The sequence below is a fragment of the Vigna angularis genome, chromosome 1 (genome assembly GCF_016808095.1).
Source record: "Vigna angularis cultivar LongXiaoDou No.4 chromosome 1, ASM1680809v1, whole genome shotgun sequence".
NCBI classification, from domain to species: Eukaryota; Viridiplantae; Streptophyta; class Magnoliopsida; order Fabales; family Fabaceae; genus Vigna; species Vigna angularis.
In genome coordinates this window covers 22,348,311-22,411,613 of record NC_068970.1, presented here as the reverse complement: position 1 = coordinate 22,411,613, position 63,303 = coordinate 22,348,311, and the positions used below count along the sequence as shown (strand labels likewise).

Here is a 63,303-nt window from a genome sequence, read left to right as displayed (position 1 = left end):
TTATAACTAAAAATTGACAACGAAAAAACACTCACGTTTTCAAGGACTGAATTAATAATAGTTTTCTTTGGTTAGTTAGTTCAGGATGCTTTCTATGATTGTTCATATATATGCAAACTTGTTCTTAATCAATGTGCACAAACAAAGGTGGCCGGTTTCATTATTTTGGTAGTGTATGACATCACCTGCTATACCCAATGGGGTTAAAAATATAAATCAAAATCAATTTTTTGTCTGCAACTTGCATTGCAATGGAGTGCTGTGAATTGTGATAAGGATGTTGTTTTACAGAAGGCATGGCCTTGCTGAATTTACAAAGGAAACACCATTGTCATTTTCCATGTGCTCCAAATTAAACATCAGATGCTGCCTGCTCATAACCAACTGAGACAAGTCTGGCTATGCAATCCATAGAGCCTTGCAAGCAAGCATTCTTCCATTTATTGCACTGCCACTACATGTGCTTTTTGGATCTTTTGTATCCCAGGCCCATAATTACTAACCACTATGCTAGTAATAATTGATCAAAGTTTTCATAAATGTGACAGTTTGTAAAAATTTGTATTGATCTTTATCCGCTAAATGACATCATTAAAATCAATTACTATATATACGAGATAGTTTTAAACTGTCTGTCACAGTTTTATTCTTAAAAGATGTTTTGGAAAATAAAACAATTGAATGTGATAGGAGCAATTTTAGAGAGGTTGAATAAAGTTAGTGGGTGCTGATTAAGCATGGTTTAGTTATGAGCTATAGTTGCAAAAGGGTATGTAGAGAAAAATATTGAAAGGATTGAGCCTTGGGAATGATGCCATGTGATTTTAGTTTAAGGCATGTGGATGAACTCGAGAAGTTAAACAGAGAAAAATGAAAAATGATGTGTCTTAGTATTATATTAGTTTAGACAGTATTGATGAGTGTATATGAGAAAAAATATTAAGACATTATTCAAGGCTGCATCATTGTCATTGAACTGAAACTGAGAAAATATAGAGCTTTAGCTGATCAATCATTATCAGTTGCAAGTAAATAAGAACAAGAAGACACTGAGTTAACGCTCTAACAGAATTTATTCTGATTCCCATATGCCACTCAAGAGTCAATACTCACTTTTCAGCTGGCCATGCATTATTTAAATCAAATATATTCAGAAAGGGGCACCATGTTCATAAAAAATAAATATATATATATATACACTCCTTGTTTCTGGGGTCTTGACTTCTCTATAATATGCAATAAAGTCTAATAATACTTATTAATTAAAAAACAATAATTGAGATTAATATTAATATTTAGATTTCGTTGTTTGTATTTTATATAATTCAATTTTCAACTGTGACGTGACATGCAAAGAAATAGAAGTTGAGAAAGAGATAAAATGTATAGTTCTCTAATGAAACTGCATGGGTCAAAATGAAATTGGAACACTAAAACTAACTATTGTTTTTGAAAATTTCTCTTACGTTTCTACCAAAATTTTTAAGCTCTGATTTTGGGTTATTTCAGCAAACCCTGTCCTCTAGACAAGTATCTTTGTTTTGTATGCTAAAAAGGTTTTAAATATATTTTAAAATATTAAAAATCAATGTATTTTAAACGTATAATACAGTTGCAATACAAAAAGTTTAACATAGAATTTAAACTCAAAAAACTAATGCAATGACAACAAAATTAATATTCATTAACATTATTTTAAACGAATGGTAGTACATATCACCTCAGGTCCAATTAAAATAGAATTTGATATTATAATAGAAATAAGTTTAAATTTAACTTATTTATACAAAAACTAAAGTTTTACTTATATTTTGTAAATTGTAAATTGACCTTATGCATAATCTCTAAACTGAAATAAAAGAAATAAAAAGAAAGTTGATGATAAGGTTGAATGGTGCCTACTCTGAACTCTTGTAAAAGATGACGTCCATGTGGAAGTGTTGCCGTCCATTTCTCCAATCATGCTCTCCAAGTTCTGTTTTTCTTTATGAGTTTTGTTTTTTAACAGGAAAAAATATTTTATATGATTTATCTTTTGTACCTTTTATTTTATTTTTAAATATATTCCTTGTAGAACCATGTGAGATAGTATTTTAATTATTTCAGAAAACTCTTCTTAGTTCTTCTTGCATCCATCTGACCGCCCCGTGACTTGCATGTGATGTGAATTAATCAAAATTTAATACTCTTCAAACCTTAAGTATATATATTTTTTCTTTAGAGATTTTATATTCATTCTGCTATTACTTTAATCAGTTATGGAACCTTTTTAATGTTACTTTAGCATGGCCTTCTCTATTAACTGCTACTTTGGATGCTTAAACTTGATCCAAAGGTCTAAATCATCTGTTTTATACTTTTTATTTAAATATTACAGTACAATTTATATTTATGTTTGATATTAGTGAGAAACCAATGTATTTATAAATTAATGAGCAAGATATCTTAAAAAGGTAAGTTTTATTTTTGCTCTTAAGGTAATGAAACAACATTAGAATCTCAATGTGATAGCTAATTACAAAACAATATATCATATTTAAGTTCAAGTTAAAAGCATTATACAAAGTTAAGTAGTGTTTTGGTATGGATATGAGTAGGGCTAAGAGATATACTTTTCTGGCGTAACTTTCCTGCTTTCTAATGCTTGAGTTTCTTGACTGGATGAGGTACCTACAAAAGACACTCTGATGCTCAAGTTAAGTGTAGTTTAGTGAATTGTTTATTACAATTGAGTATTTGAGTTCTGATTGAACATGCCTGGCTTTTGGCCTTGACCTTATATTTATAAGTCATCTCATGGATTTTAAACAAGCACAAATCCAATAAAATAAAAACAAACTTATCTTTAGATTCGATTAGTTACCCATAAACGACTTATCAATATCTTTGATTGGATATCATCGCTAAATAATATCCTTTAATCATTCTGGTATTATCATTGGCGCTATCCTACTGGATTTGGCCAATAACTCAAACGCTGACCCAATTGTGGCCCAACATTATTGATGTAGCGGATGGACCGAACGATCATGGGTGTTAACCATTTGGTCTATACTATATACCATACAAGTAGCATGTTAAAAAAAATCTAATAAACACTTAATTTATAAATTTTTGTATTAAAGGTAGTGGTACAATCTCTATAGTATAATAATCATATAGATATTAAATCTTCTTAATGTATATCCTGAAAAAATCTCAACAACACTTTCAAAATCTATGATTTCTTCTATTAACTAGCTGAAATTATGAAAATATATTGAATATATGTAAAGTCTAATAATTCATCATATATTTTTTTACAAAAGAACTTAACAATAATATGATTATAATTAACTACATTATAGTGTCTTAGCTTAAAGTTATCAATTCATTAAGTTAATACAATCTTATACTAATCCAATGCAAAGACTTATTACAATGCACATGATAGTATCAACATGCTATTTTAGGTTGACTACAACAAAGTTAAAAAATAAGTTAAACTACAAATACAATTGTATCATCTCATTTCTCTATAGTGTCACTCACTCCTTAAAAAATTAAAATAATAATTCTATTAATATTTTATAATAAGTTTCATTTGTTGACATAATGTCACTTACCACTTAAACATAAAAAATAAAAATCATATTAAAATTTTATGATAAATGTCATTGTTTAAAATGACAAACCTCCTATCATCTTCAGAAGTTTTAAAATGATCTCAGCCAATATATAAAGGAAATGAAATACGTAAACAAATATTATTCTTAATAAACTAAGTCTAAACAATTGTAATCCATTGTAATTAAATAGTATTAAATCTTAATCACTTTTAAATTTTATAGAATTTGCTCTCACCTTTAATTTCTCTTAATTTGTTATTTTAAGGCGGTTAGGTTTATGTGTCTTATTAATAATTGGAAGGTTATCATGAATAGTGTTAGTAGATTAGTACTTTATGTACTTATTATTATTAGTATAGAATTTAAAAATTTAAATTATGTTTAAGGGTTTATTTATGTATTTCCCTCAATTTATACTCTCTTTTTTTTCTATTACTTTCAAATCAATATTAATAGTGAACTTTAGAGCCCGTTTCTTCAAATGGCTTTTGTAGTTTTTATAACCTCTCCTAAGCTGTTTCTTTTTGCAATTCTAACCTTCAAAAATTCCAAATTTACTTTTTAATTTAGGATTATCATTTTTAATTCCGAATTATTTGATTCGGAAACTCTTCGTGATGTAAAATCTAAAATATAAATTTGTATTATATTTTACATTTTAGATTAATTTAAAATATAAAATAAAAGACATATTTTAAATTACATATATTTTTCAATAAACACACAGTAAAAATAAAAAGATGTGAAAGAGAAGATAAAGACAAACATAAATTATTTCCGGTATATACTAAAACTAAAATATATAAAAGCACCTTTCCTAAGAGTGGTACTTTGATAAAAAAAACGCAAATTACATATGACACGGTTAAATAATAATATTTTAATTATAATTATATTATTTTTTAATTTAAAATCATAATAAAGTAGTATTAAATGAATGTTTTTTTTTTAATCCGTGTCAATCAAACTTTTTCCATTATTATTTACACTTCTTTGGAAGATAATTAAATCTGAGGGAGAAAATGGATGTGATGGTGGGAGAGGAGTGTGATTAGCACGTAGTTTGAAAACAAAAGGGGAGGGATGGTGTATTATTAGTATAAAGGAGGAGTGTAAATAGCATAATCTTAGCCTTATTAAAAATAACTCAAAATTTATCTTGTAATGGGCCACTTACATTTTTTATATCACTCACCTAACACTGAATCTGATCTAACTACCACAAGCAGAAATTAGTGTCTCGGTTTGGAGAAAAAAAGAAAACCAATGAGGAAATACAAACATAATTTAAACTAGTCCATGCCCTTAATTTATTTAATTTAATTTGTTATTTATTTTCAATTAACTATTAACTATCTTCATACTCTTACAATAATTCCTAAGATTTTATTTGACAACAGTTTAAACATTTAACCTTACTAGTTTTATGGTCATTCACAAACATTTCTTTTAGTCTATTCAAAGATATTATATTTTACCAAAATTAATGAATATAATTTCTTAATTATTTTAGAATAGTTAAAAGGTAATTGCAATATAATTATTAAAACTTATAATATCAAACAAATAAAATAAAATACTAATTCATTTACTTTTAAGAAAGATAGGAAAAACAGTATACTATATAATAAACTACCATTACTTAGAGAATGAGACAATGGGCATAGTCTAAATAGATTTGGTAAACGTAATCGGAAAGATAAATATATTTGATGGTTGAAATTGATAAGTGATGAATAGATTATGAAGAGTGAATTTGTTCAATTAAAATTCACAGTAAAAAATTAAGATTTTGATGTAATATTAGGTGTCACTTTAACAATGGTCATTAATTTTTCTCACTTTGAACGAAATTCCAACACCATTAAACATAACAAAGTAAGTGAGTTTATTGACTTGTGGGCGTTAGGCCTCACCAAGGGATTGTCACAACCACTCACATTTAAAATTTTTGGAGCTCTAGGAATGTTCTTATTGCTGTTGTCCTGGCTCATTGGGCGTCGATGGATAGCGCTGGGTGTCACACAACTTGTGTTAGGCATAACTTTTCTGTGTGAGTTGCATTTAGTATAGGTTTAGGATGTTGGTCAAAAATCGGTTGACTTTAATAGATTTCTTAACATTGAATGAGTTATTACTATACATATGAATGTTAAGGATGTTTAACTATTAAATGAAATGACATGTAATTAGAATGAAATGACATGTAATTAGAATATAATGAATGTGAAATGACTCTTAAGGAAAATAATATTCCATTTTTGTGTTATGTGTATTAAAAAAGACTAAGAAGATTCATACTCTCTACAAGGTATTTCAACCCACATAGGGTAAAATATCTAGTTAGTGAGAGTTGATGAAGGTTCCTATGATGGGAATTGATTTTAAACGAATCTTTTCTAATTGACATAGGTGAACTAAACTTGTCATGTAGGAAAGTTTGATAGTTTTATAAGTCAAAATATAATTGGAATCTTTTGATATATGCGTAATCTCTTATGTATGATTCAATATAAAAATCCTCCATAAATAGTTATTAGGATTTGCTCATATGATGTTTGTTTGAATGAATTAGTTGTACATGATTTGCTTGGTCTTAATCCTTGAATTTAATTATATGTTTTTTTTCTAAATATATTAACTTATCATTGTCTTGTGAATATTTTATTTTCTTTGTGCTATGATCGTGGATTACACAGGAACAAAAGAAACTCCAAGTGAAAAATCAAACCGTCACATAATTTAGAACAAGACCAAAAGATAATTCAAGTGAGAAACTTAACCGTCATATAATTTAGAAATATTGTATATTTGAACAACTATTTTTGGATAGCTTTTAATTGTTGAACTATGATTTGTTTTTGATACCACTTCAAAAGACATCTTAGCAATAGAGATATTTTATATGTATATAAATATCCATTTCTTGTTTTATCTTATATGAAACTTTGTTTGTATTCTAATGTAATGTATGGTGAAATGTAACATCCTAAAAATACAGTGTAAAACCATATAATTGAATGATCACATCTAATAATATTACAACGCAGTCCTTCAAAAGAGATTCAGTACAAATACAACCGAACGACCTTACAATATAACGAGGAATTAAAAACTGCACCAAAGCTGAAACTAGTACAAAGGACCTATATCGAACGACCTACAAAGGAAGTAGCCCAAAAGATAACCGAACGGTCAATACAAAGAAGCCAATATCTGATCGAACGGTTCTACTGTTCAGTCTTAACTTCCACCTCGACAAGATTTTCTTCTAGAGCTTCTTCCAACAATTCCTCTCCTTCTGCTCACATCCATACGGATGATCATTGCAACAGAAAGGCAACCAACGAACGTACGAAAGGACAAGACAAGAAATAGGGCAAGCTTATGTAATTTAATTCAAACATCAACATAGATTTCACACAATACAGATAAATATGATAATCCATTCACTTATACATACAAAGCCTAATACTATACTCTGACTGTCCGGACTGTATGAATTATGTGTAGCTACGACGTTCGTGCACCCGAGTGATGTAGTAACTAGGATACCCTCAACCTGTCACCCGAGGTTAGTCCTATCTGTCCAAATTAACCATAAGGACTAGGACCTCCTGTCATTCTCACTCATGACTTTCCTTTCTCTACGTGAGAAACGAGTAATCACGGAATATCAGGATGAACCGCCAGCTTAGGATGCCCACATTCATACTTTACCAAATCCTATATACATTCATGAGCTATTCCTCCCCGGAACACTCGTTCATAACTCAAGTTCTTTCATCCATATCATATTCTATCATCTTTCATTATTAAGACCTCAACGGAACCAATTTGATTAAAGGTCTATGAGGATACCAAATGCTGAACGTTAACTTCGACTCTGAAAAGGATCGAACGCTTGGAGCGAGACCAAAGGTCTCCAGTTCCAAACAGATCAAAACCGAGGGAGTGAATATCGGGCTTAAGAAAGAGACTGATTTCAATAATATTTCTCGAAGACTAAAAGAATCAAACTTGATTTACAAGGTGAGCCAATTTAATGAACTGACTCATGAGAGTTTAGACCGAACGCCAATAAGCCTAGACCGAGTGCTAAGACTCTAGGCCGAATACCATAGAATCTGATACTGTGGAACATTGAATACTAATAAGTGACGGAATTATGTGAAGAAACCGAACGCTATGAGTACTTGGTGTTAGTCGAAGACCGAGCACTGTAGAGAGCGAACTCCATTGAGTTTGGACGAACGCTCTTATAAAGGTCGGTTACGGAAACTACAACGAGTGTCTGGCGTAAGACCGAGCACTTGCTTAGTACGAGCACTTGGTGTAAGACCAAGCACTACTAACTTATAGAGAAAAGGCTTGATAAATATAATGGATACCATTTTTAGTAGTGTTTAGAACAAACGAAATATACAAATACATATAGATATAATTGAGTTTATAACCTGTCGCAACCGGAATTGCGACGGGACGACGATCCAAAAAAGAAACGGGTTTGAAAAAGAGATTTGGAGTCGCCACCATAGTTTATTATGGAAAACTACGGAAAAACCATAAAATGATGAGGCATGGTCTACGAAAATGAGATTCTTGGTTCGGGAGTCGATTACGCGTAGGGAAGGTATTAACACCCTACAACGCCTGCCCGAGGGCAATACCTTTAACTAAATACGCGAATGTGATGTGGTTTTCAAAATGTTTAACTATCCCCTAAAATAAAACTCTAAAGAAACAAAATATATTTTTTAATTTTTTGGGCCCGACAAGGATTGACCTTGCTCCTACATATTCTCATTCAAAATGAGAAATCAGGGTTACGTAGTTCTTTTAGAAACTGCTTGAAAATTTTGTTTGATGAATTGTTTGAGAAATTTGTTTGAGAAATTGATTATGGATAAATTTGGATTTTTGGGAAGTGAAAGAGAAGAGGTTTTTAGCACAAGGACGATGCGTGCGATCACACATGTGCCTAAACCTTTAAAATATTTTTTATCATTATTATTTTTTTAGAAAAGGAGAAGAAAAGGCTTTAGCACAAGGACGATGCGTGTGATCACACATGTGCCTAAACCCTAAAAAACATTTTATTATTATTTTTTTTAGAAGAGAAGGAGAAAAGGTTTTAGCACAAGGACGATGCGTGCGATCACACATGTGCTTAAACCTTAAAAACATTTTTACTATTTTTTAGAAGAAAAGAAGAAAAGGTTTCAGCACAAGGACGATGCGTGCGATCACACATGCGCCTAAACCTTTAAAATATATTTTATTATTATTATTTTTTTACAAAAGGAGAAGAAAATGTTTTAGCACAAGGACGATGCGTGCGATCACAATTGTGCCTAAACCTTAAAAACATTTTTACTATTTTTTAGAAGAGAAGAAGAAAAGGTTTCAGCACAAGGACGATGCGTGCGATCACACATGTGCGTAAACCTTCAAAATATATTTTTTTGTATTTTTTTAGAAAAGGAGAAGAAAAGATTTTAGCACAAGGATGATGCGTGCGATCACACATGTGCCTAAACCTTAAAAACATTTTTACTATTTTTTAGAAGAGAAGAAGAAAAGGTTTCAGCACAAGGACGATGCGTGCGATCACACATGCGCCTAAACCTTTAAAATATATTTTATTATTATTATTATTATTATTATTATTATTATATTTTTATTATTTTAGTTTTTTTTATATTTATATAATTAAAAAGTAGGTACAGAAAAGAGAAAAAGAAAAATAACTAAAACAAAATAAAATAAGAATAAAATAAAATAAAAATGAGATAAAAACAGAATAACATGAAAAATAATAAAAAAAAAATGAGAAAAAAAAATGACAAATGGAAAACATAAAAAGAAATTGAAAATTAAAAAGGAGAAAGGGCCAAACTGTTCATGGGGGAGGTAAAAACCTAAAAAGGGGTAGCTTGCAAAGAGGAAACATACTAGTTGCCTATGGGCTCGAGGCCCAACAAAGAAAATGAAAAAGAAAAGGGAAAGGGGGTGCCAGGATGAAAAGCGGAGGTGTTTTTGGTTTGTAGAAACGTGTAGGCTTCAAACCAAACAGAAGGGGGTGTGAATGGGAAATACATATTAACATAAAGAAGAAGCAGCCCAAGCTAGGCCCAAAGCCTCTTACTTCAGAAACTCATTAGGGGTCTGCCCAAATCTTCTTCATTCTTCCATCTCACTTAACAACCACGAGACCCTCCCTTCTCCCGGCCAGGAAACCCGATAAAGGGGGTCGTCTTCCCTGCTCGCATACGGCTGCCCCCGCCAAACCGGCCACCGCGAAGAGGCCCTCCGCCTGGTCCATGATGTCGTCGGCGACCCCAAGCGCCACCAGCCGCGGCGTCAGGTCTTCTCTCTTGCCCCCTTTTCCGTGCGCTAGAGGAGAAACTCCTTCGGTCCGACACCGGCCTCCGCTTGAGTACGTCCAACCACCGTGAACCACGAACCGAAGACACCACCGGAGGCAGCGTCAAGGCCCTCCTCACCCTCCGATTAAGCACGAGTTCTCTCCCTTCTCCGTCGAACACCACCAGCGCCACGAATCACGGCCAAGGTTGCCGCTAGTTGTCGAACCTCAAGCACCGCCTCTCAGGCCATGAGCGAAACCCTACCGTCGATGAAGCTAGCCACCATTGTTCTCGTCGGAATTCGCTTCGTCATCGACGCCACCGATGTCACGCTTCTCCCTCTCATTTCCATTCTTTTTTATTTACTGACTGGTTTGGGATTTGGTTTATTCATTCTCTGTTTTCCTACTTGGATGCTTCTGTTTACTTGGATGCCTCCGTTTACTTGGAGGCCTCTGTTTATGACTTTGATGCTTTCTGGTTGCAAGTAAATGGATACGGGAATCTTTGTGTGTTGATTAGATTATGAGAAAATGATGAGTAAAGTTGAGAAATGAATTCATGGGGGAGGCGAACAGGATGTGAGAATTGGGAGTGGAAAGAAAAGGTGATTTGAAGGGTATTGGTAGTAGCCGTGAGTGTCAAAACATGGCCATGGATGAATCTGGATGGTGAAAGGGGTATCCGACGAGTGAATGGGGGGGCATTGATACGACTATCGCGGTCATACAAATTTGATACAGATAAAGAATGCAGTATAAACTAGGAAGTGACTCCTAGGTCGTCTCTCAAGGACCAATTTTGGTGGTTCAGTCTCAGATTTATCACGAAGTGGGGGGGTTTTGTGAATATTTTTGTTTGATGCGGAAAAATAAATTAAAACTGGAATTTAAACACAACTGAATTTAAAAACACTGAAATAAATTTTAAAGTGTTTAAAAACTGAACGATAAAAGACGGTAAAAACGGAACAGTAAATATGCATAAACGGTAAAATTTAACGATGCTTAAAATAGTAAATGGGAAAATAAAAGAGACAGTAAAAATAAAAGTAATTAAAGATTTAACACTTGAAATAAAATGTGACAGTACAAATAAAAATTAAATGAGCACCGTGAAACAATTCTTCTAAACTATATGCTTCAGAAAATAAAACACTAGCACTATTTAAAATCGAAAACCGAGAGAGTGGAAGAGGAAGAGGCGAGAGCCTCCTCCCAGGCAGTGGGTGTCCTAAACTACTCCTAAAATCTAATACTCTAAAATCTCCCTCCTCTTCTCTGCATGCTGCCATCCTTTTATAACCAATTCTCTGACCAAGCATAGTCTCCTCCCCGTGAACTTCTGGATGTAGCTTCATTCTCCCTGCCAGCAGAATGTGTGCTTTGTCTTAACGTGACAGTGGCCCCTTCTCCCCTTTTTAGTCTTTAAGAATAATATTCCGGACACTGCTTTTCAATTTGGATTTTGGACACATTCAATCATATCTTTTGTTAAGGCAAATGCTCAAAAACCAAAACCAATATCGTTAGTGGTGGCCCCATGTTTGTCGTCCAAAATGCTGAATGTCCGTGTGGAGTGGAAGTCTGCACATTCTTTTCCTTTCCATTCAACCATGGCTTCCTCACGTTGCAGCTGCCAAGCAGTTACTGCATTTGCTCTCTGCTGTACCTCCGCTGAGACTCTTTTCTAACTTCATTGCTGGACCGAAAAGCTTCTTTCATCCCCTGCTGGTCGCTCCTGCTGCTGTTCCCACCGTGCACCTCTCAAGCTGCTGCTGGGATGGTGGACCTAGCCTTGAAGTGTTGGATGCTTGAACTGCTGGAGTTGGAGAACCGAGAGCTCTTCCTTCATGTGCGTGATGGTGCTGGAGCTGGACCAGTTGCTGGATGAAGGTCTGGATGCATGGAGGCTGGACGTGAGGACCGTGAGTGCTGCTGTCCACAAGCTGATGCTGTGTTGTAGAGACCCTGAGCTGCTTCTACTGGTTCATTCTCTGTATCAGCATGCTACCTATTCATCACCGTGACAGCACCTCTTCTTCAATGGTGGTTTCAAGCTGGACATGAGCTGCTGGAAAGGTCACCTCTGTTGTCTACGTGAAGGACGGATGGGCTGGACTGCTGCTGCTGCTTGGCCGTGAATGCCTCTCCATTCTCTGCTCTACTCATGAAACTTGTTACGACAAACACTTCACACGCTTGGCAACTGCACCAGCTCAATGTGGATCAATGGATACAGCATTTTTCTGGCCGTGAACCAAGCTTCTCTCAAGACTTGCTGGACCCGTGAGTATTGCTGCTGTGTGCGTGAAATGCTGCATGCTACTGCTGGTGGCTGGCCGTGGAGGTGTTGAAGCTGGACGGTGGTTGCTGGGTCACTCTCCCATTCTCATTTCAAGAATAAAAGCTTATGTGTGGAGTATGGAGAGTTAGAATGGAATGGACAGTGGAGTGCCGTGTGGTATTTTTCTTCAGCAGCCCATGCGCATCCTTTCTCAGATATTCCCTTTTCAAATTGGTGGTCCCTACTTTCTAATAATTGGCCGTGAAACCACTTACATTATCTCAATTAAAATAGCACCTCATCATTTTGCAATTCCATGTGAACGTGCTTGGTTGGTTGCCACATATTAGATGTGATGAACTCCCTTACTCCGTGCACACCAAATTAATTACCTTCCATCTTCAACTTCCAGCCGCGCATACCACAAGAGCCGTGCTATTATTCTTCCAAAGAACCGAGAAAACTATTAAATAACACAGTGTAAAAATGAATATTCTTCCAAATGTCCCAATAATATTTACAGAATTTTCCCTGCACTCAATAATGTAAATAATTAGTCTCAGATAATTCAAATTAAGTGAAATAAGAATTTCTGATCAAATTAAGCACAATCAATAAAAACGGGAAAATACTAGACAATTAAGCACAATTTCCTGATTAATTTTAGTACAATAAACTAAGTGAAGTGAAGAAAATAATGATTCATCATGCATCAATGGTGATTTTGAGCGATGATGGGTGTAGTGGATGATGGGTTATGTTTGTTGAAGCGGTTACGGGTGAGCGCAGTGTGGAGAATCCAAACGGTTGATGGTGGCTGGCGGGGGAAGGGGACAAAGGTTGGAGTCTCTATTGTTACCGTGGGTAGAGATTAGGAAAATGAGTAGAATGAGGATGTAAGTTGGGGAATGATAGGCTCCTGTGATGTGAGGAAATTCTAAGGAGGTGAATGCTTTGAGTGTATTGGCATGGGATCTGTTTTGCTTTATGAAAATGCGTCTGTTTGCTTTTATTTGCAGCTTTTCTGGGTGTTAAATGGGTATGAAGTGTTGATGTTAGGGAAGCGTATGCCTATCTTCTATTGTTAGTTAAATAGATGAAACTTGCAAGCACTGAAACTGCATTTTGGGTGCAATTTTGATTAACAAGGAAAGGCAAGCAAACGCAACCAGCAACCATATACATTGATCGAACATCAATTATTCATCTCTCAGCATGCATAAGGAAAGCATATCTACGAGGAGCATGACCAAGGAGCTTAGGTAAACGAAGACTTACCTTTGCAACTTCAAGATGCCTTTTCTTTTGGGCTTTAACTCCCTTTGCTCTCCTCAACTGAACTTCTCTTTTGGTTACCAAAAATAATCTTGCAGGCGCCTGATGAGACTTTGGCAAGTGTACCAAATCGTTCTAAGTAATAAAACCGGTAAGACCGGATATCGTTTCCCAAGAGACTCGTGTCACCAAACAATCGTATAATTTCCAACTAACTTAGACTAAAGAATTCTTCATAATTTGTGTTTTTGTGCAATTAAAGTAAACAAGAAACATAATTGATAAAAGTGATCTTAGATACTCAAACACTTGGAAATGGAAAGAATAGAAATGATATGGAATGGTAATGTTGGGGGTATGATTTCACCTACTTCACTCTTATGCATAGAAAATCACTTCCTCTTCATTAATATGCCAATGTCAATCTACTAAATTACTCAAACCCAATTCCTTGGTAGAGAGAGCCTAGACTTCCTTATTAGGCTCCAATCCCTTGGAAAACCTAACAATTATATCTGCATTAAGAATTGAGATCTTAAGACAACCAAAGGTCCTAGCTCTATTCCTAGATACTATTTCCTTTAGGTGTTTAATCCAAGTCCAGATTTACCCAACATTTTCCAATATCAAGCAAACCCTAAAGTCATGTAATGGGTAGCAATTTCACAACAAGCATTAAGAAAAGGAATTAAACACTAACAATCAATGAAAGAGGCATAAATTCATTCAAAACATAGTGGTTTACATAAGATTTCAGTGGCTACATCAATCCCCCAACAATAATGAAACTAGCTCTCCATGAATGGAGAGCTCAAGCTTACAACAATGGTGGAAATGGAAGAAGGAGGAAGACCCAAGGTTGAAGAAGGACTGTTTCCACAGCTCCTAGCTCGCCTCCAAGAGCTCCAATTGAGAGAAATCGTGTTTGGGCAGCCAAAGATATCAAAGCCCTTCTAATTTGGGGTTAAATAAACCCAATCTGCCAAATCAGTAGCAGGCGCGCTTGAGACCGCGCTCCAGCGCGCGAAAACAGGAAAAAGGGCGCTCCAGCGCCCTTTTGTAGGGGGCGCTCCAACTAGCTCCAGTCCTGGTGCAGAGCCCGCTCCAGCGCCCATGGAAAAAGGGCGCTCCAGCTAACTCTGACAGAATTCTGGTTCTTCATATTTTTGCTGTTTTTGCTGTTTTCTTGTTTTCTCTGGTTGCAGCACTCTTCATTTGATGCAGAGACTTCTTTCAACTAATTAACTTGTATAAATAAAGGGGTTAATGATCAATTCATCTAATTAAACCTTAGGATGAAACCACTTCTTAAATTAAATGAAAACTAGGATTTACAAGGTAAAAAGCATGAGAAAGAGTTGATATTTTCTCTAATTCAATACTGAATTCATAGTAAAATATGCCACTATCAACTCCCCCAAACTTAGAACCTTGCTTGTCCTCAAGCAAAAGGTATCTGACTGTCAAACAAAACATATTTTTCAAAGATTACAGCTGGATTCATAATACATTGCTTAACTTGAAACAACTAGAAATGTGTATCATGTTAGTTTTCCACTATGATGCTCACAACACAATCAATCAATCAAATGCCATAGTTTATAAGAGATCAACAGTCATGGCAGGATGCTTTACTGAATTATGTAGAACCAATCCTCACTTAAGATAGTGTTTCACTCTAATGCACTGGTGTATAAGGATGTGTGTCTATCACTCTATTATCAAACTGTCACACAAATCAACTTTGCCATTTGTTTCAACCAAATTAAACATATTCACAAGTAAGTCAACATCACAAGGACTTTCATTGGTTTGTATTGTGGCTGGGCTAAGAAGGAACATGGTTTTTCTGGATAACAAAGCTCCTTGAGCTAAGAGATCAAACAATTACAATCATGAATAAAAGTTCTCTTTTGCTTCACTTAGATTACCACCAATGTCGAACTTACACCCAACTGTTTTTCATTCAGTACTTTTCCTTCTCTCTTTTTCTTTCTTCCTTTTTGTTACTTTTGTATCTTTCAAATTTTTCTCAATTCATCCTTTCATAACAACTCCCCCAAACTTAAATCATTCTCCTGCAGTACAGATGATTTCTCTATTTAGCTCAAGGTAAGGAAAATAGGGAAATTTCATTTGGGCTTTAAGGTTCAAAAAGAGTCATTTATCAATCAAGGTCGAAAGGTTTTGAATTGGTTTCTTTTGGCAATATGTGGAAGAAGTAGGAGAGCAAGATGGCCTTGATCATGTGCAACTAACAAGCAAATGGTTCAAATCAGAGAAACTCAGGCAAAGTCAATTGTGATCAAATATGATAGCATTCACAAGAAAATTCTAAGGCACAACATCTCACAAGGTCAACTCGAGGTTCCACAATAACATCAAGCAACAACCATGAATAATGATCTTAGTTAAGCATACAGCATTCTCAGACTTTTTCATGAAGGAAGCAATACAATTTGAACTAAATTGACCCATCTCAAGCATCATTTCAAATCAAACCATAAGCATTATGAATCAGCAAAAGTCTATCAAGTCAGACAAGTCAGCATACTTCAAACACACTAAAACGAGAATTCAAAGTCATTACCAAAGCTTAAACTAAAGTTCAAACAAATAAAGAAAACAAAAAGTAAGAAAGCAAAATAAAACTTCAAACTGTGATGCCTAAGCACTCATATCTGTGTCTTCATCATCAGCATCATCATCCTGATCAGCATCATCGTCATCATCTTCATCATCAGTATCTGCAGTGGCAGCTCCACCTCTCCCAATAGTTTGGGACTGGTCCCCAGGCCATGCTACTCGTGTAACATATTCTTCATTTGTCATAAAACTAGAAGTGGAAGAGGCATGATACAATTGTCTCATCATCTCTGCTTGAGCCAACCCAATTCTGTTAACGGCCTCTAGTTTTGCATCAAGTAAAGCAAACTGCATGGCAGTCATCTGATATGGGTCAGATGAAGGTGTAGAAGTCTGTGGCCGATGATGGATCCTGGGAGATTGTGGTGGTTGAATGGGAACATCTTCCTCATCAAGGCAGAATTGAGTGTAGTACGCCATGTCAATGGGTTTTCGAGGCATCTCAAATGGTAGAGTAGATATATCCACTCCTGCCTGCTCACAAAGGTGAGTGATCAATGACGGGTGGCCTAAAGGAGCTTTAGCCTGAGGTGCATGGGCACAAGTAGTGATTTCATTGGCAATGAGTTTGCCCAAATTGATTGACTTCCTTGTGAGGATGCAATAGAGTATAATGGCGCGGTTGGTGGTGATATCGGACACATGTGATGAAGGAGAGATGTTGGCCAGCATGAGTGCCATCCAGAATTTACTGAGAGGAGTAAGAAGTGACCTCCTGATGTATAGGGGTTGTTCCTGTCTGTTTCTCTGAAAGGTACCCCCAGGGATGCACAAAGTCCTCTCAATGGCTTCATAGTCTATCTCATCTCCCAGTAATGTCTCATAATCAGTTGGCTCATCTGTCTCTTGCCAATTCGTATTGAGGAAGTCATTAATTGTGTCTGCATTAAAGGGAACATACTGACCTCGAACATAGCTGGCAAAAGGATCAGCATGCCTGGAGAAGATCTTGGCATTAGTATAGAATTCCTTGACCACTTCAACATTGGCAGGGGCTGGATAAGTAGTCAAGGTGCTCCAATTTCTCCTTCTTATGGTATTGGTGAACCTTGGTATGTCATTGGGCATAACCACAACTTTCCTCTCCATCAACAATTTACGTTTCTGCACTGAGGAGTAGTGTTTCTGATGGTCTTTAGTTAGAAAAAGGTCTGAGTAAACCTTTTCCTTCTTCCTTTGACCCCTTTCAGTGTTAGCAGCAGTGGTTTTTATCCTTTTTGAACCTGAAGATGAAGCCATTTCTGCATAAAAAAAATTGAAGTGAAAGTTTGCAAGTGAGATTAATCAATGTTGAAAACACACATTTACCAAATACATTTAGGGAAAGGCTCAAATAACAGATTCCAGGGCATAAAACACAATGGATAAAACATTAGAAACATTAAAAAGCATGCTGGAACACTCAGAATTGGAATTGGACAGCAGCTACAGAGTGCAGCCAATGCTGCAGTGGGGCGTCGCGCGCTGGAGCGCCCCTCGTCAATGGGCGCTGGAGCGCGCTTCGGCAGAGAGGTCTGCAGGAGCTGTGGCTTCCACTTCTCGGTCAGAAGAGTTCAAGCTTATTTCAACAATGCTTTTAGTTCATAACAACCCAATGAGTCCTATTTAACTCTACCTCACAGCAGCAAATCACAAGCACATGTGCAATCAACAAAATCTAAGTGAAAAGCATGTGAAAAATGGTGAAACCGAGATAGATGCAAGGAGATTCAACCAATTGGGGAAAAACAGAAAAACATGCTTCAAACTAGACCAATAGTCACAATCAAATAGAAATTCAGAAAAACAAAGTGCAAAACAAATGAAAAGGGAGAAGTTCAAAACCCTACTTGAGTTGGAGAAGATGAGTTGGAAGGAAGCCAAAGTATGGTGTGACCGTGGGTGAGTTTTGAGGTTGAGTGGAAGTTGAATTGCTAATTGGGAGTGAGATTGAGGATGAGCAATGGTGGAATGAGTGGATTGGGGTCATAGGAGTGGTTTGGAAGCGGCTTGGGCATGAGTTGAGGTGAGCCAAGTGTTATTAGGGTTAAGAAAAACTGAGTTGGACCATATACAGTGCATCCAGGCCCAAAAATTAAATGCAGCATTTTCTGCAGAAACGGCGCTGGAGCGCCCTTCGGCTATGGGCGCTGGAGCGCGCGATGGGCATTTGGCCAGGAAAAGCAGTGCAGCGAAGACGGCGCTGGAGCGCCCCTGAGGAATGGGCGCTGGAGCGCCATATCAGCAGACAGTTCAACAGAATTTGACAACTGTACCTATGATTTTTGAAATTTGATACTTCTTGGCACTCAATTCAGTCTAGATTAATGTGGTTTCACTATACAAACTTGATCAAATCCCTAAGGGGTGAAATTGAGGGCAAGAATGCCAAATTAGGTGCACACTTCCAAAGCTTTTTAAGTCTACAACTCAAGGTTTCAATTTTTGCACTTTGAACAAACCTAAACTCAACAAATAAACTTAAGACAAACTCAAACAAAGTGAAAAACACATTAAAACAGATTGACCAATTCTCAAACCTCTCAAATCACAATAAAACTCAACTTGACACTAGTGGACCACTAACACACATAAACTATAATTCAAAATAACATGATCCAAAATAACCAAATCAAGCCAAAACATTCTAAATCAAATTCAAACAATCAAAACACACTCAAACAACAAAAACACACAAAGAGAAAGGGCTAGAAAGCTGGGTTGCCTCCCAGTAAGCGCTTGTTTAACGTCATTAGCTTGACACCATTAAGCTCAAGTTTGATTTTTGATGTTGGAATGCTTCTTCTTGTCATGACACCAACATCCTCTCAGCAATTTCCTAGTCACCACCTTGACTCTCCTAGAATATGGAGCCTCTATCTCAAGCACTCCATTTATCTTTATGTTCTTGATGACCCATAACCTATTCTTGAATCTCACTGGTTTTCCAGGTTTGGGCTCATCGCTTGCTATCACAGATTTTTGGTGGACTAGTTCTTCTTCTTTTTCTTCTTCCTCTCCCTTTACTCTTGGGGATAAACAGCTGAAGCTCCTCTTGACCAACTTGGCAGCTTGCTCTGTTAGACTAGTAATTGATAGAAGTTCATCTGTAGCTTCAAGACTAGTCTCTTTTTCATGATTTTGCTGCTCAACCCCAAAGACTTTGAAAGTCACCTCCTCATCTTGGTCTTTCAATTTCACTGTTCCTTCTTCCACATGAATGACAACCTTGGCTGTCTTCATGAAAGGTCTTCCAAGTATGAGTGGTATCTCGACATCTTTTTCTATGTCCATAACTACAAAATCCACTGGGAATTGGAGTTTATCTATTTTGACCACCACATCTTCCACAACACCATACGGATACTTGATGGATCTGTCCGCCAGCTGCAGCATCATTTTTGTAGGCTTGACTTCAAGACCACCAATCTTCTTAAGCATAGATAGGGGCATCAGATTGATACTAGCCCCCAAGTCAACGAGAGCCTTCCCTATATCATGGTCTCCAATGGTGCACGGGATGGTGAAACTCCCCGGATCTTTAAATTTTGGAGGAAGAGTCTTCTGCATGATGGCACTGCAATTTCCCTATACTTCAATTGTTTCCTCATCTAAATATTTCTTCTTGCTGAGGATTTGCTTCATGTACTTCGCATAAGCAGGAATTTGTTGCAGTGCTTCGGTCAATGGCATGGTGATCTCAAGTTGATCAAATATTTGCTTGAACCGAGCCAACTGTTTCTCCTTCCCTTTAGTAGATGGGATTTTTGGGTAAGGGAGGTGTTTCACTATTTCTTTCTCTTTTTGCTTTTTCTCTTTTTCTTTTCCTTTATTTTCTTCTTCTCTCCCAACAATCTCTTGATCTATTTCCTTGTGTGCTTGAATCTCATCTTCATTGCTTCTGTTTTCTTTATTTGGCAGTTGTTTCTTGTAATCAACCCCAACCTCTTTTCCACTTCTTGTTGTAATGACATTGCATTCCTCCTTAGGGTTAACTTCATTGTTGGCCACAAAATTCTTTTCAGGTTTTTCCTCGAGCTTCTTAGCAAGTTGACCCACTTCTATCTCCAGATTTCTAATGGAAGCTTCAGTGCTCTTGTGGTTGGAGATGGACACTTGCATAAACTGCTGAAGAGTGTCCTCTAACTTTGAGGTCCTATCAGATAAGGAGGGATGTGGTTGATATTGTTGTTGAGGTGGTATGTTTGATGGCCCAACTTGTCCTTGGCCCATGCTTGGGTGAGGTCTCCATCCTTGGTTGTAGTTACCTTGGTGGTCTTGATTACCCATATAATTCACCTCTTGGAAATTGGCTTGCATGGCACACTGACCATTTATATGATCTCCACCACATAGCTCACAACCTTGATGTTGAGCTTGCGAAACATTCTGGAGCTCTTTAGGGAGTTGAGAGAGCTTGTTCATGAGAGCTTCGAGTTGTTGGGTCATTATTTTGTTTTGAGCTAACAAGGCGTCCTGAGATTGTAGTTGAAAAACACCTTTTTGTTGGAGTTGAGCCCTTTCATTTTGCACTTCATTGTCATTAGAAGCCATATTCTCTATCAGCTCATGTGCTTCTTCAGGTGTCTTCCATCTGATGTTTCCTCCAGCTGAGGCATCCAACATTAATTTGGTTTGGGATTTAAGGCCCCCCAAAAACATATTCAGGACGGTAGGCTCATCAAACCCATGAGTGGGCGTCTTTCGTAGTAAGCCCTTGAACCTATCCCATGCTTGACTCAAAGTTTCACTACCATCTTGCTGAAAAGATGAGATTTCCTGCTTTCCTTTATTTACTTTTGACTGTGGGAAGTATTTGTTGAGGAACTTGGCAACCACGTCCTCCCATGCCGTGAAGCTATTCTCAGGAAAAGAATTCAACCACACCTTGGCGTTTCCTACCAACGAGAATGGAAACAGGCTCAGCCTTATAGCTTCATCAGGAACATCATGAATCTTCACAGTATTACATATCTCAATGAAGGTGGCCAAATGATTGTACGGATTCTCATGAGAAAGGCCCTGGAACTGATTGTTCTGCACCAAATGGATGAGAGCAGGCTTTATCTCCATGTTGGCGGCATTAACTCTTGGCCTAGAAATGCTGTTAAAGTGAAGAGGCCCTGAGAATGTAGAATAGTCCTCCAAGGTGCGTCTAGCTTGGCCATCACCATAACCATTTGGATTGGCGGCCATATCTTCTCCTTCTACTTTTTGTTTCTACGGGCAGTTTTCTCAACTTCAGGGTCAAAAAGGAGGGGTTCAGATGATGTTGTGCTCCTAGTACGGATTGTGCCCTGCATACACTAGAGACAACAATACTAGAGTACCAAGTTATCCGAAAATAAAAGAAAACAAAAATTATTCACAGTAAAAAGAATATAAGAATAAAGCCTAAGTTGGTTAGAAACACACAAAAGTATAGTATTAACCACGAGTCCCCGGCAGCGGCGCCAAAAACTTGATGAGACTTTGGCAAGTGTACCAAATCGTTCTAAGTAATAAAACCGGTAAGACCGGATATCGTTTCCCAAGAGACTCGTGTCACCAAACAATCGTATAATTTCCAACTAACTTAGACTAAAGAATTCTTCATAATTTGTGTTTTTGTGCAATTAAAGTAAACAAGAAACATAATTGATAAAAGTGATCTTAGATACTCAAACACTTGGAAATGGAAAGATTAGAAATGATATGGAATGGTAATGTTGGGGGTATGATTTCACCTACTTCACTCTTATGCATAGAAAATCACTTCCTCTTCATTAATATGCCAATGTCAATCTACTAAATTACTCAAACCCAATTCCTTGGTAGAGAGAGCCTAGACTTCCTTATTAGGCTCCAATCCCTTGGAAAACCTAACAATTATATCTGCATTAAGAATTGAGATCTTAAGACAACCAAAGGTCCTAGCTCTATTCCTAGATACTATTTCCTTTAGGTGTTTAATCCAAGTCCAGATTTACCCAACATTTTCCAATATCAAGCAAACCCTAAAGTCATGTAATGGGTAGCAATTTCACAACAAGCATTAAGAAAAGGAATTAAACACTAACAATCAATGAAAGAGGCATAAATTCATTCAAAACATAGTGGTTTACATAAGATTTCAGTGGCTACATCAATCCCCCAACAATAATGAAACTAGCTCTCCATGAATGGAGAGCTCAAGCTTACAACAATGGTGGAAATGGAAGAAGGAGGAAGACCCAAGGTTGAAGAAGGACTGTTTCCACAGCTCCTAGCTCGCCTCCAAGAGCTCCAATTGAGAGAAATCGTGTTTGGGCAGCCAAAGATATCAAAGCCCTTCTAATTTAGGGTTAAATAAACCCAATCTGCCAAATCAGCAGCAGGCGCGCTTGAGACCGCGCTCCAGCGCGCGAAAACAGGAAAAAGGGCGCTCCAGCGCCCTTTTGTAGGGGGCGCTCCAACTAGCTCCAGTCTTGGTGCAGAGCCCGCTCCAGCGCCCATGGAAAAAGGGCGCTCCAGCTAACTCTGACAGAATTCTAGTTCTTCATATTTTTGCTGTTTTTGCTGTTTTCTTGTTTTCTCTGGTTGCAGCACTCTTCATTTGATGCAGAGACTTCTTCCAACTAATTAACTTGTATAAATAAAGGGGTTAATGATCAATTCATCTAATTAAACCTTAGGATGAAACCACTTCTTAAATTAAATGAAAACTAGGATTTACAAGGTAAAAAGCATGAGAAAGAGTTGATATTTTCTCTAATTCAATACTGAATTCATAGTAAAATATGCCACTATCAGCGCCGGAAAGTGAAGTCGACTGGGCAGTCAGATTCACACAACAGTTGTTTCTACTCTTTTCTCTATAGTCTCCGGTCTCTTGCTCTCTCGTGGTGAGGGTGGCCAGTCATCCCGTCTCCAATGTGATTGTCCCCTTTTCAAAGCCAAAGCCCCATCCTTCCTGTTGTACTACTTCATGTTAACTCTGGCATATCCTCTGGTGCGGGATTTCCTTTGTCTCTTTTCTTTCTTCATGTTTCTATGTTTCCACTTTGCAGCAGGTGCTCGTTCAAAACTCTTTCCTCTTCCATGTATGTCTGCTGCTGCCGCTTAAGGATTTTCAACAAGAAAAACAAGTAACTTTTGCGCGCTGCCACAGTGTAAACACATTCTAAGCATTTACTGCAACTGATGGCTTCAGGAGGAGGAACAGAGTTGACCTTCGGATTTTACCTTTTCCTTTTCTTTCACTTCTTTTTTTTTTGTCAGTATTGTAATGCGAATTTTTTTATATAAAAGAGTAATCTTTTCTTGAATAAAAATAAAAGCAAATTAAAAGGAAAACAACAAAATAAAATAAAAAATAAAATAAAATAAAATAAAATGAAATAACATAAAACAAAATGAAATAAAATAAAAATAAAGATAAAATAAAGAAATAAGATAAAATAAAACAAAATAAAATAAAACCAAACAAAAATGAAGTAAAAATAAAAAATAAAATAAAAATAAAATAAAATATAAACAGGAGAGGAAATAAATAAAAACGAAACAAAGTAAAAACAGATGATAAAAATAATAGAAAAAGGAAAACGAAACAAAATCATTATTATTATTTTTTGAGACTTTGTATCAGATTTATTTTTGTCCGATTATTTTATTTTATTACCCCTTCCTAACTCTAGATATTTTTTAACTACCCGGACGAAATTGGATATTAACATAACCAAATACCAAGGAATGACTACCCTTGGCCGAACGCTTAAGGACAAGGATTACAAAACTAAGACGCTCGTCCTCAAACCAGAATTCTTTCCAAATGAAAGAATCCATTCCAACGGAGTCCACAGGAAAAACCGAACGGTCAAGGACCATTCAGTGACGAACGTAAACTTTCATATGGAATTACATACTTATGATTCTTTATACCAATTCATTCTTCAATATCTATTTTCATACATTCATACATCCATATCATAGTAAATATTTATACAGTCAAAACATATCAACAATCATACTTCATATTCATTCAGTAACCCAACAAACATGTATTCATTCAAAACGAACGTATAAACGAACATACAATCAAATTATATAAGTTTCCCTTTCCTTTAACGTGATCGAACGCTTCTCGATAGTGTATATGGTTCACCTCTATACGTCCTTCTACCCTCAACGCTCAACAATCCAAACTACACGAAGTGAAAACCCAACACTATCAGAACCACTCATTTGAGAAGGGTGATCAACACATGAAACCAGGACTTGGTTTGCATGTCCAGGAAAACGCACGACTGAAAGAAGGGAAGAACTTACCAGCTCAGCTTCACAAACCGAACGGTTTAACTGAAAGCTCTTGACGCCGTAAGTGCTTCAACGGTGCCTGAGTGGTGATCGGAGAAGAGAATGAGTGAGATTTTGTAGAGAGAAGGAGGAGAAAATGAAGTTTGAGAGATCAGAGAAGAAGATGGTTGCATGTAGAGAATGACGTAACTTTTGAAACTCAGATTTTACTTCTACCAACCAAAACCGAACGTCCAATTCCTTGCAGCCACCTGTTTTTCACTCTCTAAAATTCTAACTCTCTTATCGAGACTTGACTTCTACTAAAAAAAAGTTTTGGGTACGTTTTAATGAGGTCTGACATGAAACATATTAGAAACATGTTGTACGGTATAATTAAACATAGTTAATGGAAGAAAAATCCAAAATATATTAACACAAACTAATTTTCCATGTAAAATTTAAATAAAATTTTAATTATTGTATTAAATTAAATAGCTAAAATCGACCATTTATGTTATATTATATGAAAAATACTTTGATCTAGTTAAACGAATCCCCAGGTCATCCAGGTGGTGCTTTCATAGATAAGAGATTTGACAGTACAGGAAGACCTGTTGCATAGGATTCCAGTAGAAGCTATCTTCATTCTCAACGTCTTCCCTCCTATAACGGCTACATTTTCCCACGAGCTCATTCATACGCTCCATTACTCTAAATAAAACGACAAACTTATCCCCTTTTCTAACTCCTTTTTTTCTTTTAATTATTATTTTTATTATTTTCTTTCCGCTTTAGAAGACCGTTACTTTTCTTCTCTTCTCCCCCTTAAACCCCCACCCATCACTTCCTCACACTCCGCCACTTTGCCATGACGGTCGCAAGCGAAGCCTCCGCACGCACCAAGAGGCTCGTGAAACTCACGCTCTCCCTCCTCCGCCTCGGCTTCAACTCCTCCAAATGGTACTGCACTCACCTTATTTTCTCTCTTACTCTCGTTGTTGTGTAATAACGAAAGTCAATGGTTGTCTTTTCTGCGGTCAGCAAAACGGCAGCGAAGATGGCGGTGGCCAGGATCAAGCTGCTGCGGAACAAGAGAGAGGTGGTCGTCAGACAGATGCGACGAGACATTGCTCTTCTTCTTCAGTCTGGTCAAGATGCCACTGCTCGTATCAGGGTAACACAAAACCCTACATTACTTTATTATGTTTTATATTAACAGTGCAAAAATGAGTATTCTTCTTATTATCAATTTCTTCTCTCTGCATCCACAAACATAAACTTCTTAAATCGGATTTTATCTGGGTAAAATGTTCTCTATTTGGATTCTTTTATGCATTCTTGATTTGATCTTTACACGTTACTAATGTGGGACCAAATTCATAACTTCCAACAGATCAAATTAAAAATGTGTTACACGTGACCAAATTAAGAATGTCATTGGTTAGGCTTAATGGTGACAACCACCGGGTACCATTGTACATGTAAAACCAATTTAATGAATTTTTATGTGCTGGTACCTAATTCAAAATTTGTTGGAGGTGTCGGCACTAAATTATATGTTTAATCTACATTACATCGTTTACAGTTTTTGTTTCTGATCATTCGTGAGAATTTTCGAGGACACTCAAAATAACAATGCTGTTAGATGTTTATGTTAGTTGGAATGAGGACACAGTTTTTACCGTTTGGTTTAGTAACAGTTTCTGATTGAGTTTCTTTGTGTATTTGATTAGTAATGCAAACTTGTTCCTCGATCTAGGTTTCCCCATGCCGGTTTTCTTTAGTTCCAAACTTTCTGCCCCCATTGTTTTTTGTTTTATTGGACCGTTCCATATTTTAGTTCGTCTCTTCCTGGTATCCAATCTGTGGTTTCTTTGCTTGCCAAATTCTGTTGTTCAGTTTTGCCGTATTTCTCTCCTGAAACCTGTTATCTTCTGCCTCATTCCCCCCAATAACGTCAAGAACATGCTTCTTCTTCATCCTTGCTGATCTGAACCCTGAGCAGCTCCTGAATCCTTCAAGACCGTAGCGGTGATACTAGTTGATGGAAACGGGTAAATCTCAATTGCAATTGCAAATACAGAACACTGCATCACTTTGAGGGTCAACACCTCCCTAGTACTTTGAGAGTCAAAGCCTGCGTTCTATTTTTATACACGTGATATCGTTATTTTTGGACTTGTTACTCATTTTTCAATGCTTAAGGTTGTAGATACTGATCTCTTTAGTTGCTTAAGGCGATAATAAGAAAGGGTTAGGATATGTGACAATGAGATATAGCTTTTATTTCAGAACAAGTTGTCGTGTAGCATGGGGCGGCTGATAATATCTTCTGATCGTTGCCATATCTAAGCATAACGAATGTTTTTTCCCAATTTTTATCACCATGTCATCTCCTGTCTAAAAGGCTTGAGACATCTCGTGAACATTTTTATATTAAAAATAGGCCAAGCTACTTGTTTAAGTCGAAATTTCTAGTTTCCAATAAGCTTTTTTCATCATGGTATCTTTCTCTGACTACATAAAGCTAGACTAAAAGTAACTTGGTACGTAAATATAATGGTGCCATGTAACATTATCAAGATGAGACCACATGCAATTTTATAATATTTACCATTAGTGGCTTATTGCAGGTTGAGCATGTCATGAGAGAGCAAAATGTTTTGGCTGCAAATGAGTTCATTGAACTCTTTTGCGAACTAATTGTGGCCAGACTCTCAATCATTGCAAAGCAAAGGTTCAGTATTTGGAAACTGGTTATTTTATTTGGAAACTGGTTCAGTAATTGTGGCCAGACTTGAAATTCTGATGTTAATCCTACTTGGTTCAGGGAATGTCCAGCAGATTTGAAAGAAGGAATCGCTAGCTTGATATTTGCAGCCCCTAGGTGCTCTGAAATTCCAGAACTTGTATCACTTAGGAATATCTTTGAGAAGAAATATGGGAAAGATTTTGTGTCTGCAGCTGTTGATCTTAGACCTAGCTGCGGTGTAAATCGCCAGGTTAGCACTTTACTGACTGCAATTTTACTCGTATTTGCCAATAAAATAAGCAGCTTTTTGGATTTCTATGCTTTTTAGTATTAAACTACCTATTTTCTATTAATCCTCAAAAGTATTCAGACAAATTTTTGTGAAATGCAATGGATTTTTAGTTGATCGAAAAACTCTCAGTACGAACACCTCCTGGTGAAGTAAAATTGAAAGTGTTGAAGGAAATAGCTAAGGAACATCAAATTGATTGGGATACTACGGAATCTGAGAAAGAACTTCTGAAGCCTCCAGAAGAGCCAATAGTACGTATTGTGTCTTGATCTTCCTTATTTTATTATGCTTTGCAACCATTTTTATTAATGATCGGGCTTTTTCTCTCTCATCAGGATGGGCCACGTACTTTTGTCAGTGCAAGCAGCCTACCAGTGAAGCCTTCCACAAATGTATCGGTGGAATCAAATAGGCCAGCTACAAGGTGTGATACATATATTATAGCCAACCCAATTAGATGTGTTCATTATATTCTCATTCACTAACTCTAATAGGATTTTTGGGTGATTTCTTCAGATTATCAGGTGGTGGAAAAACGGATGCCGTGCATTATGAAGATTCTAGGTCTGCTGCTGAAGCAGCAGCTGAAGCAGCTAAGAAGGCAATTGCTGCTGCTGAAGTTGCTGCTTATATGGCTAAGAAGGAATATAATGAAGCTCCTCAACCATATGTTTACTCTGGGACCTTCCAAGCAAACAATCCTTCAACTGAGGACAAAATGTATAGGTCACAGAGCTTACCAAGATCTGATCAAGTGAAAAGTGAGGATTCATTGCCTAAGCAATATGGTGGAAATGATCATCGGAGGCACAGCTACCATCCAACTTCTGCTAATTCAGATATTAAATTTGATGAATCAGATTGTGATGAAGAAAATGAAGCAGAAGAGCCTCGTCCTACTTTACCCCCTAATCGGCTTCCACCACCGGTACCCTCATCTCTGGCTAAACAGGATAGCAGCATTCATCGTGTTCATCCCAAATTGCCGGATTATGATGAACTTGCTGCGCGCTTTGATGCACTAAAATTCAGAAAGTAATAATCCTGAAACCCAACCTTTGGCAGCCAGTCTATTTAATAATTAATTTATATTTTTATACTACACATGTAAGAATATCATATTTTGTTATAGAGATGCTAAGAATGTAATGGATGCTATACTTTGTTATGTACGTTTCAAATTCAATATTGTACCGTCTCCCTCTAGCTATTTGGATTTTTTTTACAGAAAAATGTTTATTTCTTTTTGTATGATTCTTTTGAAATTGGTTATGCGAAACCACGGCGAACTGTGGCTTATGGACACCTCACACATCATAGCATCCTCCATACAATGCCACACTTTGGAATCGTGACAAGTACTATGGATACTCCTCTTCTTTTGTTTTTAAATATGTAAATAATGATTAAAATTATAAATATAACAATAAATTTATACTACTTTGTATTTTTACTTTCACGATAAATGTATAAATGTATTACAAATAATAATTTTTTTCATGTTCCGTTTCTGTTTTCCAATAAATGGATATTAGTTGTTTGTTGTTTTCACTTCCGCAACAAATGTATTAGATAAGAAGAAAGGTACAATCCAAAAGTAATTATTAAGTTATGTCAAATTTAAAAATTAATGTAGATATATATAAAAATGTCTAACATAATCTTATTAAAAGCAGCTTTCATGAAATTTAATAATTGTTTAAAATATTGAAATTTAATGTATTTTAAATTTCTCTTTTCAGTAAAGTATTAATTATTCAAAAATATTAATATTGATTATGATTTTAGTTGATTTTTGTTAATGTTATTTTTTTTTTGAAGTTCGTCAAAATTATTTCAATTAGTATTATTAAAGTTCTATTTTTATTGACATCAATCAAGTTGGTAGTTATTGATAAATTTTAATTATTAGTGAATATATTTGTCAGTAATTATTGAATAATTACTGACAAATGTATTTGTTAAGATAATTATCAACTATCATAACTAATTATTTTTGACAAAAATATTATCGACAGTAAAAAAAAAGAAAATACGAATAAATTTTTTACGATAGTAATATAAAATTTGTTTTACAGTGACAATGGTTGTTCTATAGAAACCTAGGATAGGAAAAAGCATTGCTCAATTTGAAAAAGTCAATCATAAGGTTTTAAGCCATCAAACAAAGCTAGTTGCAATTTGTAAGGGTGAAAAGTAGGAGGTAGTGTATGTTGTTTAGCTATATGTAAAGGGCATAGTAGAATTGTGGTAGAAATAAGGAGTTATATGTATATAAAAGGAATGAGGCTGAAGTTGAAATGTTATGTGGCGAAGAGGGATGGTGGAATAGGTTAAGTGACCAAAGGAGTATGACATACAAGGGGGTTAGTAGTAATGGGAAGGGTGAAACCATGATTTTGGGAAAATCTTGATAAGTAGTAGGAACGTTGTTCACTATAGATGATGAGGAAGGTGTAAGGGTACGTTTGGAAAGACAAAAAACTGATTTTTCAATGTTTCCATATACTTGCTTGGAAAGTATTATGGCAGATCTTTATTGTTTCCATGTGACCTTGTATTGTCGTCAGGAACTCATGGATAGTTTTGAGTGAATCATTTGTATGTTTGGTTGATGGCTTAGGAGCCATTGAAATGGATAAGTGAAAATACCAAAATAATTAGATAATGACAATTATTACTCTAGAGAATCTATACTTGATAAAAAAAAAATAAAGGACAAAAATAATAAAAAGATACTCCTCATTCATTGCTCTTACCCTATTATCGAGAATAATATAAATACCAAGCAGGATTGCAATACAATTTAACTTAAATAAAAAAAATCATATTACTCATTTAAAAATATAATCTTTCATTGAATTTGATTTTTGAATATTACATTCGCTGGAAACATATATCATAGCGCCCAAGCGCATACCATATGAAACAAAAAAATGGTTCGTAGCTAAAAAAATTATAAAATCATCAATGTAGACATAAATCGTATAAAAAATACGATGAATTTTAAGACAACTAAACATTTTTTGTTTGTAGCCAAATTGAGTAAATGTGAATGTCGGTGAAACTTACAACAAAAACCAGACTATATGTTTTGCATCATAAGGAATCCGCATAGGGACGATTCAATTAAAAATTTATATTCATCTTTTGCCGCATATATCAACCTTCTTATCGTACTAAACAAATATTAATTTGTACAATTATATACATACAACAAAGTTTAAAAATATTTTTTTCGTGCATTTTCTTATCCTTTTTAAAGACATCAAAATTTAAATTACACTTCTTTCTTCTTTTCATCCCTTTATCTATATAAGATGTAAATTTTATCTGAAGTGAGTTATATAAGTTCATTCATCTGAATACCTGTACATAACAGGGGAAACAATTATTGTTTGAAAACATTGAAGAGAAATCTGAAAGGAAAGTGACCTTTTGTAGAAGAATGAAAAATTTTGTTGGTAACTCTTTGGATCTTGTTGAGGATTTTGCTTGCAGCGTCTGGTTTTGATTCTACAGAAGAAATCAATGTCAAATGCTCAAAATTTTGTAAAACTACAAAACATTGTTGGAGGAAACGAATATACCTTTCGACAACTGGCCGTTAAAAGACAATTATACAGTGACTGTACCACTTATTTGTCCAAAATCTACTAGTGTTCCAATGCAGCTAAGATCTTACTGGAGTCATGCAATAGAATCTATTTTGGCTAACATCTGTTATATATATGCCATTGTTTTTAACACTTTCTTTTAAAACTTTTCATTCATTTTTTAACTTTTTATAATTTAAAAATTAGTTATTATATTTAAATATGTTCAGACCAAATAGTTTTAGATTTCTATGATTTATGATCTTATTTAAAAAGTAAATTCAAGTTTAACATCTTATACACATGTATTTCAAATAAAAAATTTTAAACTTATGACTTTGATATATTTTTTTATATTAGAGATGTCTTAATAATTTTCTTAGGTTGTTATATATATGGAAAGAGAAATAAATAATGGAAGGTAAAGAAGTAAGATATAAGTAAAAATATAGTTTATATTATAAAAAAAATGAAAGAGAAATAAATATCATATTGTTTTATTTGATTTTTTTGTTCATTTACATAATATTATTTTATTTATTTACTATATTTGAAAGTAGAAAAAACACTTCTTAATTGTCAGAACCCATTTAAAACGTACTCAAGACTCGTGTTAGTGGAGTTCACGTGTCAATAAGGGGGCTCGACACTCAGATGGCGGATGCCAGTTGTCAAGTGAAGAGAATCCGAAAATCAGATAGTGGAAGGCAGGTGTCGACAGATGAGCGGACGTTTGTTTTAAGCAAAACTGAGTTTTTGGAAAGTTTACGCCACACTCTCTGCATGCATCTTCTTCCCCAAAACTCTGATATTCTTATTTCTCCTCCTTCTCTCTAAAAGCTCTCCCTTCTCTCTACGAAATCTCACCCTTTCTCTTCTCTGATCATCATTCAGACACCGTAGAAGCATTTACGGCATCAAGAGCTTGAGTTTGAACCGATTGGTTTTGGTTTCCGAACTGGTAAGTTCTTCTTGTCCTTAGCTGTTCGTTCTCTGGTACATGCAAACCAAGTTCCGGTTGCATGAGTTCATAGTCTCATTCTGAACCATTTTTGGTATGTTGTTTGATTTTGGTGTAAAGAGTTGTTCAGCGTAAGGGTAGAAGGAATTTGTAGTCAGGCGAACCTTCATTCTGACTCTAGGAACGATCGTTCACTTTATAAGGTAAGGGAAGCTTATTTAATTTAATTTGTATGTTGTTGTACTGTATGAACGTTCGTTAGTTGACTGAATGAATATGATGCATGATGGTTGATATGCTTGGATTGTATGAACGTTCATTAGTTGACTGAATTAATATGATGCATGATGGTTGATATGCTTGGATTGTATGAAGTATGAAAATGGACTATGATATTAATATATGAAAGTATGAAGATATATGTTGAAAATTTTAATTGAGATAAATGATTATGGTATGAAATTTCTATATGAAAGAGTACTTCGTCACCGAATGGTCATCGACCGTTTGGTATTTCATAGTAAATTTGGTTAGACTTGGATTCTTTCATTTGGGAAGAATCTTAGTTGAGGACGATCATCTTCGTTTCAAAATACTGTGTATGAACGATCGTCTGAGTAGTGCTTGGTCTTACACCAAGCGATCGTCTGATTAGTGCTTGGTCTTACACCAAGCGATCGTCTGAATGGTGCTTGGTCTTTCACCAAGCGATCGTCTGAATAGTGCTTGGTCTTTCACCAAGCGATCGTCTGAATGGTGCTTGGTCTTACACCAAGCGATCGTCTGAATGATGCTTGGTCTTACACCAAGCGATCGTCTGAATGGTGCTTGGTCTTACACCAAGCGATCGTCTGAAAGGTGCCTGGTCTTACACCAAGCGATCGTCTGAATGGTGCCTAGTCTTACACCAAGCGATCGTCTGAATGGTGCTTGGTCTTACACCAAGCGATCGTCTGAATAGTGCTTGGTCTTTGACCAAGCGATCGTCTGAATGGTGCTTGGTCTTACACCAAGCGATCGTTCTCATTCCTTTTATAAAATATCTTGATGAAAATAGCATTGTCCAACTTCAATAGAGTTTTCCTTTTTCCGTGTTCGGTCATTGACTGACATTCGGTTTTATTGATGCTAAACTCAAATAAGCTAAGTACTCATAAGCGTTCAGTTTCTTCATGTGAATTCTTCTAAGTATTTTTCTTTGAAGTGTCCGTAGTTATTGATTCTAGCCTAGAGCCTTAGTACTTGACATGGTCTTTTCGGTGTTCAGTTGGAGCTCGCAAGAGTCAGTTCATCTAATTGGCTCATTTTTTTTAAGTAACGATCGTTCGTTCTAGTCGTTCATGTTTTATATGATTGAACTCGGTTTCTTTCTCAAACTGATAATATTCCTCTCGTTCTGAATTAGCATTTAACGTTCGGTATTTGGTGTCTTTAATAACCTTTGAACAAAGAAGAAATTGAGATGATTGATAATGAAAAATGAAATTGAGAATGATTATGATTGAGATATGAAGAGAATGTGATATGGATTGAAATGTTTGGATTTTGAACGAGCGTTCCGGGGAGGAACGACTCATGGATGAATATTGGAATTGGTAAAGTATGAATGTGGTAATGCTAAACTGTCGATTCATCCTGATGTTCCGTGAGTACTCGTCCTCACGTAGAGGAGGGTAGGTCATGTGTGGGAACGGCAGGAGGTTCTAGTCCTTAGGGGTACTTTGGACAGATAGGACTAACCTCGGGTGGCAGCTGATGAGAGTATTCTAGTTACTACATCACCTGGGTGCATGAAACGTCGTAGCTACACAGATTTCATACAGTCCGGACAATCAGTCTAGTATTAGGCCTTATGTGAAATGTATGTTGAAATCTATCTTGTGTGATTGATTGTGTGAAATGTATGTTTATACATGAATTAAATTACATAAGCTTACCCTGTGTTTCCTGTCTTGTCTTGTTTTGTACGTCTGTCTTTGTCATTGCAATGATCATCCGTGTGGATGTGAGCAGAAGGAGACGTACAGTTGGAAGAGGCGCTGGAGGAAGAACATCTGGTGGAGGTTGAAGTTAAGACCGAATAGTAGGACGTTCGGTCAATAGTTTAGTTGTTTTAAGGTGGTCGTTCGATCACCTTCCCTTTTGTTAGGTATGACCGTTCGGTATTTTCCTTCTGTGAGCCGTTCGGTCATAGTTCCTTTTGTAAACCGGTCGGTCAGACTTGTACTCCTGTACAGTTTAAGTTTGTAACTTTTCCTGTAAGGCCATTTAACCATAAACTTGCGTTCGCTCTACTTTAGTGTAAGAACTGAGCTATAATATTATTATATGTGATCATTTTATTATATGGTTTTACACTGTATTTTTGGGATGTTACATTAATTCATTATTAAAAATATAATTAATTATTTAATGTAGTTTTTTATAGTAAAAGGATTAAAGATTATTGTTTCAATATGAGACAATTGGAAGTATTAGAAGAAGTCGTCAATATTATAACCTCAATACTGTATAAATAATAACGTTAGAATTAATCGTCATGTTTTAGATATTATTCGTTCTTTTAGCCTAACTCATCTCACAATTTTATTCTTCAAAAAATTGAAAAAACATGTGTTTAAATTAGTTTTTACCTTTAACTCTTACACTACATCAGAGTACTAATTACATTAAAATTATCATTTATATACTTAACACAAACTTTCTCTTATTATTTATAAGAGAATATATAGTTATCTTCTAAGACTTTCTTTTTGTCCATGTCTTCATGTCTTCCTATGTGGTAACTTTTGAGGCCAAAAGAATGTAAGACTAGAAGTTATATCTATCCAAAAATATGTTGAGTTGATGAAAATAATAAATTTTGAAAAATCTTACATCACTTAGGATAAATAATGACGTGAGTATTAGTGACTACATAATGTACTCTAAGTTTATAGTTTTGGATGTCCAAAGTTAAAGACACTTTAAACTTCTATTTGATTTTTCTTATACTCTTGTAGTATAGTGTTGTGAGGTTTTAGTTAAATTATTGCTTTGGAGGATGTGGGTGTGCTTGGGGTCAAAGGGCATGGGAGAACTATCTATGTGTTGTAAAAAATTTCATAGTGTTATTCCTCAATTGTCATTAGACAAAGGTTGTAGTTTTTCTCCGATTTTGGAGTTTTCACGTTATATTTTTGTATTGATCTTATTTCTTTATTGGTAGGGTGATTTTCGATGATAAAGACGATGATGTCCTTCATAATGATGTGTGTTTTCCATCAAAGTGATATCAAAAGCTTATAGTTTGGTAGGATATTCTTGGTATGCTCTGTGGTTATAAATTCCACATAAGAAAATATGAATTCCTTGATGCTAGAGAATCATCCTTAGTTGTGAAAGTTACAATGATATTCACAAGTGCTGAGATAGAGAAATTTGATGAATGGATCATTGTCGACTCTATGCTAGTGCGTGAATTTTTGTAGTCAGGTTCAAGAAGGTCCGACAAGATGTAAGGATGGTGAGTTGTGTTTGAATAATAGTGGAGCTTGTGTTTTCTACAAAGGAGGTGGTAGTTGAGGAAGGATCATGGATCTCCAAAGGTTTTGAGTGCTCGTAGTGGATCAGGCAATGGTTCACACTATCCTTTGTCATGTTGTTGTGCATTTTTTTGGTGAGTAGATGCGATCTACAATGGCTGCTTTGGTGGCTGCAAGGTGTAGTGGTGCATAGTGACGCATACGATGAGGATGAAGGTCAATATGCTACAAGAGGTGGAAGAGCTACTCCTTGATTTCATATTGCTCGAGTGAGTGCGTGCAATCTTCAATGGCTACTCTAGTGATGATCGCAGTGGACAACGATGTCTAGTGAGGGTAACGATGAATGAAGCTTGATTTGCATGGGTGAAGCTCAAGATCTCCAGGTACAATGTTTTGCGTGACTGACATGATGGTGTTTTGCATCGCCGACGATTGTGTGCATGGTTATTGATGTTACAAGGGTGCACATAGGGTCTTTGTGATTGCTCTGGTGACTAGGTGGAGGTTTGGTTGCAGGGAATAATTTCAGATAAGCTGTAGGGAGGATTGTTGGCTATGTGTGTTTGCTAGATGTGTTGAAAGAAGAAGATGGCATGGTAGCTCTTGGTTGGTCAAATTTGAGAGTGGAGGATTATGACATGTGACATCTCCTGGTTGATTAGATTTGAAAGTGGAAGATTGTGACATATGACAACTTCTGGTTGGGGAAGTTAGGAGCATTAAGATGAGTCTTTTCTAGCAATATACACAAACATTGGCTAATATTAATGCAATTATTATACATGGACATTGGTTAGTATTAGGTATGTGCTATGTATGCACAAACATTGGCTAATATTGATACATGATGTGTTGTGATTATACAAGAACATTGGTTAACATTGGAGGGCATGTGGTAATTGTGTAAGGGCATTGACTAATATTAATGTAAGGTGTATGGTGATTATACACGAGTATTTATTAGCTTTGATACAAGTGTGTAGTGAAAGGAAATTTTTGAGATAGTTTAATTTCGAGTGAGTATACTCTTTATGATAGAGTATATTTACCTATATAGACAATGAAGATGTATTTATTTTAGTCATGTGGAGATTGTTGAGTTGATGAAAATAATACATCTTAAACTCACATCACCAAGGACAAGCAATTGTGTAGGTGTTGATGGCTATATAATGGACTTTAAGCTCATGCTCCAAAGGCTTGAATTGAAGTTGCTTTATGGAATTGCGCTACATAGCAGAAGCGGATTGAATGGACGGTCAAAAATGTTTGAAGAATGGATTGGAGTGTGTTCTTGAGCAAGGTTCAAGCAACTATCAAGGAAAAGGTTTAGGAAGGGAGTCTAGAAGGAAGATTATCCTAGTGAACATAAAAACAAGAGAAAACTGCAAATTTGACAAAGTTATTTTCGTATAAACTCCAAGTTGATTTTTACATGGTCGAGCACTCTTATTTATAGGATTTATTTATAGGATTAGGAGCTTACCAAAGGCTAAGCAAAAATAAAGGGAGAAAAATTCAAAATTCAAAACATAAAGCCTTAGACTATACATGTTTATGGTGTAACTACTAGTCAGCTGTAGGTTAAGGCTTTTCACATTGCCACATTTGCAAAATGAAAACTTGAGCTCTCCAAGCAAGTGTTCTAGGTTATTTGAAGCTTAAGCTAGCCCAAATAAAACCCTAATCCGCTTGCCAAGCTTGGTCACTTAAGGAATGACTTATTTACATTTTTACAAAACAAAAAAAAAACTAATAAAATACATTCAAGAAAAGTAAAGTTATTTGACATCTTTCTTTCTCTTTCATACTCTTATATACTCTTATAGTAGAAATGTCAAGAGCATGTGAAAATTATTTGTGACAAAAATGTTCACATAATATTATATTTTTATATTGATCTTATATCTTTACTAGGAAAATAATTCTCAATAATAAAGTCGATAATATATTCTTCATAATATTTCTTTTATATTATTATTGGCCATTATTTACTACGGGTTTTCTCTTCCTAGCCATATTTTCTATACGAGGGTGATATAATAGCACTGTTCAAAAAATATAACTACTTGAAAATTTAATATATTAATATTTTAATAATATTTTTTATAATTAATTAATATATATTATTATATATAGTGTTAGAATAGGATGTAAAATGGAATTTTATAGGATGTCAAAAGTATAACTTTTTTTCTATATTTGCATCATCATTGTTTCTACCCACCTGCTTACTTTATTCTATGTTAATAGTCTTCTAGTCATTTCTATTAGCAAAATATTTTCATTCATGAAACACTGATTTAAGTTGACACTGATTAAGATTAATAGTCCAAACACAGTTCCACTAGTACAGTTAAAGGAAATGACACCGGTTATTTTTGCTGATAGGCACCGGTTCTTGAACCGAAGCATATTCAGGCGAGGTAAAAAGTGGTAGACTTTATGCCTCGGTTTTGAAACGAGACAAAAAATGGTACGATTCGGCCTCGGTTATCAGAACCGAGATTGTTCTTCTCCCTCTACTGCCTCGGTTGGAGGCTGAACCGAGGCAGTAGGGTCTTTTTTTTATTTTTATTTTTTGTTATGATTTTCCTAGACTGTCATAGAGTATTCTAGCAGTGGCACAGATAATAATCACAAACTATGAGCGTTATTATGCTCAACGTAATTTCAAAGACTGAAAACATGCACACAAATAATCTACCTTAGTTAATTTTCACTAACACATTACACACTAACTTGCCTAGAGAGTTCACATCTTCGTTGCAAATTACACAAATAAGAAACTTTGAACAAGGAGAGAACTCGATTATGCAAAACCATGGAGTTCTTTTCTCCGTAAAAGACTGATATATACATTAGACCAGCTCTTCATTTTTCTCCACAATCCTCACCCCTTTTGCAGATCTGAGAACATTAGCCTGCTTTGAAAATGATGGCAAATTAACACAGGAATTTAATTTTGGTGCCTCAGGCAAATTAACACAGGCAAATTAACACATTTACCTTTTGCAGATCTCCACAAACGTATAAAGGAAGCAAGTAAAACAAAATCTCAGATTCGAAAAATCCTAATCTGACCCTAATCTGACCCCAATCTGACCCTAATCTCAGATTTGCACCACCACCATGAACATCAGAAAAACCCTAATCTGACCACCACCACCACCACTATCACCGCCGCCACCATTGACGCACCACCACCGCTTGCTCTTCCCTCCAAAGGCGACGCACTCGCAGGAGATTTTGGAGTAGTAGTCTTCAGAGCGAGACCAAGAGAGTGACGGAGCGAGAGAGTGAGGGGAGGCGAGACCGAGGGGAGGGAGGCGAGACCGAGGGAGGCGAGACCGAGGGGAGGGAGGCGAGACTGAGGGAGGCAAGAGTGAGGGGAGGGAGGCGAGAGCAAGGGAGGCGAGAGCGAGGGAGGCGAGAGTGAGGGGAGGGAGGCGAGAGCGAGGAGAGGTGAGAGCGATCGAGGGGGCTAGGTTTTCGTTCAATTTGGGGAAACAATTTGGGGAAATAAGAGGCTTATATGCCTCGGTCCTTCTTGGGCCTGAGGTAGTAGAGGCTAGGGATGGCAAAAAAATCCGCGCCCGCGGATATCCGCGGATAAAATCCGCGACGGATAGTTGATACCCGCGGATATTTACTACCCGCAACCCGCGGGTAGCGGATATTTTAATACCCGCTTATAAACGGGTCGGGTGCGGGTATTATACTATCCGTACCCGCGGATACCCGCTACCCGCAAAAAATAAAAATAAAAATTTAATTTATATTTTATTAAGTTAAATTTAATTAAAATTAACATTAATTTATATTTTACAAGATTAAATTTAATTAAAATTGAATTTAAATTTAAATTTAATTTAATTTAAATTATATTTTATATATTTTTTGTAATTCTATTTAAATTTTATTTTAATAATTTATTAAAATATTTTTTTTTTAATATTTGCGGGTATCCGCGGATATCCACGGGTATCCGCGGGTTTTAAAATACCCGCGAAAGCGGATATCCGTGCGGGTAGCGGGTGGATTTTTTTTTATCGGGTCGGGTTGCGGGTAGGCACTATCCGTACCCGACCCGCCCCGTTGCCATCCCTAGTAGAGGCTTATACGCCTCAGTCCTTCCTATCAACCGATGCAGTATACCTCTTCCACCTCGGGTTTCTCTTAACCGCGTTAGAAACCGTGTCAGAAACCACTAATTAGGCACCGGTTGCTTTCACAACCGAAGTGGTAGCCCTTTTTGACACCGGTCTAGTCTGAACCGAGGCCTATAAGGTCTCGTTAATTACAAAACTGCCACCGTGTCTGAATAGACAGCGGTTTGGTGTAAAGCGAGATCTATTGTGCGAGTTTAAAAGCACATTTTGTACTAGTGTTCCATTGATTTTAATAAATAGTATAAATATTAAATAAATATAATAACTTTATTATACCAAAACTTAAAATAAATATATTATTTACTCAAAATTTAAAATTGATTCCTTTTATATATTTTTTTTTTCAAAATCATAGAATGAGTAAGTAACAAAAAATCCTTGGTGGGGGCCAGTAAATGAATGCCATTGGAAAATTAGACACGATGATACCAATGTTGTTAAAGCAAAACAAAGCATTGAGAAGAAAACAACCATGTTTCATAATCAAAACCTATCACACGCCATCATATTCTCCACCTCCAATAAAACCAGCCACAAAGCAGTGAGTGAGCAACGTCATAAATTCTCATTACACCACTAAATTTTGGCTTTAGACATGTCGGGCTTAATTAACTTTTACTTTTAAGCGGTTATCCGCACCAAATAAACAAAACACAAACTTCCAACTACTCTTTTAATACACAGTTAATTTCAGTTTCATCTTCTTAATCTACATTAATCCTTAATGTACATTTTACTGTGTTGTTGTTAAAAAAACTTAATTGTGGTTAATAAGCCACCAAAACTACATATAGAAAATAACATTTAAATTCGTTCATTAAATAAGTAAAAAGTTGGAATAATTTTTACCACTTTGTACAAATATTTGTAACAATAAACAAACAAACAGGAATATAAATTGAGAATTATGCTTTGAACCGTTCCTGCTGATTCTAACAATGGTGGACAATGGTCGGCCATGTCGATGTCTTTGTTTCTACATAACTATAATATTTGTTTGAGACAAAGACCAACAATTTGAGACATAATATATTGTTTTTATGTGTACCACGTTTATATAAAGTCTACGATTTTTACATTCGGTTCGTACCAGAGATTAGACACTGATCAATTACTCTAGTGTGACAATCTCTCACGGGTTTAAGGCTCAGAAATGGCACCCTTTGTCAGCAATAACTATGCTTTGGTGTTTTTATCTGTTCTCTTTTCTCTGGCCATGCACGTAGCTCATGGGAATAATGATGCGCCAGCTTTATTCATATTTGGAGACTCAACTTTCGATGTTGGAACCAACAATTTTCTGAGGTCCAAAGCAAGGGCCAACTTCCCCTACAACGGCATTGATTTTTATCATTCACGTCCCACAGGAAGGTTTAGCAATGGCTTCAACACTGCAGACCAAATTGGTAAAATCATTATTTCAAGAATTTGTTTTCACATAATTAGTTTTATGGAATATATTAGCTTCTTTTATTGAATGTTTTTCCTGCATTTTTTTGGTTTTGTGGAAACTAGCGAGGCTATTCGGTCATCAGAAGAGTCCACCACCTTTTTTGACTTCCCAGAAAAATCGAAACAGTTCCAAGAATAACATTCTGCAGGGTTTTAATTTCGCGTCAGGGGGATCAGGAATTCTTAGAGAAACAGGCTCCTTGGAATGGGTAATCACTAGTAACATATGTGAACAAAGATTTGAGTACAAATTTCTGTGTGTTTTTACTCATACTTCCTATATTTTACATGCTGATATCAGATATATTTTGCATGTTTCAGTTCATAACTCCAAGAAAAACATTTCAACCATTCCTTATTAACATAATATTCTTAACTCATTAACTTTGGACTTCAGTAAAATAGATTCATAAACACTAGAGGAAGAGTTTTCTTTAATAAACATATTTTCTTAAATATTCAAGTAAGGTCTAAAAACATTTAAAAGATTGAATGTTATAAATATCTGTAATTGATGTTTGTAGGGAGAAGTGGTTTTCTTTGAAAGGCAGGTGGCACAATTTGCATTGGTTCGTGCAAGAATCAACGGGATACTGGGAGCCAAAGCTGATACGTTTATTTCAAAATCTTTGTTTCTAATCAGCGTCGGAAGCAACGACCTCTTCGATTTTGCACGTAACGAAAGTGGCTCCATTCGTTTGGGAGCAGAACAATATTTAGCTCTTACACAACTCACATACTACTCTCATTTAAAGGTAAAACTTTCGCACCGCCCAATTACTATATATGGAAGAAGACGTGGTTGGTTGATTAGTTTATGTATTGAGGTAAAAAATGCAGAAGCTTTATGAGTTGGGAGCTAGAAAATTTGGCATCATAAGCGTTGCACCCATAGGTTGCTGTCCCGCTATAACGTCTGGCAATGGAGGAAAGTGTGTGAAAGCACTGAATGATTTTGCAGTTGCGTTCCATTCAGCAACTCAAGTTCTTCTCCGAAAGTTGAGTTCAGAATTGGAAGGCTTCCACTACTCACTTGCTAACTCTTTTCTAATGACCAATACCTTGTTAAGCAGTCCATCCTCCTTCGGTAAGCACCACCACAAACAGAATTTAAGTAAACATTTTTATGATTCAAGTTTAGGCTTAATTAATAATTACATTCCTATATTTGGATTTTTAATTTGTTTTTATCGACATATTTTTTGATGAAGTATTTGAATGTTTGAAAATGTGTAGGGTTGAATGAAACGAAGTCAGCGTGTTGCGGAAGAGGGTATCTGAATGGAAAAGATGGATGCATAAAAGCTCACAACGCTAATCTTTGTGCAAATCGAGAAGAGTTTTTGTTTTGGGATTGGTTTCATCCTACTGAGAAAGTTTCTAAATTGGCTGCTGAGACGGTATTCGGAGGAGGCATCGACTTTGTTAGTCCAATCAATTTTAGCCAGTTAGCTTCTTCCTATTGATCATGTCTGAGTCATAACAATCCATTTACTACAATTTTATATGAAATAACGAAGCTGGCATATCTCATAGCCACTTTTTGCTTTTCTTGTTCAGAAAAAATATCATGTCATGCATGATATTTGCTCATCGGTACCTCAAAATTGTATCGTCTGTGAGCGTGTAATAAGGGTTGCAATTTATAATAGGCATCAAGTGATTTTATTGTTTGTGTAGGTTATAAGTTTTGCTGAATAGGAAATTACTCTAATCTTCTGAGAGAGAACAGAGGAAAGGAGAGAAGAATGGACTAATTATTTCAGTAATTTCGTCGATGAACTATAATACAGTTATGTAAGATCAGTTACTTCCACGTCTCCCTCTGACAAAATGCTAATAAACCCATTATATTGTTTTCTGGTTGGCCTTTTTTACAATCTACAGATCACATCATATTATGAAAAGTACTTCTAAAATATTAAAATTAAAATTATAAAAACTATATTTTGCGTTTCGATTTTAAACAACTAAAATTGATTGATTTCACAACAAAAAAACATGATCGTCCAGTTCCTAGACAAGTTCCTAAGCTTTTATTTCCGAATTCAATATAGAGATTTTAAAAAGTTAGAATATAGGTGTAATTGGAAAAAAAATGATTCAGAGTAATTTATTTTTAAAAAAATACGGGATTCAGTGCACAAAAGTCATCATAGAATTCAAATTATTTTTACAGAATTTGCTAATATGCAACTTCAACTCCTTCCCGTGTGGTAAAAGTTATTATATATTATAATTACAATAAAAAGAAATAATTATATACTTTTTAAAATTAAAAAACTTCCGAACTATTTTGACTCTACCATTATTCTATTGAAAATTTTCTTTTTTAGCTCTATTTATGGTCTATTTCTCTTTTCTTAAACACTGTATTTTCACTTTATTTCTTAGATGTTAGATTTTTTTCCTCATTTACCTAATCTATTTTTTCTTCTCTCAACCATACAGTGTTAATAAAACGAAAGCAGAAACGAGGCACTTGGAAATGAAAACATTATCCCCCAAAAACAAAACTGTTCTCTACAAGTAATCTCTGTTTTTCTAACACAAACTCTGAGGCCTATTCGTATGATGTAATCCCGTAATATAATTACAACAGATGACGACGCCCGTCTTAGAGTACACGAAGAATAAAACTAACGGTGACAAGATATAAACACTGAAACGGGGGAGCAATATCAAAAATAAAAACTAAAAATCTTGTTCATCTCTAATGTCATTATTCAAGCGGCTTTTCAAGATTAGTGTCGTCCTGATCTGTCTGCGAAGTATGGCCTTCTTCAGGACCTTCTTCAGGGCCTTCTGCGTGCACTTCTTTGCCATTGACGGTTTCAGATTCTTTGGCATCAGGAGTTTCTCCATTTTCCATTTTTGGCAGTTCGCCATTCTCAGCTACGCTCTTGGATTCTCCACTGTTCACTGCCTTTGGGAGTTCTCGTGCAGAGGAGGCCTCTAAAAGGCGGCTGATTCCATTATAAACATTCTTGGCATCCATAACAAGAGTTGCTCCACCAGGATAGCAACGCCCAAAACAAGTTGCGCAATGGGGATAAGCAACCTAAAATTGAATTTGAAGGTAATATAGATTATAGAAAGCATCTTAAGATTGAACAACAGGTGAAGTGAAGTGGTTCAGGAGTTTGGATTAGGTTACAGGTCCTAATCTTGATAACATCCTTGCATGGAACCTAAGTAATCAATATGTAGAGTATTTCTATTGACGACTGTAGATAATCTCAAAATAGAATCAGTTATGAAGCTGCATTGTGTAAGACAAATAAAATACCTCAGTAAATGACCGGCAGAGTGAGAGGAAAAGCCCCGACTCGTTAGCCCGTAGCACTCGCGTTGTATTGTACAGCAACAATGAATCAGAAACTGCCCGTAATCCCTTAATCAATTCTTGGGCAAGGACATGTTTTAGACTTATTGGGGCACATGGACGTAGCTCATTCATTGCTGCAGATACACCTGCAGCACCCAAATAGTAGACATTAAGATGGATAAAGGGTATCAGAAATTTAGGTGTCTTTAATTATAGTCATTAGCAAATTGTTAGACATTGTTTGGTATCCTCAATTATGATAATAAGAAAATTTACATAACAATGGTAATTATAAAACTATTTTCACAGTAATAATTACCCACATTATATAATAACATACTCAGTTGTTTATGTTGACTGTTGACACACAAATTCAGTCATGTCTCTTGTTTCCTCCATTTATCAAAGGTTTATAAAAGCCGGTAGAATATGAAGCATACATCATAAAGCATTATGGAATCACATGATTAACAGCACCTTTCGAAGTTTCATGAAAGAAATTTCTTAAAACATGACCCATCAACCATGGACATTTCCATTTTGTACTTAATTTATGTTTCCAACAGTGTGAATGTATGTTAGCATGTGAGTGGTGGACGAATGTAAAATAGGCAAAGGATAATGGACAAGTAATGAAGATATTTAGAAGAAAACATTTACTAGACTCACCATTAATAAAAACAGCAAGAGGTGGATGCTCCATCAAATTAGAGGGCGGAGTGACATCCTCGTGATTTTCATCACCAACAGAACTTCCAGAAAAGCCAACTGCTGGCAAGGGAACCCATCGATGTGAATCCAAGACCAACTGTGAACAAATCCATCTCATAATCACTACATAAAAGATAGACAACTAGTTGGGAAAAAAATGAAAAAGGGGTCCCTAGATGTTGACTTGTTTGCATAAACCAATGATCAATGCATAAAAGCAATTTCAGTAACTGCCATGTAAAATATTTAAACTTCACAGCATTACCTGAAAATTCTCTACTGCAGTACTCATATTTTTGGAGAATAAGTTCAGAACAGCTCTGTAAAGAAACCATCATGTATATTAAAAAATGTTTTAATTTATGGCTTAATATAATAACAGATCATTAAAGGAGCATGTTTTACTCTTCAAAAAGTGATGGGAGCAAGCCTCGAAAATCTAGTCCAACCCAACCAAGTCCCATGGCACAGTACTGTTAAAGATACAGAAAAGAGAAGTTTTAGATGTAATCTCTTCTTGTTGTATTAGTCAAGCAGTACTAGCAGGCAGGACAAACTTAAGTGTCCTTCTCCTTTGACCTAATTTTCCACGGGAAAGGGAGCGGCTAGAAATCTAATATGCCTCAAATTTAATTATGTAGTCTATAAAATATCATAATTCTTTCCAATTTCAAAATCAACAGAGTATGGTAGAAGAAGCCCACCATGCACTGATCCAAAATATTTGACAGTGATCCACCTTCAGATATCTTTGGAAGCATGACTTTCAAAGTTTGCAGGTGTGAGGTAATTTGGTGCATTGCCCAGCTAAAAAGAAGTCCACCATCATAATTTTCCTCGCTACCTGATGTGTCATCAGCAAATATTGCTCGATATTGGTTAACGACATCAAAAAGATGCATTCTGTGACAGTTGATCATCCCTTTTAAGTACTCGTATGGATTTGTCTGGTCTAGATCCTCAAGTATACCAGTAAGCCAGGCCTCTCGGCATCTCAAGAACTATAAATAAATAAATGCTTAGTCAAATGAAAGGTAAAAAGAAGACCAACGAGATGCAACCGAACTGAAAATTTCGAGGTGAGAGACGAGCAAGAAATGGTAAAGAAAGACTGCACTGAACAAAAATCATTAAATCTTACCAGCAAACGCATTCCATATTCACTAAATACTCCTATTCGCCGTAGATATCCAATAATGCGAAGGCATTCAGGTAACTAGCAAAGGAAGATATAGTAATAATAAGAAACTACAAAATAAAACATTTTTATTGATAAATCAAGTGGGATTTCTTTGTGTATTAAATCATAATCACTGCGTAAACCTGAATATTTGAACGAAGTTTCTGTAGAAGCTGAGAAAGAAGTGATTGGGTAGTCAGCCTAACCTCTGCAGCCAGTGCTTGAATCACGGGTAACCTTTGCACCCAGGAAAAACATTTAGTAACAATCACAGAAACACACACACACAAATACACATAACAGGAAGAAAAATAATCTTCTTTAAAGTTAAATGACTTATAGACAGTATGGAAGAAGCATATAAAATTACTTTGGATGCATGGTTGAAAGTTTGGCAACAAATGCTTCCAAATCTAGGGCTTCATCATAATTCCCATTCCGTACACATCTGCAAAAATAAAGTAATTTACAAGGCTTCTAACAAAGGAAGGAAGTGCTGGTCATAATATGAAAGAACATTAGTACGTGATAATCCCAGGAGTGTAATAAAATGTCTATCTTTTCTAACATACGTGTCCATGAGTTGAGGAATTTCCAGCAAGTCAAGCAAAGTACTGTGATTAGCTAGCATTGTTTGGTTCATCTTCCTCTTCTCCAAAATCTGCTCAGCAGATTCTATGAATTCAGTACATCCAGATGTCAGCTTTGGGATCTCATTTATCTGTGACAGAGGAGATCAATACTCAATGCCAAATGTTTATGACTAAACACACAAGAAAAATTAGAAATTCGTTATGACAAGGAGAAGGAAATTGTATGATCACAATAGCTGGGCAATTAAACGACAAAGAACAAGATAAAACATTGAAGCAGCAGGAAAGCTGTCTAATCTGTCTACATGTCTGTCAAGGCATTATCAAACCTAATAAAAAGGTGAACGTTAAGAGGGATAAGGCGACATAGGGATTAGAGTCGGTTTCTGCCATAAACAAGTAGATAGCATGCTTCAGTTTACAAAGCCCAACAGCTCACTCGTCAAACTTATTTAAGTAATAAAATATTGGATTCAGCCACAGCTTCTAAAAGAATTTTCCCGTCACTTTATATCCTGCTCACACAAGTTTTTTAACTGCACAAGATTGATGTCCCTACTGAAGATGGCACAGAATCACAGAGGTTATTTCCTGCCACTAAAGCTTCTACTATGTCTTTTTGGTCTACAACTCGGGCCACAATTATATTTTTAAATGAGAGCAAGAGATTGGTTGCTAAACTATAGTAATCAATGTTCAGCAGCATACAAAGTCATTGTACAACAGCATAGCGTAATCCACACCACTTCTAGAATAGTATTTTATTTTTTACATATTTAAATTTCTTTAACAACACTGTAGCTATTGTATGATAATAAATAATTTTCATTAAGTGCTTTTAATTAATTTTAATTTTGCTCCAGTAAAAAACTAAAAGTCCGTGATTTATTTAACTTCTATTTAAGTCTATAATTAAGACTTATTTTCTTTCAGCACCTCATTAAATAATTTCTGGATTTGTCCCTGGGCAGAAATGACTGCATATCTAGATGCATTCGATAAAGATTTCAGGACTGTTTTGCTGTACAGAGGTCATACAGTAGCTTTCCTCAGTAAGGCTTTATCAGAACAGTCAAAAAAGTCATACTTTATCTCCTGCGGAACATTTGCGATCATTACTAATTTCCACGGATTTTATTGAGGGATTACAAACACTCAAGGTAAGGACATCGTGGTAGTGGATTGACTCACAAAATATGCTTACCTTTATACGCCTAAGCTAAACAAATTTAATACCTGAGATTTAGCAGATGCTTTCCTTCAAGAAGTAGTCTGTTTACAAGGTTTTCAAGCCACTATTGTCTCTGGCCAGGAAGAGATTATCCGTAGTTATGTTTGGACTGGGTTATTTCTATGGGTGGTACCAACGACCAACCATGGCAGAAACGTTGAATAGCAGCCAGGAGACTGGGATTTTCTTAAAATACAGCCCTATAGATGTAGATCATCGACTAGGAAAATCAATGACAAGATGAACCTTGGAAATTACAGCTCATTCCAGATTTGAACAAGATTACAATGTTTCAATCAGCCCGAATATCCCCCTAGGTGAGACAGTGGAACCCTAAACTCCTGACTCCTATGTTGTCTAATTATTCAAAGTTGAAGGTGCAGCAATCTGGTGCCATAGCTATCTGAGATCATCCTTCTTAAATCACTGAATTTCTTATTCACCACCACGATCCTCCCAGGTTTTAAAGAATTCTTGGTAATCCGTTGCCACTTACAAGAATAGTACCAAGAGGACAAGATTAAGTTTTTGGTGCAGAGTGTTATTCCTTATTGCTTATGCTAGGAGGAATAAGGGTGAGCACAGGGAATTAGAACTTGGGTTGGTTTCTGTTATAAATACACCAGGGCCTGTTCAACTCTAATAACATTAACACTAAGTTAATTAGTTATGTGTCATAAATAAATTAGAAGAAAAAGAGAGAGAAGAAGCGATGCGCAGTACAAACTAATAGGGATTGGGTTGGGAATACAGGCTCCTTAGAAAATTCAGGACTGTCAGAATTGCTTTCAGATATGCTTGTTTCTAAGTTTTCCACTTACTTCTGTAAGCATGATGATTCAGATTGAGGAAGAGGAGTGTCATTCAATACAAATATGATTTTTCTACACATGTCCTTAAGTTTTCCAATCCAATTCAATTAGTAACACGCTTTACACTCAGTTGAACCCAATCACCTAATTTTATCCCAACCCAACGAAATGCTCCTAAGATGTGTACGAAGCACAATCACATTTGCAACAATAAGTAAATCCAATTCGTTAAAGCTTCAATTTAATATAAGCAAAGCTAGAAAATTGAAATATAAGAAAAAAATGAAATGAAAAGCGGGAGTATAGGAAAGGTACGAGAGATTCGAGATGGTTGTCAATGGAGGAGACTTCGTGGCGAATGGCGATTAAGGCGTCGGCAGCGGCAATGAAAGATCGGTAATTGGCGACGGCGACCTCTTGCATTTGGCGGCGAATGCGGTCGGCATCGACGCGGAGGAGTTCGGGCTCCTTGTGAAGGCGATCAAGAGTGAATGATAGGAGTTCGGAGACGTAGGGTTGCTGTGACTCCGACGCCAGAGGAAGGGGAAGCGCCGCCTCCGATTCCGATGATCCTAACTCCATTATTCTCCGCAAATCAAATCGCAGTCTCAACAGAAGCTCAGATCTGATTTCATTTCATCTCTGCAGTTGCAAAGAAATCTGAATCAGATCTCAAATTGCACTGCTATTTGGAGAAATGAATCTCCACTGCAACAAATTTTACTCTCTTAAACTATAAGGATTTAAGTTTTCAACATTCAGTTATGGCGTTGGGTTCCCACCACAAAAACTTGTATACAAACATTTCTTTGGAATATAGTTGAATTTTTTTTTTTTGTGTTTTTCATATCGATTATTAACTTATATCATGGATTTATTTTGATAATAGTTGTAATGAATATGAGAAAAATAAGAAAAAGATTAAATGAATGTTTTATAAAATAGTATTAATTTATATAAAAAGTAAAAGATTAGAATTTGGAGAAGTTTAGTAATGGGGTGGCCCAAAGGTTTTCACTCAATATTAAGAATGATTTATCCTTATATCAAATTTGACATTCATTCAAAAATTATCTTTTGTGGATATTACTTCTAAGTTCCTTTTATGTAAAACTAACACGGACTAATTTCCTTTCACATTGTGAGCATCAAAGTGTTAATTATAAGAATAGCTTTTAAGTTTATTATTTCACTAAAATAAAAGTGTTAATCATATAAATAGCTTTTAAGCTTATTATTTCACTCTAATGAATGATATTAAATAGTTTGTATTGGAAGAAAAATAAAAAGTTAAATCGTGTTTAAATCGTGTTTAAAAATAGGAACAATTATCTCTAAAAAATAGGTTTGCTTATTTAATTTAAAATAGACTAACAAATGTTTCTAGATATGATAAACTCGGCAACAAAGCTTTTCCAAGCTCTGACAAGTTCGATAATTCCATGTTCAGTGATAAGTTCAATAACTTACATTTTGAGTTGTGAGAAGCTCAACAACACACATATGAGCTATCATAACATCCTAACAATCCTCCATTAAAATGAAATAAGTTTATATCTTCAATTATGCACATTCCAAGTTTCTCCCTTTGGGTGTGTTCACTCGGGATTGATTGGGGGAGATGATTTGGGGGAGAGTGATTGAATGGATTTGAGGATACTTTTTTTTGTGTTTATTTGAGTGGATTAGGGGTAAAGTTTCTGAGAATTAGTGTAAGATTTGATTGATGTAACAGTTTTAAAAAATTTGTTTAATTAGTAGAAATTAAAGATTACGAAAATACCCCTAGGTATTCAGGTGATATAAAATGATATTTGTTTATGTTATATTTATTTGTAAAAATGTTTATTAAGAGAAAAAAAATAAAAATAATTATTGAAAATAATTTATAAAAATTAATTCAATTATAATTTAGTAAAATGAATTATTATTAAAATGTAGTATTTGCTTTGAATATAATTTAGTTCCAAGTAGTACGAATTTATTTGTAATGGAAGTGAGATTTATTAATTTTTAATGAAGGCGATAATTAAAAACAGTTATACTTTTACATAACATAATATAAAAACAACGAACGTAATAACATAGAAATATATTTGTAATAGATCGTGATGAAATTGCTTCAGTGAGGTTTGTAAGCAATCAAGCACATAAGTCAAGTACAAGAAAAATGTCATGTAATACACTGACGGAAGAGTAAGCAACTTAATCATTTAAATGATGAAGAATTGAGTTAACATTTTGATTCAGGTGAGCAAATTGTCGGTTCATGTCGAGAGATAGGTTTGTCAAGTTATCTTCAATATGCTAAACCCGCACCTGCATTTGTTCCATACCCTGCATTCTGTGTTGCAAGTCTTGTACCCCCTCCCACATTTGAGTCATCATATTAGGATTTGATAGATGTGGAGGAGGTTCCACAGGGTTCGCATGATGGTGTGGTTGCTCTTCTTCTTCATCATCGCCGACATCGTGTTGCCAAACACCGTTGACATTAACAATATTCAACATCTTCAAAGAATTAATTGAAAAATGATGTCTGGTCCCAATATGAGTGGTGGCATCGGCATCAACATTCACTCCACAATATTGCATGATTTGGGTGATAAGGACACCGTACGGAAGGGGTGTGTCACCGGCCTTGCATTTAAGCATATGATGCATGATGTGATGAGGCCAATTGATAGCTATATTATTTTTAAGCACCCATATCATAAAGATATCCTCCTGCAATACCCTTGCAAAATTTGCAGGTCGTGGAGTCAACATGTGCACAATAACATAATGCAAAAGTCTATCAATAATATTCAACGATCCAACTATTTTAACACGTTCACCCTGCATTTCTGGTCTAACCATAGTAGCTAATGCCATATCTCGATCATAGGGAAAGTCATCTGGGATAGTTGAATAACACAATTTTTGGCCCTCATACTTGAGATTAGCAACATTCAACCAATCAGCAGGTTTCAATCTAATTCTTGTCTTGTTGACCTCACTGACCAAATACCCATTACCAGAAATCTTTAGATTTGAATAAAAAACTTTGATCAAATCCGGATAGAATGGTGCTTGCAACGTCACAAATTCAACCACTCCTTGAAACAGAAGATGATGAGTAAAAAATAAGTTTGAACCGGCAAATGATGCGAAATTCATTATTTTTTGGACAACAATATTCCTTGTGTAGAAATCAGTTGCGTAGTTTTCCATCTGATGGCTATGACTGAAGAAACGACGCTGATCTAATTGTTCTGCAATGGATGGTCTGACATTGGCTGCATCTTCTGGCTGAGTTACAGATTCTTTTCCCTTACGATTTTTTCTAGGCCTTTTTATTGATGATGAGGCCATTTAACAATTTCTTCAACAAAACCATACAAAAAAACATAGCGGGGTTTAGTCATAAGAAATTAAAGAATATTAATAATAACAATATGTGAATGACAAAGCATAAACATGCACAAGTTAAATCATAACCATAATATAATTGGAATAATATTGTTCGATAAAACCCGAACATGGAATAATTTAATCTTTATACAACTACAAAGCACAGAGTCATAACATTCTAACATTGACCACCCGCTATCATTTTACATAACTTGTTCCACCTCTTGTGTGGTGGAAGTCCCATTAACCTCTTTGTACAAGTCGGGTTTGAACATAAGAAATCATAACATTGATCAAGCAAGGTTTCATCGGAAATATTCATAGCACTCAACATTTCATATATGTCGCTCTCTGTGTGTGTGTGTACGTGGAGGTGCGACGGAGTATTTGATTTCTGTCTTCCATTGCTGATACTTGACGCACAGCAGCATCAGAAATCACACCAAAGTGAACATTTGTTGAGTCGAGGACATCTGTGAAACCATCGAGGCTGGTTTTCAACTTATCAAATTGTGCATCTATCGCATCGACCATAGGTGCCTTCCTTTTGGAACCTCATGAGGATGAAGTTCCTCCGGATGACACAGATTGAGTCTGCCCTGGACTGTACTCATCCACGGATGGAGGAGGTGATGGTGGAGTTGGGTCTCTGTATTCGTGATAGTTAGGCTCTTCAGGAATGTAGTCCATATTCTGATTCAAATCAACCTGTACACGAGGCCCAACCCGCTGACGACGCGCTTGACGAGCGGTCCGAACACCACTCCCAGTTGCTCGATCCGCAGCCCATAAATCGACCATTAAATCGTAGTGTCTGATGCTATTAACCCTCCACTTGGTTGCAGTTGGCCTTGACTGAAACAACACACATGACACAAATAGTGGTTGAAGTTATGTGTTTCAAGAATCTACCAAATCTAAATTTTTAACAAATACCTGGATGAGATCAGCCCACACTTCGTCCTCAGCTTCAAATCTCATAGTAACGGCGTTCCATGCGAATCCACTCAATCCACCAAAGAGGTCATGAACCTCACGCCATCTGTCTTTCAATACCTTTTGACGATTTTTTACATTATTTTTACTAACATTAACATAACCACAACTATGAAGGTATTGAACCATGTTATTATACGCTTGGGTTGTCCAACTACCGTCAACCCTATTACCCAAACGACTCTCCTCGATCATAGAATGCAAAAGCCTAGCATCCATGTCCTCAGTCCATTTAATGAACTCTCTTGTACCAGCAGATGACTCGATCATTTGTCCCTTACCCCTGTCCATATTTAACCTATTTGATAAAGAAAATTTATACAAGTGAAGTTGAGTTAATCATAAAACCTAGTAGATGTCATATTCAAAAAACACAGTCATAATAAATTGATATCAAATACAATACTATTAATTTTCATAATCTCGCCACATTTCATCAGCTATGGCATCCCTAATAGTTGTACCGACCCTATAATCATCTTCTCGAACTTGAGAAGATGACACATTATGCTCTTCCCCTTCATTTAACTCATTATGAACCTCATTAAGCAATGGGTCATTGTTATCAACTCCCAGATAAAGTTGTGTAGGATACAACAAGCTAGAATGATGTCTGTCATTATCTCCAATCCATAATGTGGTTCACTTCCACTGGCAATGATAGGAAACCTTTTCTTCAACACACCAAATGTTCTTTCTATAACAGTTCTCAATGATGAATGTCTATGATTAAAGAGCTCGCGTGCATTTTGTGGTCCTGTGCGTGTGAATTCTTTAAGGTGATATCTGACGCCTCTGTATGGTGTCAATACTGTACTTTTAAGCATAAACCCAGCGTCGCCAAGATAGTACTTTCCTACAATAATGCATAAGATCAGAATTTACTAACTAATAAACAACCAATCATATCATCCCAATGAAGACACTTACCTTGGGGGATGACCAACGGATCATCTCGATCGAGAGCATTTTTTAAGATTCTAGAATCAGATGCCGTTCCTTCCCACCCCGCTAGAACGTATGTGAATTTCATATCAAAGTCACATGTGGCAAACACATTTTGAGTTGGCCAATCTTTTCTTCCACGAAATCTCGGAGCATCTGTTCTTGGCACCCTCACACGAACATGAGTACCATCTATGGCCCCTAAGCAATCCTAAACATTCAATTAACAAGTCATCATACAACAGCGTAACATGAACATTATTTCGTTTCATTATTTTAAAACTGACAGATTCATAGGGTTACCTTAAAGTAAGGATAAAACCGATTGTTGTTTAAGACATATGGATGAACCTCGTCTCCTGATGGCTGAGTTAAAAATTCTGATTATAGACTTAAAATAGCATCCAACACATTGTGAAAGTGTTTGCTAACCGTCGCCCCAGATCGATGAAAGAAAAATGCCACACTTCGATTCTTAACATTATGCCCAATTATATGAAGAAATTGAGCTACTTGTTCCTCCACTGTTGAGCGAATGGCATCTTTAACTAACCCAGTTGTTCTTAGTCTCTCACAAAGACTAATAAATGCCTCTGCACCCATCCGAATAATGTCACGACATCGATTAATATGCACCAGGTACGACATTAACTATTCCCTGTGACGGTCTTTGTCGGGAAGGAAAGTGCTAACACTACTTGGATCACTCGAGCACATATTCAATATATTCAAGGCATGACAAACAATGCATAACATTGTTAGTGCAGCCAGTGAGGTTGTTAGTTGTAATTGTTGATGTAGCATTGCGACTATATTAAAGTTTACACCAACCACATCGTCGTCTATATCTTCACGGTCCAAGTACGACAAATCTAATTCTTCTTCCATCTATTTTTACTTAAACAAATAATCATACTATAATTAAAATCATCCATTCATATATTCATGAAACATATCTTATTCATGTTATCATAAATTAATATATCATAAATTCATATATAAACAAATTTAACTAATACATTCGTATAATACTAACATTAAAGGAAATATATTTAACTAAAACAGTAAAAACATTATATTTATTAAAAATAAACAAACAATCACACTTACCTGTTGAAGATCTGTGTAGGTGGATTTCCAAGTATGAATTACACAAAGCACTCAAACCCCAACCAGAAATGTACTGATTGATTCACTTATTGTTGTCTTGCCCTCTATGTTTTTCAACTATGTAACAGCAAACCTGACAATATGATGATATTAGATCATGCATCAAAAGCAATGTGGAAAATTTTTTTAAATCATAATGTACCTTCAACAGAGTAGATCCAGTTCATGAACCAAACAAATGAATATAGAACAATGAGTCCAAATCTTCAATGTTCAACTACGAAAGTGAATTATCTTGGCTGCCCGAAAACCATTCATAAATAACCTTCTTCACCAAAACCAACTACTCCGGTCCACCACCTTCAAAATACCAAAACAAACCATGATCAACTTCTTCCCTACATTTATCAACAAACCCGTTAATTTGCTAATGCCCTGGACTACACACAACACACACGGTGCTTCATCAACTTACACCACACAAGAGCTTGCAATTGAATGTTCAACCTTGTCCTTCACCTTCCTCACAAGATCTGCATCACAAACCATCAAAAAATAACCGTTAGCCCTATCATATTTGAATCAATAAAACTATATATGCGTTCTTCTCAGCGTCCTCATGTGTGCCCATCCTCCTCCTTCGTCCAGTGCTTCACCTGTCCCTCCAACCTCGGTGCATCCTTCACCAATCAGAAAAATTTGTCGTTGGTTGAAGGACCATGAAATGTTGCCTCCATCCTCCATCATGTCCCACACCTTCGTCCACTACTTAAACATGCATCGGATGAGCGTGGTGTCGTCCAACTTCACCGACAGCATCCTTCCGACAACACGCTTCGCTCTGCTACCAACTTCTTCGTCGCATGGCTACTGCACCGTCGACATTCTCCGACTATTCTCCACGCCAAACACTGCCAACGGCGAACCAAGATGGTGGACATGTAGGGAACGAAGATCGGGTGTGTAACCGGATGCAAGCCAACCAAATACTCATCTGGTATCCGAATACGCATCACTGTAACCGGATACCATTTCGCTTGGATTTCTGCATTCACGTGTAACCGGATACTGCATCTCTGATCCGGATACGTCATCGCTCGCTCCGCATACGTTGAAACCGGTCTTCGTTCTCCACCTTCGCACACTCATCTTCTTCATCAACTAATGTGTTCTTCGTCTCCTCCACCGATCCAGCTGATGTCTTCATCTACCTCCATCACCTGCAACAATAAATCCATAGGCACAAGCTGTAAACAACTACTATCAAAGCTCACCTTAGCTTTCTCTCTTCCAAAACCACTGCAACCACACTACCAGCTCCTCAATTTGCACAACCAAAGGCTATTCTCGCTTCTTCAATTAACACAAGAACCACCAGACAAGGCTCTTGTACCTTCTGCAATTAACACATCAACCGTACCTACCACTATTTAATCCTTCTTCCACACGGTCAAAAGCAATATCTGTACTGTGACTAAGCATGCGCGAATCTTCACTGTTCTTGTCTTGTTTGAAGCAAAGCTGGGAATCTTGTCTTGTTTGAAGCAAAGCTGGGAATCTCTTCTGCAAATACCAGCTTTGATTTACTCGCGTGAGTGCACAGTGCAGCTGCCAATATTATATAAAACATGCAACAGTGGTTCTGGAAAAATGCCTTACACATCTCACTGGACGATGCCAAAATGCTTTGCAATGTCCATTTTTTATTATGAAAATGTTACAAATATAAAATATACTAAATTTAAAAAAATAACTTTATTTACTAATTGATTTATATATATATATATTAATTTAATAAATTTCATCACTGGTTATACAATGCTACGTACTTTCAGTGACTAAGTTTATAAAAATGCTGAGGGCACATCCGACTTTTGCGTTGCGATCCCTCCAAATCGCGTCTTCCTAGTGGGTGACCAAAAAGCGGTGAATCCCGCAATTCACTTTAATTCCTTCCGCGCAATTGTCTCCAAGCGAACACAACTTTCTCTTGTAATCGTCACTCGCTGTTATGCGTGAACAGGGAATCACCTCCAAGTGAACACACCCTTAGTGTTACGAAGGTTTCTAGCTTTAAAGCCTTTATCATAATATATACCAATTGTTCTTTAGAGTCACAATGGACCAATTCAACTTTTCCTTGATTTGTCCGCTCTATGAAAAAATGATAATGAATGTGAATGAGTTCATGACAAGATTTTTCGATAGTTGAATTATTGTCACAAAAAATAATGCATTTGTCTTGCTTAATTCCCAACCTCTTAAGTACACGTATCATCCAAATGTTTTGGGCATGTTACCGCAATAATAAACTCGGGCTCAATTGTGGATAATGATACCATTGCTTTTTAGAATTCCAAGCAACTAGTTCATTTGATATTGTAAAGACATAGCCATAGGTGTTTTTCTTGTAATGTAAATCAACATAGTCGCTATCACGTTATGTTATCAAATTCTCTCCTCTTCCCTTTTATAAAACAGTCCCAAATTTATACTTCTTCTTCTCTTACCATAACAAAACTTTTGTTAGGGATGATATTTTTTCTTTTTTTTTACTCGAATTGGGTTGTACTCATGGTCATAGAGAAATAGAGAAATTTAAATATTTTTCCTTTTTTCACGACTTCAGCAAGTGCGACAACATCTATTTTACACATATTTATTTTTTGATTCTGATCTAATTCAAAGTCCATTCAAGATTATGTGATATTTTGATACGGAAAGGGAATCATATTTTGTATGAAATATCCCACTTTCAATGTCATAGCATGTAGCAAAATCTTTTTTTAATGAAAAAGTACTCTGCAAATTATTCCATATTTCTTTGGCCTAAGAATGAAACATATAATTTCTATTTATCTCAGGAATTATGGATTGCCACATCCAAGTCATAATTAGTGAATGTTCATTGTCCTAAATTGGAAAATGAGTGTCGTCTGATTTTGGTCCTCCTATATCTATGTGATATAGTCTTGAACGTCCCTTGGGAATCCTTCGAATATATTTGCTCCATTGTAAGAAATTTCGACCATCCAATCGATAGGCACCCATCGTATTTGGTAGATAATTAGGATCCAAAGGAATAAATTTTACTTCAAACATCAGGTAGAACGCAATCAAGTGTCTCTGGTGACCTTATCTGAGATAATGACAATGTGTGGGTTACACCGGAAAAAAGGGATAGAACTTAAAACTCAGATATACTCAAATTTAGGCCAAACAGGACGTCACAAACCATGGAACGAACTCAGGAGGCTCTCACAACCCAGTTTGTGATGGCGGCGACAAGTTGGTCTCGCTAGAACTAGGTGTGTGGGCTACATGCGCCGTCGACACTGGAGGCGCGTGACGACTTCTTTCCCGGAGCGATTTCCGGTGTTGTGATCACCGGAGTTGGATGCACCTTTCTGTCCTATCAACGACCCCAATCGACTACGGTGAAACTGTAGTGGTCGGATAACAACGACAGTGACTACTGTTGTAGCGAAAATGGATCTCTCGAAATCGGGGGTTCTAATACCAACTTGAAAAGGAAAATAATTTTATTATTTTCATTCATGGTAATTACATTCTCCTTACCTCTATATTTAGCAATTTAATCTTCTAAAAAAGAAAAATAAGGAAACAATAATCTAAATAATCATAAACCTATTTTTTCTAATTAGAAAGATTTTATAAATATTTTTTCTAATAGAGAAGATTCTATAAATATTTTCTCTAATTATAACAATTAGGCTTAATACCATTGTTGGTCCCAATTTTTGTCAGCTTTGTTTGAAATGGTCCTAAACATCGTAATTTATTTTCAAATTAGTCCTTTTGGCTAACGACGTTTAAATCGTTAATGACTAAATGTTTAGCTGAGCAATCAGTGACACATCACCCTTGACACGTCATCATCATCTCCTACCTCCAAAAACCCTAATTTCCCCCTATAGAGAAACCCTAGCCACCACCTAACCCTAACCGCCACCTCCACGCTCACGGCCAGCCACCATCTTCGCACCTCCATTATTAGACATTTCGAAACCCTAACCAGATGGCCATGCTGCTGTTCCAAATGCTCCGCCACAAGCATCGCGAAATCAAATCACGAGTTCCTCGCGCCTTTGAGCAACGTCGTCGTGAAGCTTCTTCATTCTCCACCAGCCACCATCAACCTAAAACACAAAAGATCAAAACTCACAGAACCAAAAAACTCCTTCAAAAACCAGAAGCGCAATTCGCGCCGCAACGGTGAAGAGCCACCAACATCATCACCAACCTCTTGCGAGCAAAACCCAAATCGCAAAAACGCAAAGCCGAATCACGCAATCATCTTCAACCGTCGCACTAGCGCCTCTCCGCAAGCTTCTCCATCGCACTTTCTTCATTCACCTACAGGAGGAAAACCTAGAAGCAAACCAACTATCATAAAGTTCACCACATCCGCTGTGAAGGAGAAACCCTATTCTCGCGTGATGACACTAGAGCAAGCTTTTTCCTCAGTCTGTAGATGTAAATCTGAAACTCTAATTTTTGGATGAAGAAAAGGGTTGCCACATGTCAAGCCCTCATTGGCGCGACCATTTTTAGTCAACTCTGGTCCTAACCACGTCAGCTAATAACTGCCATGTAATTCATTGATTGGTGATGTGCAGTTAATGATTTAAACTTCGTTAGTCAAAATGACTAAATTAAACATAAATTACGATGTTTAGGACTACATTGAACATTTTAGAAAAATTAGGACCATTTCAAACAAAACTGACAAAAATTGGGACCAAAAATGGTATTAAGCCTAACAATTATCGAATTTGACTATGATTGAATGATTGGTGTATCTCGGTGAACCATTTTTTTTTTCTCCATTGATATGATCGCATCCAGCTCCTTGCAGTTCTTCATAGGCCATAAGCAACATCTCTCCCTCACTCAGTGGGACATTCATATTTGAAATGACATTCAACCGTGGATTTGTTGAATGTTTTCATTCCGAAGACAATATGGTCACATTGTTCTCCATGTACTGGCTATGGAGGATGGTCACATTGTTGAAAATATCCTACGCACACTTTCAGACAAGTATAATTACATTGTGTGCTCTATCAAAGAGTCAAATGATAAGATTTTATTAATAGACTGAAACAAATATTTCTTGGCCCTCAAGTCCTTTAGTCACTGCTCTTCATTGTACGTTGTTATGCTCCTGTAAGGTTCTTCATAGCCTTGCTCCACTACTGTCCAATACTCCTTTGATCTCAACAAATTTTCTATTAACATGGACCAATCATCATAATCATCATAAAACCTAGGAACACTTAGCCATGGTGTTTTGATTTCTGAATATGAGGCCCGTGAGTGGGCTCTGGTACTAGTCTTAATCCTTAATGCTTTGTATACGAATGTAGCTTTAAAGCTTATTATTTCAATGAAATGAATGACATTAAATAGTCAGTACATGGAGAAAAATAGAAAACTAAAATGTGCTTAAATCATGACTAAAAATCAAGGACAACAATTCCTAAAGAATAGATCTCCTTATTTAATTCAAAATAAACTATCAAATGCTCTTAGACATAATAAGCTCGGTAGCACAGTGTTTCCGAATTCTGACAAACTCGATAATTCTACGGTTAATGATAAGTTCGACAACCCACTTTTCGAGAAGCTTAACAACATACCTTTAAACTATTGTAATATCCTAACACAAAGTTTCTCATTTAAATATATATATTAAATGTTTCGGGTATGGTTGAGATCTCTTACTCAAAGTATTTAAAGTTGTACCATCATTCAGATTACGTTGTTTTCTCTCTTCTCCTTGTCATAAGCACGGATACCTACCAAAGACACTCCACTGTAGTCTGACTTAAATTACCGTCAAACATATATTTATAAATATTATAATGAGGTCTAACTTATTAATCACCAATAAATGACATTATTTATATTAATTGTCAATCAACGACTATTATTCTTGTCAAACCCATTAAAAACGCACCCAAAACCCCAAGTAGTGGGATCCATGTGCCAAGAAGAGAATGAGTGTCTTAGTTAGTGGAAAACTCTTTTCTCCTCCTTCTCTCTAAAATCTCATCTTTCTCTCTAAGAAAATCTCACTGTTTCTTCTTCCGATCACCTCTCAAGCACCGCTGGAACACTCCCGACGTCAAGAACTTCCATTTAAACCGATCGGTTTGTGATTCTGAGCTGTACTCCTAAAACGGGATTGTCGAACGTTAGGTCTTTGGTAGTGGGGAGCTACATTCTGCCTCGTTGAGCGTTTGGTTACGTATAGAGGTAAGGGAAGCTTATATAATTTAATTTAGCTTGTTGTGTTGAATGTTTGTATGCTTGCATGATACGTTTGATTATTTGATGAGTATGAAATATGATTGTACTGCTGGTTTGGATGTGTGGATGGACGTATGATATACGTTGTGAACTGAGTTGGAATAGAGTTTAATCTTCGAACCATAGTATTCTGAGCAAAGGTGATAGTATGGTCGAGCGTCATTAGCGAGCGTTCAGTTTTTTCTTCTTGGGAGTGCATGGTCTTACTTGAATTATCATGCGTTAGGGATAGTGTTTAAGAGTCTTTCTGTAATATTATATAGGAATAGGTAAACTGTGACCGAGATTTTGTATTCATCGTTCAGTTTTTGTTGAGCGTCCGTTCATGTTAAATTCTTCTTCTAGAAAGGATTTCGTAAATGAAGAGCGTGTTATAATAGTAGATATGTATATATGAGTGTTCAGCCTAATTGTAGTTCTTCTTTAGACTTCCTAAACAGTTTAGTTAATGCGTTATATACTACTTAAGGTCGTAGACGTTATTGTTCTTTTTCGTTCAGAATAAGTGGTGGCTCAAGTGTATAGATTTATATTCATTCGTTTTATGTGAGTTTATTAGTGATCGGTCTTGGATCAAGTGTTCAGTCTCAGTAGCGCTCGTTCCTGATAAGCATTTGGTCTTGGACCAGCGCTCGTCCAATAATGTTCGGTTTCTACAAGGCTCGATCTTAAACCAAGCGTTGGGTCTTGTTTTCTTTAATATATTATTAATGTGCTTAGAATCAGAGTCTTCATTCAAACTAGATAACGTTCGTTACTCCATAGTTTCTCATTAGTATTAGTATTTAGTGCAAATCAGTGTTGGTCTTTAAAAGGTGTTCGGCCTAGAGTCTTAGTACTCGGCCTAGGCTTCGTGGCGTCCAGTTTGAACTCTTAGGAGTTTGTTTATTGAAGTAGATGAGTAGCGCTCAATCTTGGTAGTTTCTAAGAAGCGTTATTCCAGTCGTACTCGGGCTATGATAAGAGCGTATGATCTTATTTCATTTGAATGTATGGATGATTAAGTATGAGAAAAATTGAGATGTGATGTGTATGAAATAGTTGATTATGAACAAGTATTCCAGGGAGGAATATCTCAGAAAGTGGTTATTGATTGGTAAAGTATGAATGTGGGCAAAGCTTAGCGGGCGTTCATCCTGATATTCCATGATTACTCGTTCTCATGTAGAGAGGAGTAAGTCACGTGTGGGAATGGCAGGAGGTCCTAGTCCATAAGGTTAACTTGGACGAAACGGATCAACCTCAGGTGGCAGTTGTTGAGGGTATCCCAGTTACTACATCACCCGGGTGCACGAACGTCGTAGCTACACAGGATTCATACAGTCCGGACAGTCAGAGTCATGTGGTCGTTATTTGCATGCATGGATTGTATGAATTATGATGTGGTCGTTGTTGGTTATGTTATGAATGTGATATGTTGTGATTGAATAAATTAAATTACATAAGCTTACCCTATTTATCATTTTTGTCTGTGTTGTGCGTCTTGTCGTTGTCCTTT

At 36.1% G+C, this 63,303-nt stretch overlaps 5 protein-coding genes across 6 annotated transcripts; 2 read left to right on the top strand and 3 right to left on the bottom strand.

Annotated features, from left to right (window-relative positions):
- The first annotated feature begins 25,137 nt into the window (after positions 1–25,137).
- On the top strand, positions 25,138–28,668 carry LOC108324783 (uncharacterized). Of its 2 annotated transcripts, none has more exons than XM_052872006.1 (7): positions 25,138–25,378; positions 25,460–25,592; positions 27,039–27,155; positions 27,249–27,420; positions 27,573–27,713; positions 27,798–27,886; positions 27,979–28,668. In XM_052872006.1, exons 2-7 carry the CDS (start codon positions 25,573–25,575, stop codon positions 28,499–28,501), a joined length of 1,062 nt encoding a protein of 353 aa, XP_052727966.1. In that variant the 5' UTR covers positions 25,138–25,378; positions 25,460–25,572; the 3' UTR covers positions 28,502–28,668. The 2 variants fall into 2 exon arrangements, with proteins under 2 accessions (XP_052727966.1, XP_017413204.1); XM_017557715.2 differs by having other exon boundaries at positions 25,140–25,378; positions 27,052–27,155.
- A 12,075-nt stretch (positions 28,669–40,743) lies between these two features.
- LOC108341061 (GDSL esterase/lipase At5g55050) lies at positions 40,744–42,976 on the top strand. The gene is made up of 5 exons (XM_017578679.2): positions 40,744–41,124; positions 41,234–41,379; positions 41,695–41,925; positions 42,011–42,257; positions 42,407–42,976. Exons 1-5 carry the CDS (start codon positions 40,872–40,874, stop codon positions 42,634–42,636), a joined length of 1,107 nt encoding a protein of 368 aa, XP_017434168.1. The 5' UTR covers positions 40,744–40,871; the 3' UTR covers positions 42,637–42,976.
- A 676-nt stretch (positions 42,977–43,652) lies between these two features.
- On the bottom strand, positions 43,653–49,825 carry LOC108323868 (conserved oligomeric Golgi complex subunit 8). Its single transcript, XM_017556669.2, has 11 exons — positions 49,341–49,825; positions 46,962–47,110; positions 46,760–46,837; positions 46,533–46,626; positions 46,351–46,425; positions 45,914–46,210; positions 45,615–45,682; positions 45,475–45,529; positions 45,168–45,306; positions 44,460–44,644; positions 43,653–44,231 (listed from the first exon to the last, which is right to left on the bottom strand). Exons 1-11 carry the CDS (start codon positions 49,605–49,607, stop codon positions 43,893–43,895), a joined length of 1,746 nt encoding a protein of 581 aa, XP_017412158.1. The 5' UTR covers positions 49,608–49,825; the 3' UTR covers positions 43,653–43,892.
- Positions 49,826–52,973: 3,148 nt separating this feature from the next.
- Positions 52,974–53,705, bottom strand: LOC128197751 (uncharacterized). Its single transcript, XM_052880427.1, has 2 exons — positions 53,355–53,705; positions 52,974–53,273 (listed from the first exon to the last, which is right to left on the bottom strand). Exons 1-2 carry the CDS (start codon positions 53,703–53,705, stop codon positions 52,974–52,976), a joined length of 651 nt encoding a protein of 216 aa, XP_052736387.1.
- Positions 53,706–53,822: 117 nt separating this feature from the next.
- On the bottom strand, positions 53,823–54,962 carry LOC128197745 (uncharacterized). Its single transcript, XM_052880389.1, has 5 exons — positions 54,873–54,962; positions 54,663–54,725; positions 54,345–54,570; positions 54,084–54,270; positions 53,823–54,027 (listed from the first exon to the last, which is right to left on the bottom strand). The coding sequence occupies exons 1-5, from the start codon at positions 54,960–54,962 to the stop codon at positions 53,823–53,825; spliced, it is 771 nt and encodes a 256-aa protein (XP_052736349.1).
- Positions 54,963–63,303: the final 8,341 nt, after the last annotated feature.

Coding starts and splice junctions, on each gene's coding strand:
- LOC108324783 (XM_017557715.2), top strand. CDS start 25,287: ATGACGGTCGCAAGCGAAGCCTCCGCACGCACCAAGAGGCTCGTGAAA. Junction 25,593..27,051: donor ATGCCACTGCTCGTATCAGG/GTAACACAAAAC, acceptor GGCTTATTGCAG/GTTGAGCATGTCATGAGAGA. Junction 27,156..27,248: donor TCAATCATTGCAAAGCAAAG/GTTCAGTATTTG, acceptor TACTTGGTTCAG/GGAATGTCCAGCAGATTTGA.
- LOC108341061 (XM_017578679.2), top strand. CDS start 40,872: ATGGCACCCTTTGTCAGCAATAACTATGCTTTGGTGTTTTTATCTGTT. Junction 41,926..42,010: donor CATACTACTCTCATTTAAAG/GTAAAACTTTCG, acceptor TAAAAAATGCAG/AAGCTTTATGAGTTGGGAGC. Junction 42,258..42,406: donor AAGCAGTCCATCCTCCTTCG/GTAAGCACCACC, acceptor GAAAATGTGTAG/GGTTGAATGAAACGAAGTCA.
- LOC108323868 (XM_017556669.2), bottom strand. CDS start 49,607: ATGGAGTTAGGATCATCGGAATCGGAGGCGGCGCTTCCCCTTCCTCTG. Junction 47,111..49,340: donor ACAACCATCTCGAATCTCTC/GTACCTTTCCTA, acceptor CCTCTGTCACAG/ATAAATGAGATCCCAAAGCT. Junction 44,232..44,459: donor TCTGCCGGTCATTTACTGAG/GTATTTTATTTG, acceptor ATTCAATTTTAG/GTTGCTTATCCCCATTGCGC.
- LOC128197751 (XM_052880427.1), bottom strand. CDS start 53,705: ATGGACAGGGGTAAGGGACAAATGATCGAGTCATCTGCTGGTACAAGA. Junction 53,274..53,354: donor TGTGGGCTGATCTCATCCAG/GTATTTGTTAAA, acceptor GTGTTGTTTCAG/TCAAGGCCAACTGCAACCAA.
- LOC128197745 (XM_052880389.1), bottom strand. CDS start 54,962: ATGGGTGCAGAGGCATTTATTAGTCTTTGTGAGAGACTAAGAACAACT. Junction 54,271..54,344: donor TCCGTTGGTCATCCCCCAAG/GTAAGTGTCTTC, acceptor GCATTATTGTAG/GAAAGTACTATCTTGGCGAC. Junction 54,028..54,083: donor TTTGGTGTGTTGAAGAAAAG/GTTTCCTATCAT, acceptor AGATAATGACAG/ACATCATTCTAGCTTGTTGT.